Raw genomic sequence first — 72,089 nt, 5'->3', positions numbered from 1 at the left:
ACTGAGGACTACTAGAGAGGGCAAGGGTTGAAAAGCCACCTCTTGGGTACTATGTATACTCAGTACTTGGGTGATGGGATCATTTGTACCCCAAACTTCACCATCACACAGTATACCTGAATATCAAACCTGCACATATACCTCCAGAATCAAAAATAAAAGGTAAAAACAAAATAAAACAAAATTAACTATAGTTTATTTACATATTCATCATTGTTTTAAAAAATTTCCTATTTGATTGCCACAAAATAAAATCTTTCTTGTCCATGTACCTAGCATATCTATGAGCAAATAAAGGTGGACTTCTAGATGCACACACACACACACACACACACACACACACACACACACACTGATAGGGATGTCATAGCAGGATTGTCAGGCAGTTCTAAGGCTCTAGCTGAGGTTGGAGATGATAATTCATGGTAGGTCCAAGCTATATGGTCATGAATTGGGGTTGCAAGAGGAGAGCAGCAGGAAGAGAGGCAATTAATTGTGCAAAAGTTGTGAAGACAGCACAAAGTAGTTAAGTAATGAGAGTAAAAAAGGAAAAGTCCAGGAAAAAGGCAATGACAAAGAATTAAAAGAGATAAAAGATATACACTGGAATTGAATGGCCTGAAATATTCCAATTCTGAGGTCAATCACTTTGGTTTAGGGTACTCAGAGGTAATTGGCTTGGTTTCAGCAAGGAAGATGAGAAACATCACAAGGTGGTAAAGGACATGGCCTCAACTGGGAGTGGGTGGTGAAGATTTGACACTGTAGTCACTGTCGTCAGGGTAAGAAGGTGTTTTTCTTTGTAAATTATGTCACCTTCAAATCTGTTTCTTTTAATCTATTTAGAGACTGAAACTGGATTTAAAAATTTGCTAAAGTCAGAGGACTTCTTTTCAGTAAAATTCTTTTAAAAATAAGACTTCCAGGCCAGGTAAGGTGGCTCACGCCTGTAATTCCAGCACTTTGAGAGGCCAAGGCAAGTGGATTATGAGGTCAAGAGATCAAGACCATCCTGGCCAACATGGTGAAACCCCATCTCTACTAAAAATACAAAAAAAAATTAGCTGGGCGTGATGGCAGGCGCCTGTAATTCCAGCTACTCAGGAGGCTGAGGCAAGAGAATCACTTGAACCTGGGAGGCAGAGGTTGCAGTGAGCTGAGATCGTGCCACTGCACTCCAGCCTGGCGACAGAGCAAGACTCTGTCTCAAAAAAAGAAAAAAAAAGAAAAGTGCTTCTGTCTAGTGCTGGGTTTTGTTTTGTTTTGTTTTGTTTTTTGTTTTCCATGATTCAACAATATTGACTAGATGGGATGTTTTCACAAAAAGATTTTAAAAGGTAAAAATCTAGTTTCCTTTATATGTGCTGCATAATTTTCCCCTTCTGTATTTAGAATAAAGCTTTTTCTTTTATTAAATTGGTGGGTAAATCTGTTTAATTTTTTTAATGTTAAATGTTAATGATTGCCTGCTCATGGCGAAGTTCTAGTGTGTTAAAGTAAGAAGTCAAGAATTCATTAATTTTATAGCTAAAATCTAACTATCCATGTTTTATAAACAATCTAACCTTGAGTCTAAGATTTTGCTGCTTATCTGCTACTTTTCTAATCTTTTCATCTAGGAAACGTCAAGCCCAGGAATCACATATCTGTGACTCTGTTGTAACGTTCTAACTCAGAGACTCACAGCACATATTCCCCCCTTGATGTGTTTACATTCTTATAGTTTGGAAGAGGAGTCATTACCTCCAGGTCACACATTTCTAGCTCTTTGAGATTTGACGGTTTAAAACATTTGGTTTAGAGTTAAGGATCTTTCCACACTTGCTGAGAAATTCTCTTTCCCACAGATTGTTAAAAATATTTTTCTTCGACCTGAGCTAATTTCCCCAGATAATCTTATTACATTCTTAGCACCACAAATTCATAATTTCAATTGTGCTAAATGGAAAGCTGTGGCATATTAGCATTTTCCGTAGGTCGACTTACTTTTGTCTCCTGGGTTTCTAACATTGACTTTCTCACTTTAGATATGTTATGAATAAATACTAAATTCAATATTGAGATTTAAAAATACTTTTTAACCTGCCAAAATTTTTCAAGAAACAGTCTTGAAAACAAAGATCACATTTATTTTAGGAATTATAGAACTCTTATTTTATAGTAATTAAAGTGAACCTAAATAAGTCATTAAAACTTATCTTTTCTTTGATCTTATACATTTAAGAGATATAGAAGAAACTGTAACAACAGACCTTGAAATATCTTATAAAAATAATTCTCCATATATAACAAATTTTAAAATGAAAATTTTACATTGATGATTATTAAAGCTGGTAGTATAAAAAGCTTTTTAATTTGACTAAAAATTTGGAAATGAACTATAACTTTTTGATTTTTTAAATACTATATTAGTGAATTTAATTAAAATGCCACTTTTTCTAAGGCAGCAAATCATGACTGAGAAAATGGAACAGATTTCTTCTTATTTTTTATATTCCTTTCATATGTTTTTTCTATGTAAGCAGTATTATTAAGCGTAAGAAAGTTAAAGTTATTTGAGTCAAAAATTAGCTCTCTTCATTCCCTTTATCAATTCTATGAGATTAAAATGAAAATTATTCTTTATTCCACACAAAGTTTGATGATAAGCGGTTATTGGTCTTGGTCCCTCAGCCCTGGAAATAGTTCATCGCTCTCAAAACTTTAAATTAGAGAAAAAGCATACCGTGACTCCTAAGTAGACAAAAACCATGTCCCTTAGCTTATTCTCAGTTATTTTTAGAAAGGTATTGGAGATACATATGTATACCTTCCTTTTAATAAGTGATATTGTCAGCCTTAAGTGTAACTTTTATTATGGAAATGACTGCAATATGTTACAGCAGATATTACCTTTTACAATAAATGATTGCAGGACTTGCACATAACAGACTCTAAGATGGCTCACCAGAGTAAAAATTATGCAAAAAGATGAAAATCTTCCCAATGATACAGTGCATTTAAACAGCATTCCTAAGACCCTACAAACATTTAGGTACCTAGTAATTAGGGAGTTAACAAGAAAAAAGTAATACTTTGGATTTAATCCGGTTTAGGTCTCATTTAACTGAGTTCTTTAATAATGTTTTGTTTTAAATGGCTAGGAGGGAACATTTTCTCTGCAAATTCTAATTCTTTGGCTCTCCTTTCAGGTAGGCTTTGCTATTGAGCTGGCTTTACATTTCACTTCTAATTTCTGGGCAAAGATTGCAGCTCTTCAGCATGTAAAGAAAGGCGCAAGTTTGTTTTTCTGCTGTTGACATTTCATTTGGTTATTTCCTGTCTCTGGAAAAAAATGACCTCCTCACTTTGTTCTTTATCTCTTTTTCCTGTCAATTTCTGCTTCCCCCAATTTTTATTCCCTGGAACTGTTGATGTCTTTCATCAGCACATTCCTCCAAGCTTTCAAGTTAATTCTAACCTGAACAAGGAGCATATTAACAGCTTCTAAATCAAAGCCTGGAATTATTCTTGCTATTAAAATCTGAGTATCTGGTGCTGCAAGCTAAACTGCACAACGTTTGCCCCAAAGGAAGACATTATCTTTATTATCCTGGTCAGAAAACAGATCAGCCCCTGCCCAGGAATAAGACCCTAACTTGCTGAGTACTCAATAAATGGAATGGAGCTTGGCCTTACGGATTGTTTTAATTCATACAACTGGTTTTCTGCTTGGATTTTCCTGTCTAGGATGGATTTCTGCCCCAAACATACTCTATTTGACTGAAGCCCTTGTCTCTCACCAAGTTTTGCTTATGTCCTTCGTCAAGGTGCTAATCGCATCTCTATCTTGTGTCCCTTTGTGTATTGGCTAATTACATAGACCCCCAACCTCAGTGACCTGAATTTGAATGAGATTTAGATATCAATGTATGCAAACATGCACCAAGAACAACTCGATCACATCTGCTTGGGGCTTTGTCAGACAGTCTAGTAGATGTCACAGAGATCTGTTTTATTGAGATGTTTCCTTAGATAATGTTGTTGTGGGACAATTCTCCATGACATTTCTGTATGACTAAGAAAGGTTTGGTTCCAGACTAGCTTTTCAAGAACGTTTGGATATCAAACTGTCTTAACCTGCTTGAAAAAATAGAGATAAAGTATACCTGTGGTAGAGGCCAGATTTGTTTACTGACCAGGATAATAATTTAAAAAAGGCATTTCCCTTTGGGGCAAAGGAGAACCATGTTAGCTAGCATCACTCCTTATAAAATTGGGAGTTTCCTAAGCTGAGGGTTCATAAACTGTGACAAACCCACTATCTGCCCAGCAGTTGCCTGGGCCCCTCTACATTGCCTCATGGAACTTGGCAGGACAAGGGGGAACTGATTCAAACATGAAACTCTTGCTGCTTGCTGTGCTATGTGTTAAAAAACTCTTTGTTTCTGACCCAGGAGTCTTATGTCTTTTGCTAGTATGTATGAAACTGTGGTGGGCTACAATCCCATCCTCTTCAGAGTTCTTCAAACTATATCACCACATTTTTGTGAAGTGGAAAGAATGCAGACATTACAGTAACTTGAACCAGAATTCCAACTCAGTACTTTGTGATCTCAGAAATTAATAACCCCATCCCAGTTTTCTCATTGATAATACAGCTTAACATTGTTGTTGAGGATTAGAAAATCTGTGTATGTAAACTGGCTTTGCATATTTCCTGAATCTTAGTGATCAGGGCTGAAACCACAACATCTGGTCCTCAAAACCATGCTCCTTTTTGTTTGTACTATATATATCTGATAAGGAATATAAATCATTCTATTATAAAGATATATGCATGCGTATGTTTATTGCTACACTATTCACAATAGCAAAGACGTGGAATCAACCTAAATACTCATCAGTGATAGACTGGATTAAAAATGTTATATGTATATACCATGGAATACTATGCAGTCATAAAAAAAATGCGATCATATCATTTGCAGGGACATGGATGGAGCTGGAGGCCATTATCCTCAGCAAACTAACAAAGGAACAGAAAATCAAATACTGCATGTTTTCACTTATAAAGTGGGAGCTAAATGATGAGAACACATAGACACATGGAGTGTGTGGGGCATTTCACTGGGGCATTTCAGAGGGTGGAGGGTGGGAGGAGAGACAGGCTCAGGAAAAATAACTAATGGGTATTAAACTTAAGACCTGGGTGATGAAATAATCTGTACATCAAACCCCCATGACCCAAGTTTACCTATGTTACAAACCTATACTTGTACCCCTGAACTTAAAAGTTAAAAAAATGAAATATTCTTCAATATATACACTAACCTTCTTTTTTCTTATTACATTAATTTCAGATGCAGTAACTATTATAATGACACTTCAATGTTTCTAGTTAATTTTTCACTAGACGGCTTTGGAGTTTATATTAATTTATATTAATTTAAATTATATTTATATAATATTTATATTAATTTATATTAATATGGGAGTATAGTTGAACTGACAATCTTGCCTCCTGGACAAAATGGCATTTTACATAAATTATGCATTTCTCCTCAAAATTTAAGAAATTCTACTTCTTTAAAAACTACATCTCTGGCTGGGTGCGGTGGTTCACGCCTGTAATCCCAGCACTTTGGGAGGCCGAGGCAGGCGGATCACAAGGTCAGGAGATCAAGACCATTCTGGCTAACGCAGTGAAACGCCGTCTCTACTAAAATACAAAAAATTAGTCGGGCGTGGTGGCGGGGTCCTGTAGTCCCAGCTACTTGGGAGGCTGAGGCCAGAGAATGGCGAGAACCCAGGAGGCGGAGCTTGCAATGAGCCGAGATCGCCCTGCGGCATTCCAGCCTGGGCAACCAAGAATCCGTCTCAAAAAAATAAATAAAGTAATTAATTAATTAATTAAAATTTTTTAAAAACTTCATATCTTTTTTATTTTTGCATTATAATAGATATACAAATAGATTCTGCATTTAACTTTCACTGGCTAAAATTCTTGAAGTAGGTACAGTACCATTCCAGCCAAAACGTAACCACTGTGCAATCATTCAATTAGTCCTAAAATCTTCCTCAAATCTACAAAGAAAGGTAACTAGATACATCATGTAGCTAATTACCCCTCTTAAAACATGGGTAGTAATGTTTTCAGAGAAAAATACCTTGTACTTTCATTACACCATTTGACTTATACAGTTGCATATTGATAGTATGATGACATTTTTAAAGACATGAAAAAAGTTTATTGCGTTATTCATTCTACTTTAAGATGCACCATGTCTACTACGGAGATCAAATGGTAAAATACTTATATCATCTATTTTATTTACGTTGGATCCCCTTTAAATTCCTGTTCAGTTATTACCCTCCCTTCCTCTGAGTCTTCTTTCTTAATAAAAGTCATGTAGGCAACACTTGTCTTCTCTTAAATTATTAAACCTTTTTCTTTATTCAAGGAATTTTTGAAATCTCATTTCCTTGTATGATTATGATTTGGGAAATAAGTGTGTTTTCTTGGACTTGACCCTGAGTAGGTATGTAATTTAGATGACTTCTTTTATCACTCTACCATATGCATTTATATGTAAAAAAGGATATATTTATCTATCAACTCATTTAATGATTGTAGTTCAATAGTTTATATTATACTTAGTTCCATTATATTATCATTCTCTATTACTTAATTTTACCTAAGTGGCTAAAATAATGTTCATTTAATTTTATCTTTTCAGTTATTTATTTGTAAACCGCTTTCCTCCAAAAAGAATTAATGTTATTTGTAAAGATACACATGCGACAGTTAAATATGAAATAAATAATGAATGAAGAAATTAAGGCAAAGAGAAAAGAGCCACATATTTGCCCATAAGATTTCAAGAAAACAAAGCAAGAAGTCATATTCAATTTAATGATTCATACTGTCTATGAGATAATAAAAAATAATTTTCTCCCCATGTCAAAGATACTTTTTTTCTTACTAAACATGAACTATGCAATGTAGTTGATATTCTCAGCCAAATCCTTATATCAGCTCTAGCAATATTGCATGGAGTTGTTTCTTACAAAATTCTTCAGTGTAGGCCAACAGCACTATCGCAAGTATAGTTGAATGAATATAGTTCATTTACCTAATAGTTATAGTCAGATTTGGAAACAATGTAAATATCTACCAATAGAATATTTATTGAAGAAATTATGATATTTTATATGCTAACTTTTATATAAGTATTACAATTTATGATATTTTATATGCTAACTTTTATATAAGTATTAAAAGTTTATCTTTGAAGAATCTTTAACAAGATGGATAACTATCAGGAAATTAATGTTAAGTGAAAGAGAAATTCTGTCTCCCATATCTCAATTGCACTAATATGTCCATAGAAGAAATTCGAGAAGAAACAATTAACAGTGACTATCTCTAGAAAGAGGAATTTAGAATGATTTTATTTTCTTCTTATATTTAAGAAAATTTCTGACTCACATCTAACCATGAGAGAAATCCAGCTACTGGCACAACGTTTAAGGCTTCATGACCTATTTCTAATGCTCCTTTCTGGCTTTCCCTTCTCCTCATAAAGCCCATTTCCTGGCCACACTGAACTTCTTGTTGTTAGCTCAGGATTTATGCCTCTTTACCTTGGTGCTCATGCTGCTAGCTCTGCCTCTACCAGTAACTCTGCCCCTCCACCTAGAGTTGTTAAATTCTATCTGGTGATGTGTTCTTAACACTTTAACTTAGTGAAACTTTCTTTGCTTTCCTCGAACACCCTTCCTACAAATTCCTAAGTCACCTTAGCTTAGGAAATGTCTGCTTTTTATGGCAGTGATGACTGCTTAGGTGATGACTGCTGTTTACGGCAGTCAACACCTTACACAGAAATATTATTCATATAAATGAGCTTTTTTTTCTCTCTTTCAATGAATAGTTCCTTTAGATCCACTTTGTCGTACTCCCTTTGTGCCCCTCCTGGTATCTAGCAGGTGTCTCACTTATCTCTTCCTGTATAACCATCCAAAACATAATGACTTCACACAATAACCATTTTATTGTGAATTAGCCAGGCAGTTCTTCTGTTTCTATGTGATGCTGGCTGAGGTTATAATCATTTGAGAATTCAACTGAGTTAGCAATGAGTTGATTCACTCAAACCTGGCTACTGGCCCTGGATGTTGGGTGAAAGCTTAGCTAGGCTGGTCTACCAGAGAATCTTGGGCTTCTCACAGCATGGCAGCTGGATTGCAAGAGGGAGCATGTTAAAAACAAATGTTCTCTCAGTCAAAAAGTAAAAACTGTCAGTCTTCTTAAGAGCTAGGCCTGGAACTGTCACAGCGTCATTACTGCCACATTCTATTGGTCAAGGCAGTCAGAAATCCAGCCCGGATTCAAAGGAAAGATAAAAAGTTCCACTTCTCAATGAAGTGAGTGACAAAGAATGTGCAACCACATTGAATAAATGAACCACAGGAGGTTAATTTATTCACCCAATATTATGAAACACTTATTATGGGCATTATTTTAGACACTGGAGTTATAGCAATGAGAAAAATAAATAAAGGAGGGAGAACTCCCTGCTGATTGTGAAGCTTATATTTTACCAGTAAAAGAAAGAAAATGAAAAAAATATATATATAAGTGTATTAAAAGGTGATAGGTGCTATGAGTAAGGTTACCATGCCACAGTGTTTCCACTGCCTGTTGTTCCAGTGTAAATATTAATACTTTTGCTTTCACTCTTAGAAGTGGGTTAGACTGGATGAAAATGTATTTGGTCATCCTAACTATAAAGAGAGATGAAGCACAGAAGTAGCATAGGATGTGGGAAATGCATTTTTAAATAGGATGATCAGTAAAAGCATCACTAAGAAACAGAAACATAAGTAAAGAGCTAAAAGAGGCAGGGAAGCATGCTGCCTGCATATATTTATGTACTTCAGACCAATGAAAACGTGAAATTTACACATTAAAATGACAAAAATCATATTTTGTTGGTGTATGTTACTTTGTAGACCCAATTCACTGCTTCTTCTAAACTAGTACGTTCTGCAACTAATTTGAGCAATCCAGGATACCAAGCCCTGTATTTCATACTTGTTTCCAGAAGTAGAATTTGCATGTTACAAAAAATTCACTTTTGTAATGAAGTAGCTTTTGATATAAAGGAAATTTAATCTGAGCATATGCTTACTTAAAAAAAAAACAATTAATTAGAAGAGCTACTTTTAAAAGCCACATGTAGATTTTGGAGCACACCACTTGTTATTTCAGAGAACATTATGAAATATACATGTTATTCACCAGAGGGTGCTATGGTCATCTGAAATGGAGTGTACAGCATCACAGTCCAATTTTCACGTACTCTTGAAAGCTTCAACGTTTGCTTTGGGAAACATAATTTTAAAAACGTACTCTCTTCCTTTGTTTTTCTCTTGTCTTTTCCCTTCTCATAATCCTCCAGTAACTCTACTCAATGTATCACTTTAATGATGCTTTATGTCAACTAATATTAAAATCAGTTGAGAACACCTAACCCATAGCTACTGATAATGACCAGGGATCATGAATACGTTAATAATTCACAAAATGGTCCAGGCATACGTAAGCAAGTTTGACATGCTGAAATATGTTTCCTGCCTTAAAGTTGCTTCATGTTTTTTTTTTTTTTTTTTTTGGTCATGGAAAGCACTAACATCTGGTCATCACACAACATCCTCTGAATGAATAAATAGATGAATAATAAAGAGAGGATATTTTCTGCCTGTGGTTCAAAGTTTATAATCAGGGCAAATAAAAAGATCTTGGCACCATCCATTATGATAAAGTTTGAACTAATAAGTTACTTTTCCCCACAAGCCAGGATGATCTGGTTTTACTACCTGTAAACATAAACAATAATAGCACCGATCTCATGGAATTGTTGTGTGCATTATATGAATAACCCACGTGAAACTTTTAGCATGGCACATAATTAGGCACATAACAGTAATTAATAAGCTATTTTGTGAATTTCAGGTTGAGCTATTTAGATTCAAATTATGTTTATCCTACTTCCTACCTGATGAACATTGGCTAAGTAATTTAATCATTCTGTGCCTGTTTTCTCATATTTAAAATGGTGATAATCAAAGCATCTTCCTCCTGGGTTATTCAGTGATTTAAATGGAATAATACACTTAGAGTGTTTATCACAGGATCTTTCTTAGTAAGCACTCCACGATTCTTAGTTACCAAATAGTTGTGACATTTGATCAACAATAGCATCTTCCATCCTCTAAGATTCTCCAATTTTCTTTAAAAAACACCCAGCCATGTTCTATTAGATTTTCCTGATGCTGACTATTCTGTCCCGGGGTCTACTTTGCCCTTTCTTTGCATGTTCACTATTAGGCTCCCTTTCCAGCCAAATGATACAATATCTGCCACTTGATCTATAGACACGGATGTCACCTAAGTGTCCTTCAACATCTTATGAATGGTCTTTTCATGTAGGTACCGAAATGTCTTTATTTTAATGCTTTCTTTTCCTGTCAAAGTTATCATTTCTATTAGAGAACGATTTGAAAAGCTCACAGATGGGTAACTGAATAGGAAAAAACATGACCATTTATTAAGAGCGTGGACTTTACTCTGCCACTCGCCTACTAAAGGGGCTTGAGTCACACAGTTTTGAAGCCTGGGGCACCTCTCTAAGCCTCATTGTTACTTTCAGTTCTAACTTACTGCCTAGCACATTTTTATTTGAAGTTCTTCTTTACATCTTTCCAAGCATTGACATACAAGTGAAATCAGTAGAGTTTCCCCAAAATAATCTTTTCTTACAAAAACCTCTGCACGTAACAACTTCCGAGTGAAGGTCTTAGAGGGCTAAACGGGGTTTACTTTGGCAAATGCAATCTAAAATTCAATTTTAGGAATTATTATTCTTTAAAGTTCCTGCGTGATTTCCTCATGTTATTTGGCTATTTTTTCTGCCTACTCTCCTCCCCTCTCTTCCTGACCCCGTTTCTTCCAGAAAAGAAAGAAAACAAACCTCTTCACTTTTCTGACAGAATAACTCAGTTTTCTTCAAACATTGATTTCTCTATTTCACATTACTTTTGTTATTTAACTTTTTATGGATATTTTTCCATGTAAATAAAAATGTGAACTATGATGGCTGCATATTATTTAATTTCATTAAAGTAAATAATTTTCTTAATCAAAAACTGGATTCATAAAAAGAGTTTCTAGTTTTTGACTATTATAAATTTGATCTGAAATCCACATTTCTTCGTGAATATATTTTTGCTCACATATCAGATTATTTTGAGAGTGTTTATTCTAGTCTGGTACTCGCTCAATAGCTTGATCAAAACAATCACATTTTATAGAAGAAACTGTGTTATTTATTCATATAGGATACAGTCATTATAAATTTGGAGAAATTTTAGAGCATTTAATTCAGTTTTTTCCTGTCCTTTCATTTCAAAATCAGTTCTCACCTGTGTTGGTATTTCCTGAGAAATGGGCTTAAGTTATGTGTCATCTATAGAAGTTTGCACTACCTGAGGTGGTAATAAACCAGAAGGTACTGTTAGCATATATGAAACACTGTATTTGCATTAGTTTTCTTCCCTCCTTGAATATATTATCCTTCCTTCTTTGGGGTAAAACATGTTTCAACTCACAACCAGTTTAGTCCTCTCTCAAATATTTCTTGTCCTCCAACCTTGTCTCCAGGCAGAAGAAAGCCTTCTGCAGTATTGCCAAGAGCAGCAGTCGCAGTGAACTTACTGGATGAGACACTTCTCTTCCTTTTCCATGGAGAGCACTAAGAAAGGGCATCTAGACTCAGTAGGTGTAATGGTTCATCACTGAGTGGCTAGAGCAGGCTGTGAATGGAGGATAATTTGATGGATCTATTAAATACCTGCTAACACTGTATTTTTGTTAATATTCAAGGGGACTGAAGATTGTGGCAGACTTCTACTTGAAGTGACTGAGAAGTTACTTATGCTAGTGTGCAAGAGGAGAACTAAACAATTTTGCACTTTCTTTGAGGAATGTGTTTCCCTGGTTAGCAACAGACTGTGGCTTAGAAAAATAATTTTTTCCAGTTGTCACAGTTTAGATTGAAAATGGCACTGAAATGGCAAAAGGTAAATCATACCAACTATAGGTGTAATGCAAGTGAAGGTATTTCTATTTGTTGGAAAATCACTCAGAACACTTCTATTACCCTTTCTTTCTGCTCTGTACAGTATATTAAAATAAATAAATGAGAAGGCAGTGGAAAATAATTATAATTTCTAATTTAAATGTAGTGCCATGAGAGGGCTGATCTGAATAAATGCTTTTGCATCTTTATTTAGAAATACAGAAAGGAAGAGCCACCTACCTTGTACTCCATTTTATCCAGAAGGTGCATAGTATGTTGAAAAGAACTAGGGATCCAGATTCCCAAAGACCTCAACCATTAAATTAAACATGTAATCTAAAATGGGTGTCTGAGAAGAACAACAGATAATTTTTCAGATCTCTCACAATATGTATGAGTTGGATGGTGTTCGATTTAATAGACAGTAATGCTGACTTCTCAACAACTTCCCTAAGGGTCTCTTCTGTGTTGATCCTTTGCCACCTAGCAGATTCAGTGCTGTTGCTAGACAAAGAATTGTCATTCATTCAGTGTATACTGATCACTCCTCATTATATGGGCAATGGAGACCCTGGGAAGAAAATTTATTACACTTAGATATTGATAATTGTTGAGAGCTGGAGCCTGAATTTTATGAATACTTTGTAGACCTTAGCTTTAATGACTAACATGAGAAAGTACTCCTTAGGACCCTGCTGCTAGATGGCACAGGCATCAAAAAGAGATTCCCAAATAAAATGAACCAAAACCACTTTCCACTGTGTTCTGGGATTCGTTCAAACAGTTTGGAAATGAGCAGACTTTTCTCTTGAATCAAACCCAATATTCTTTTTTAGATTTGGAAAAAGTCTCCAAATTTCTCTTCCAGTACCTATGGGGCATGTTAGAAACATTAGTAGAATTTATTAGGGGGAACCTTTCCCATTAGCTAAAGCGAGGGCTAGTGTTGACAGCCAATATTCAGTGAACCACAGGGGCTTGCTGGTGAAGGTCAGAGGCTGTCTGCCCACCTGGCAGTGGCTGGCATTGTTATATGCTAAATCAGGATTATATTTCTGACACTTGGCTAAAGGATCCTGTAAGAGCTGCTCTGTTTAGAATAATAATAAAAGCAATGAAGATTCTCGAACAATGAGTACCTTCTCTGTGCCAGGTAATGTGGTAAGTTCTTTATGTATATAATCTGAATCTACAAGACATCCCATAAGATAACTAATAATATTATTCCTGTTATTTTATAAATCAAGAAAGAGAGTTTTAGAGAGTTTTAAAAATGTGTATCAAGTTACTTATTAAGAAGCAGAGTGAGGATCCCATGTTAAGGCTCTGATTTCAAAGCATACGCTTTTAGCATCTGGTTATATTACTTTTTAAACCTGCAGTGGTTATAAGGTGAACTATTGTATCTGAAAGGTTGAAATTTCAAAAACTTCATGTTAGCTGTAGATTTCAATGTTTGTTTGCCTCCCGGTGAATTTTCAAAACTTCTCAAATACTTGCCTGAGTGTCAGTCTCTCTTGGTTTCAAATGTTTCAATGTCCCCAGTCTGAGCAGTGGGAGGCAGCAGAAGGCCAGTGTTATCTTCAAATTGGATAATCGAATCCTGTTTCGTGGATCTCTGACTGTTGTAGATTTGAAATATTAACAACATTTATAAATTTTGTTTTATAATGGAGTGCAATCATATTTTAAATAAATTATAACTGACTAGGACATCTTTCCTAGGGTTCATATCATTATGCAAGAATAGCTGTTTTTTAAATTATAAAATAATATCTGTTACTTGGACATAGGAGTTTTTTTCCCTATTGTAATTAGTGCTTTTGTGGTCACAGAAAGAACATTGACATAGTGTCTGTTGAGGACAGAGAGGCAAGAAGAATTTTGTTTTTGGCACTGATTCCAATGTAGCTAAGAAGTCATTCTAAATATCCAGCCTACAAATGTGTAAATATAAGCTGAAAACTCTATAATATAGTGTGAAAGTACATCTAACTTTTTTTGCACTTGTCTTTGATGTAGCTAATTGACAAAGTACAATGCATGAGAGAGCCTTAATCCCAAGAGACTCCAAAGGATGTTCTTGAATTTCGCTTTTAGACAGTTAGCAAAAATTTAGGAAAGGATTATAAAAAAGAAAGGATGGACTCTTGTTGTACAGCATTATTTCTTGTTATTAGTGCCATCTTAAACTTTAACGACTCCCCTCCTCACCTCTTTGAGACCAGACATTGTATTATTGAGGCTAGCTAGCAAGTTTTTGGAAATGTAAACTTAGGAGAAAGTTCCTAAAATGTATGCAAGAAAAACTCTTTATTATTCTTTTTAAAAAACCTATATTTCTGTTTTCACTATTCAGGGGTTGCCATGTATACTCTTAAGATACCACGCCAAATATTGTCCTTTGTATATCAATTAAAATTCACAAGTAAATATTGGAGCATTGACTTTGTACCAGACATTTAGTTAGGTGCAATGTCTTCGTTGGCTCCTGTCTCCAAACGCTCTGTCGCTGCAATTAATAACCCTTCTCTATAGTTTTGGCCTCACCTCAGATTTACCTCTTGAAATAGGGAGAAATCAAGAGTTTGGTTTTCTTTGTTTTCTCCTAACTCAGTACTTCAGTTCTTGGTGTGTGTTTACCCGTCCTGTTATTAATTTCCAAGTGTTGACCTTCCTTCCCAGGAGTCCTCCGTTTTCTATGTGAGTTGCCCAGTGGTGATTCCTCTTGCTACTAGCATCCTCACACCTTGTATAGATTTATGTGGGTCCTGGTGAAAGGATCTCATGTTCCTCCTGTTCTTCCTTCCCTGAGATTTCCTCCTGGATATTGGAAGTACTTTCTGGGCTTTCACTGCATAAAAACTTCCATATTTTGTATCAGGTCTTTAGCCGGCAGCACAGAATGCCTGAACTCTCTAGTTCAGTCGTCCAAAGTCTATACTTTAAGTCTCTAAGCTCTTGGTATTTTACTATATATTTATAAAGCCTTCTACTTTTTTTAAAAACAATCTAGACTAAACAGTATAATTTGTCCTTCAGTTAGATTGTAAATATTTCTTGGTAGGCTTCATTTCTTTAGTTAATGCTTGCCACTTTTTGATGTCAAATGGAACACTGTCTTTAAGCTATATATTTATGTGTAATTATGATAAAATCCCTTGATTTGGGTTATAATTATTTTATGGCATTTTTCCTTAACATGAAGTAAAATAACAACTGTGTGTTCCTAATTAGGACTTTAGGAAAATTCTGTGAAGAACCTAAGAATTATTTTGAATCTGTCTCATACGTTTTCTAACAATCCTTTTTCTTAATCACACTGCTGCTTCTGAGTTATTTTCCTATTGCTCTGAATTTTCTGGAAAAACAAAATCACTTATGTGAAAGAGTACCTGTTTGATGAAAAGTTTATTCAAAGGATCCGATGATCAATTGTGGGTGGCACTGATTACTTGTATCTAAGTGATAAAGAGAAAATGACCTCTGCTTTTACTGGGGATGCTGGTGGCAATGCAACTCCTTGAGAATAACAGACTATTTTATAGCTATGGAGATCTAAAAATCAATTTAAAAATTTTTAAATCACAGATTAAGTATATTCTGTACTTTGAAAAACAAACAAACAAACAAAAACCAAACAAAAACACACACATAAATGGAATCATACAATATGTAGTTATGTTGCATTTGTTTTTTTTCACAAGGTAATATATTCAAGATTCAATTTTGCTGTAGCATGTTTTATAGCTGAATAGCATTTTATTGTCTGAGTATACCACATTTAGTTTATCAATCTTCCATTTGGTGAACATTGGGATTATTAATAGTCATTATTATGAATAATGTTGCTATGGATATTTGCATATTTGAGGTTTTGTGGATATAATTGTTCACTTCTTTTGAGCATATTCCTAGAAGAGGAATTGCTGTGTTGTGTAAGTTTATGTCTAATATTTTAAGAAACTGCCAAACCATTTTCCAAAATGGTTGTACCATTTTACATTCATAAGCAATGTAAGAGGGTTCCAGTTTCTTCACATCCTTGTCAAAACTTTGTATTGGCTCTCTTTTTTACTATAGACATTCTCTTGGGTGGAATAGTGATACTTCACAGTAGATTTGCGTTTTTATGATGACATTGAACATCCTTCTTCATTTATTAGCATATACCACCTGTATATTTTATTTGGTGATCTGTTTAAGTTTTTTGCCTATATTTATATTGGATTACATGTCCTCTTTGAGTTGAAAGAGTTCTTTATATGTTTTAGATATAAGCCTTCTATCACATATGTATGGTTTACACATATCTTCTTCTGGTCTGTGGCTTGTCTTTTCATTTTCATAATGACGTCCTTTGAGACAAAGGTTTTTCATTTTAATGAAGTCCAATTTATTAATTGCTTGTTATATGTTTGTTATATGTTTTGTTTGTTATATGTTTTGCTTTTGGCATTGAATGTAAAAACTGAAAGTTTAAAAAGATCACAAAGATTTTCTCTTACGTTTTCTTCTAGAAATTTTAGAATGTTAACTCTTACATTTATATCTATAACTGATTTTGTGTTAATTTTCATATAGTGTGAGAAGCTGTCCTCTTTTTCTTTTTGCATGTGGATATCCAATTATCCCAGCACTACTTATTGAAAAAAGATCTTCTCGTTATTGCATTGTCTTTTTCATGTTGGTCAAACACTAGTTGACTGCTCTCACCATTTCTATTTACTATGGTATGAGAGGTTCTATTAAGCAAGAAAAATAAAATAAAAGGCATCTATATTTGAAAAGGAAAAGTTAAACTATCTGTTTGGGATGACATAATCTTATATAGAGAAAATTCTTAAAAATTCCCACAAATCACTGGAGCTAATGAATGAATTCAGCACTGTTACACATTACCATGTGAAATTCATTTGTATTTCTGTGTACTAGTAATGGACAATCCAAAAAATGAAACTAGGAAAATAATATCATTACAATAGTATAAAAAATTCCAAGTACTTAGACAAAATTTCACAAAAGTTTAAGATTTGTACACTGAAAACTGCAGAACATTGTGATCTATAAAATAGAAAGACATTTAATATTTATGGATTGTAAGCAAGTATAATTAAGATGGCAATACTCAATAAATTGATCTACAGATTTAACACCATCTCTATTAAGATCTCAGCCAACTTTTTCTATAAATTAACAAGCTGACCCTAAAATTCATATGAAAATGTAAGGGATCCAGAATAACCAAAACAATTATGAAAAAGAAGAACATAGTTGGATAACCCATAATTTTTAATTTCAAAACTTATTACCAAAAATCCTACAGTAATCAAGGTTGTGTGGTGTTGAAATAAAGATAAATATTTTGATCAATAGAATAGAATTGGAATCATAAATAGTTATAGTCAATACATTTTTGGCAAAGGTGCTGAGACTGGGGGAAGAATAGTTTTCAACAAATGATGCTGAGACAACTGGAAATCCACATACAAAAGAATGAGGTTGGACCTTTAACTATATACAATTATGAACTAAAACAGATTATAGATCTATGTTAGAGTTAGAACTGTGAAACTCTTAAGAGCAAACATAAGAGTAAATGATCACGACTTTATGTTAGGCAATAATTTCTTAGGAGACTAAAGCATAAATTAGGCAAAATAAATAATAGACAAATTGGGCTTCATTGAAATTTTGAACATTTGAATTTCAAAGAATACTATTAAGAAATCAAAAGAAAAACACACAGAATATGATAACATATTTGCAAGTCATGTATGTTATGAGAAACATGTTCAGAATATACGAGGAACTCTTAAAACTCAACAATAAAAAGATAAATAACCCAACTACAAAGTGGGTAAAGTATTTGAATAGATAATCTACAAGGAGATCTACAAATGGCCCAAAGGCACATAAAAAGATGTTTAATATCATTAACTATTAGGAAATGCAAGTCAAAACCACAAGATACTTCTTCAAACCTACAAGGATAGTTAAGACAGACATATTATAACAAGTATTGGTGAGGATTTAGAAAAATTAGAACCTTCATCCATTGCTCGGGGGGGGGGGTTGAAATGGTTCACCCATTTTGGAAAACAGTTTAGCAATTCCTCAAAAAGTTAAACACATAGTTAACTTAATACTTAGCAATTTCAATCCTAAATATATACATGAGAGAAATGAAAAGTTATATCCACACAAAAACTTGTATGTGAATACTGATACCAGAATTATTCATAGTAACTCAAAGCGGAAACTACCCAAATGTCTACCAATAGAATGGATAATATATGGCATATTCATTCAATGGAATATTTTTTGACAATAAAAACAAATGAAGTGCTGATACATGCTACAACATGGATGAACTTTGAAAATATTATATGAAGTGAAAGATGCCAGTCACAAAAAACCACATGCTGTGTGATATTGGGTATATGAAATTTATAGAAAAGGCAAATACAGAGAGACAAAAAGTGTATTATTGGTTGTCTAGGGCTGTAGAGAATTGTGGGAATATATAATAACAGTAATAGTAATAATAATATTAATGACTTTTAGAGAGTGTAGAGTTTCTTTGGGACTGATAAAAATGTTCTAAAATTAGATAATACTAATGGTTGCACAACTCTGAATGTATTAATAATCAGTGAATTGTACACTAAATTTAATGGTATGTGAATTATGCATCAATAAGACTTATAAAAATTGACTATAAATAAATATAAGCATTGGTTTCTGTACTATCAATTCTAATCCACTGAGCAACATGCCTATTTTTGTGCCAATACTGCATTTATACAACTACTGTGGCTTTATTAGTAGGTTTTTTAAGTTTTGAAATCAAATAGTCTTCCAATTTTGTCCTTTTTAAGAATTGTTTTGGATATTCTACTTTATTTGCATTTTCAAATGAGTTGTAGAATCAGATTGTCAATTTCTACCAAAAAAAAAAAAAAAGCTGGATATACTTTTGGTTAGGAGTTGCCTTGAATTTATAGATCAATTTGCAGATAATTATCATGTTGACAACATTGAGTTATCAAATTCAGGAACACGGAATGTCCATCTACTTATTTAGATCTTTAATTTATCTCAGCAATGTTATATCATTTTCAGAGCACAAATTTTATACCTCTTTTGTCAAATTTATTCTTATGTATTTTATTACTTTTGATGGTATTGTGGATGGTAATACATCCTTATTTTCATTTTTTGATTGTATGTTGCTAGTGTAAAGAAATACAATTTACTTTTATTTATTGACTATGATCAACATGGTGAAACCTCGTCACTATTAAAAATACAAAAATTAGCTGGGTGTGATGGTGGGCGCCTGTAATCGCAGCTACTTGGGAGGCTGAGGCAAGAGAATCACTTGAACCTGGGAGGCGGAGGTTGCAATGAGCCGAGATCGCTCACTGCTACCCTCCTCAACTTTTTTTGTTTAATTAGTTCTAATAGATTTTGTGTGTGTGTGTGTGCACGCGTGCAGTTTTTTGGGATTTTTCATAAAAAAGATTTTATCATTTATAAGAGTTTTATACTTTTTCTTTTCCAATTTGGTTGCCTTTAATTGATTAATATTATTGTTATTATTATTATTATCATCTAGGTTTAGAACCTCAAGTGCAATGTTGAATAGAAGCATCAAGATCAGGCATTCTTGCTTGTCCCTAACCTTAAGAGGAAAGCATTCAGTCTTTTATCATTAATGATGATACCAGCTGTGAGATTTTTTATGTGCCCTCTATCATGTGAGACGTTTCACTTCTATGCCAAATCTGATGGGAGTTTTTTTTATTATAAATGGGTGTCTTATTTTTCAAATACTTCTCCTGCATGTATTGTGATCATACGGGTTGCTTCTTTCATTCTATTGATAGAATGTATTACATTAAGGCATTCTCGTATTACATTAAGGCATTCTTGCATTTCTAGGATGAATCCTTGGTCGTAGTGCGCCTTTTTAAGTGTGCATTTACTAAGGAGTTTTGCACATTTGTTTATCAGTGACATTTTTCTATAATTGTTTTTTTCTTCTTCTTTAGTATTTCTTTGGCTATGGTTTGAAGGTAATTGGTATCAGGGTAACAATTATGATCAGCAGGTCTTTCCTCTGCCTGTGTTTTCTGGGGGAAGGGTTGGCATTATTTATTCAAATATTTGTAAAATTCACCAATGAAGCAGCCAAGCATCAGTGCAGTGGCTAATAAGACTACTGCTGCTGTTAGGTTAACTTTTCACACATACTTCCATAGATCAGTTGTATAAGACAATGAGCTCAAAAGAAAACAGATCGTTAATTATTTACACAGACAACAGAAGCAAGATTAGCATGATGTCAACTCCACACACTCCTAATCCCACAGATGACACCAAACCAAAGTCCAGATTATAGACAACACAAGAGTGGGTCACTCTGTCATGGAGAAGTATCCTCTAAACTGTAGCCAAGCAGTCTTATATGTTTCCACATGAGTCTCCAGCCATATCCAAGAAGGGAGAAAGTTGGAAAGTGCTGCACTCACTGAAAGTAGGAAGATAGATGAAAAAATTTCTTGTGGCAGTCTCCTACAAGACAGGACTGAGAAATTGCCTTGCAGTAAGCCTTAGGAAGTTTCTTTCTCCTTGATCTAGGAAAAATGCCGGGTTATTCACCAAAACTTGGTTTAGACTAATGTCAACCTCCTATGAGGCCTGCCAACATGGCCTGTGTGGAGATGTACAAAGACACCAGGGTTCCCTGAGAAAGCTTTTCTCTTACAAAATTCATCTGAATCTGGGCTTTTCTTTGTGGGAAGACTTTAAATCGCAAATTTAATTTCTTTTCTTACTATAGATCTATTCAGATTTGTTATTTCTTCTTCTGTTAGGAGAAAAAAATTCTTTAATCAGTTTTGGTCATTTATTTCTTCCTAGGAATTTCTTTATTTCATTAGCTTATAATGTTTTTTATTCAAGTAAGTTTGGTAGTAATAACCCTCTTCCATTCCTGATAGTGGTAATTTTTGTCTTATTTTCTCATTCAGTCTAGTAACAAATTTGTCAATTTTATTGATCTTTTCAATGAACCAACTTTTTATTTCATTGAATTTGAAAAATATCCTAGTTTTCTGTTTGAGATTTTTTTTTCTCTAATCCTTATTGTTTTCTTTATATTGATTCTTTTAAGTCTATTGCTGCTGCTTTTATTTGATGTCTTTAGGTAGAACCTTACATGATTGATTTGAAAACTCTTTTTCTTTGTCAATAAAAGCATTTCAATCTTTAAGCATTACTTGAGCTGTATTCCATAAATTTTGATGTTATATTTTAATTTTTATTGAATCTTGATGACTTTATCTAATAAATGGGGTCTGATATTGATATTTATTTCCAAGACCAGACTAAAGGCATCTGAAGATACATTTTGTAGGTTTGGATTAGTCAAGTCAAATGTCTGTGAGTGGCAAGGATTTTGTTAGCTCCCGCTTGATTTTTACTCTTTATCTTGTTTTGCAGCCAGCGCTCACAGAGTGGAATGTTTCTAAGTGCCAAGGACAGAGGAGTACAAGGTTTCTGTAAGACTTTGCAAAGGATGATTAACTACTTGGTGGGAAATTTCCCTCACTCCAAACAACTGGATTGTATTAACTGGCACTTTGGTGAAGCTGTCCTGAAAAGTCACTTTTCTTTTCCATTTGCTCTGATTGCCCCCATGCCTAACGAGCACAAAGTGTTCCTAAGACTACAAATAGTCATGTGACATGGAATTATAATTAATGCTAAGTTTTGAAAATCCTGGTTTTGTTAGTAAAATGATATAAGATAATGATTCACACTCATTAAAAAAAGTGTGGTTGGTCACGCACAGTGGCTCATATCTGTAATCCCAGCACTTAGGGAAGCCAAGGTAGGTGGATTACCTGAGGTCAGGAGTTCAAGTCCAGCCTGGCCAACATGGTGAAACCTCGTCACTACTAAAAATACAAAAATTAGCTGGATGTGATGATGGGCGCCTGTAATCCCAGCTACTTGGGAGGCTGAGGCAAGAGAATCACTTGAAAACCCGGGAGGCATAGGTTACAGTGAGCTGAGATCGCGCCATTACACTCCAGCCTGGACGACAGAGCAAGACTCCTTCTCAAAATAAAAATTTAAAAAAAATTTAAAAAAAGGAGGGGGATTGCGTTTAATTCTCAACTTTCTTCACTTTTGAATAAGCAAACTTATAAATAGTGCTATAATATTCTTTTATGACAAATGTAGGCCTGTGAATGTCTTGGATCTGGCATGATACACCTTTGGGGGTGTCAAAAATAATTCTTATGTCTCAACACAGAAAAGCTTAGACCATAATCCTGGCTTCAACCAGTGGTGTCACTTTGCTGGAACTAATCAAGAAAAGAGAGAAATGAGCACAGAAAGTAGATTTTGAATATGTAAAATTTTGTAATGTATTATGAGAATAATACATTCTCATTTTATTGTAGATGCAATTTACTGTAGGTTGATTTTCTCTTGATAATGGAAGAGACTCATGGCAGATAACAATATGTTTTTATACTGTTGATGTTCTCTGGGGAGTGAGTTGATGAGCTGGAGCAGGATGTGGTCCTACAGTAAGACTAAAAACAAACCACTACCATCTATTGAGCTCTCAGGGCATGTCAGGACTATCACAAGTGGTTCTTTCACCTCTTATTTCTACAGACCTCCCCCAGTGCCTGTTGTTTATACTTTAGTATCAGCACTTTTTATGTTGGAACTCATATGTTAGTTATTTCTATATATAGTGTTTCCCCCATAATTTTAAATCTTTAAGGATAAGGGCTGTGTTGTAATCATATTTGATCTCTCTCAGTGTTTCGAGAAATGCTTTCTATATAACAAGTACTTAGTTCATACCTGTTAAACTGCATTTAAGTGAACAAAAAGTTATAAGCTCGAGTGACACATTTCAAAGAGATATAAACAGCAAAGCATAATAAAATGACATAACAGAATTGTCAGCCAAAAATATGGTGTATCAAAACAAGTGAACAAATAAGTAAACAATGCCTTAAAATGTGTTCAGGAAATGATAGCTTTAAAAGAATGAAGCTCTTCTAGGTATAAATATTGTGTCAGTTAAAGCTATGCAGACAATCACCACAGTGTCTGATGTACATTGAACTTGTGAATAAAATTCCTTAATTTCCAAAAATAATTCATGTTTTTAAAATTGGAGCTTCCTAGAAGATTGGTTGAACTACTATATATTTGATAAGCAATTTCCACCTCCTAATCAAGGGAACATATAGTAACTTTACCATATTGGTTGCCTACAGTTAATCATAGTAGAATCAAATATTTTGAGTTTTTTTGTGTGTAATAATTCAGATTTTATATATTATGTTATTTACACAGAAACTGAATTTATAAGAATTTAAGGAGAAAATTTTGCTCAACTCTTTCTTTAGGTGATATAAAGATAACCTGGTTTGACATTTTGACATCTTTCTTTTTTTAAGAAAACAGGATTCAAGAGAATTATTGTTGTGTGGCATAGAAAGAGCAAAAGCCTGAGAGAGGCTGGGAGTTTGAACTCAAGTTCTGCCAAAAGTTCAATGTATTTTGGCAAATGATATATCCCTTCATCTACAGGATTTCAGGTATCTCATCTGTAAAATGAAAGGGATTGTGTTAGAGATCTTTCTAGTTTAATTTTTTTTTATTTCTAAGTAGATATTTGTACTCATAATGTATTTCTACAAAAGATGATAATAAACCCTATGTAGATGGCATACATTTAGATTAAAGTATAAATGTATTGGTCTAACAGCATTAATGTAAAAATGGAATGTTTTTTAGGTTTAAAATTGTAAGCTTGTAATTAAATTGTTAAATAATTTGTATCTTCCACATTGAAAGATATACTTGACAGTAGAAAACAATTAACATTAGAAACCCATAAACTTAGAAGGAAGCAGACATGATTTTTTTAACTGTTCCTTTTTTTTCTGTAATAAAAACCATGATTTTTCCTAGTACCCTCAGGGTATTCTATGAGGAATAATTAAATATTCTGCAGAGAGAACTTTAAAGATAAAAAGCATTAGAAAATGCTACATTTTACCATCATTCTTTGACTGTCAATAAGGCATTTCCCAAGTGCTTTTTTGGACTCAAAACATATTTATTGTTCTTCGGCTGTCCAGTTATTTTTTTGAAAACTCATTATTTTTAGCTGGCTAACAGCTTTTTATTCTTTAGAATAAAATTTAGGTCAACAAAGGCTCAGCCAAGGAAACTGTGAAACAACCAAATGTTTCCAAGTATGTGACCGGTCACCATCTTGACCATTAATTCTTCCACATTTTTTAGAAAAATTATTTCACAGTTGATGTAATAATGGATCATGAAAATTGCAAGCTAAATAGAAAACAACAAAGAAGGAAGCAAAATATCACCCCTAATTTTATAATCTGACAATAACCATCACTAGCTTTAACTAAATATTATTCTAGATATTTCTATATACTTCTAGGCCAATAGAGAAATGTACACTCACCAACACACATATGCACATGTAGTAATAATTTTATAAAATGTGATCATATAGTAGTTGCTAGTTTAACACTATTCAATTAAATAAGCAAGAGGCCTTAAGCCTGAGGCTGTCTCTGTAGTTTGAGCTCCTACATAACAAATTACAACCTAACTTAGTCTGGAAACAAACTAAAACCTAATTTACAAGTTTAACAAACAGCTGAGTTTCAGCCCATCACAAGCAGCCACGTAATCACAGGCATGCCCGAGTAAGACAGATGCCTAGCTATAGCCAATCAGGTGATTCCTCTACTTTCCTTCGGTGTCTGGCCTATTACAGTTGTCTGCTCAGACTGTTGCGGGGAGCTGTCTGAGGCTTCACTATTTCAGGGCGTTGCCTAATTCATGAATTATTCTCTGTTCAAATCAATTTTGCTAACTTTAACTTGACTGAATGTTTTTTTTTAAACAGCAGTATTAAAATTAACTGATGTTTTAACACACGTACACACAAAATGGATTGTTGTACCTGGGATAAATAATCTTTTACCACAAGAGTTCATAAAGATACCTCTAAAGTAAAAAAATTATACAAAAGCATCAAGATGATGCCAAAAAGTCTAAATTTATTTTTTGTATAGTATTATGTGATCTCCTGCTTATGTGAAAATGAGAAAGTGAGTGCTCCGTTTGCCTCTAACCCCCTTACTTGAACTTCAGTTTTTAAAGTTTATATTATTTGCTTTTCTTTGTCAAAAATTCTAAAACATTCTTTTTCTGTAATATAAATGTCACTGATGTTTCCTTTTATTTTTTCATTATTTAATGGATTCAGGACTCATCGAACACCACAGTCCTTTTTTAATTGCCATCTTTCTTTTGATTTATCTGTTGGTTGGTTGGACTTTATACTTTTCTGGAAAGACTCATAGGCACTATATTCCAAAACTTCTTAAATGTTTCAGTCTACAATTTTACTTATTTTGTTGCTTTAGGAAATTTTTATATTCTGTCTTTGAATATATCGCCCGTGCCATATGTTGAGTGCACCACACCACTTCTGATTTCCTTGGCCCAGACAATCTTTTCCTTCCATTACTTCATTAAAATTTTAGACCACTTGCTTTACATGCAAATGGTAATCTCTTGTCTTTTTGTATGTCTGTCATTTCATGTTCACAAGTTCTTTATTAGTTTGCAAATAGCCTTTGGATTTTTTTATTTTCCTGGTTCTGGAGCTTCTCTTTCAATTTTATTTGGTTGTTTATCTTAGTGTCAAACTCTTACATTATTGAATATATGTTTTTATTAAATTTATTTATAACATATTTGTGGGAAATGATCTTTTTACTGAATTTGTTAGATTATTTTTCCCATAAGAAATTCTTCATCTGGCTTTTGCATGCTATGATCTCTTGTGATATTTTTTGTTTATTTATTCCATCTTTCTTTCTTTTTTTCTTTTCTTTTTTTTTTTTTTTTTTTTTTGGTGTAATATGGCTGTGTAGTTGCTTCATTTAGCTTATGCTAAATAGGAGCAGCTCTAAACAGACCTTTCACTGGGACCTTATTTAGAGAGTGAGTGGTTACAATTTGCCTTTAACTGCCATATCTGAGAACCATACCTCCTTGGGAGCTGAATTTTAGAGCTGTAGCTCTAAATTTTAGAGTTCTAGCTACCTTTTCAGTGCTTTCTGGTGGGAAGGGCCAGGAAAGAGGTAATTTTGCAAATACCTGAATGCAGCCTACGTTAGATGACCTGGCCTCTATTTTCTGATCTGAGATTTTTGTCCTACATCTAATTGGAGTTATCCCCTTAGTCCTGTGGCAGTATATTCTGGGGTTTCAGGTCATTTTTTTTAATTCAGGTTGAAGCCATGTAAAATGGTGAGCCCCAAAGATTCTGTTGCATTTTCTGAGAGCCCAAGTCCTAGTATCTAATAATTTGGGCATCTACTGTTTCAGAATTCATCACGACTTTTTCCTAGTTGCTTATGTCTCTACACATTATGTGCTATTGATAAGATTTGTCAGAATTAGATTTTCTTCCTCCCTCTAATACAGCTTCTAAGGCCTGACTCTGCCAACCAGAATCCTGTACCTTTCCTTGGCAAATATATTCCAAAATGTAAGAAATAAAGTTGGATTTCTTGTTTTGTATGGTTGCTACTGGTAAATTTAAAAAATTTTTTTCTGTTGTTGTGCATGTCATCAATTTTTTGCAGATGGCCAGTCTGTAATCTGATGTCCATCTCTCATCTATACCTCAGTGTCTCCATTTTGAAAACATTTTAATTATCATTTAGGTTTCTAAATTTAACCATACAAGCAAATTACATTTTTGCCTATTTCTAGACACAAAAGCTAGCTGCAGACCTTTATACAAACCCCCAATGAATCAACCGTTTCTCCCCGACCCCTTACCTTCTCTGATAGAGCTTTTGTTTTCTGGGGTCTGCTGCTTCTTTATTTTTGGATTATAAAGTATAGTCTTCTTGTTTGGAAATAATGATATTAAATAACAGATTACTATGTGTGATGGTTAAGTGTCAACTTGATTGGATTGAAGAATGCAGAGTATTGTTACTGGGTGTGTCTGTGAGGGTGTTGCTAAAGGAAATTAATATTTGAGTGAGTGGACTGTGAGAAGCAGACCCACTCAGTCTGGGTGGGCACCATCCAATTGGCTGCCAGAGTGGCTAGTAAAAGCAGGTGGAAGGTGGAATGAGCTGAATTGCTGAGTCTTTAGACTTTCATCTTTCTCCCGTGCTCGGTGCTTCCTGCCCTTGAACATCAGACTCCAAGTCCTTTCAGTTTGAGACTCTTGGACTTACACCAATGGCTCTCGGGCCTTCGGCTATAGACTGAATGAAGGCTGCAGTATTGGCTTCCCTACTTTTGAGGTTTTGGAACTCAGGCTAAGTTACTACTGGCTTCCTTGCTCCTCAACTTGCAGACTGTCTACCATGAGAATTCACCTTGTGATCATGTGAGTCAATTCTCCTTATTAAATTCCCTTTCATGTATACATGTATCCTATTAGTTCTGTCCTTCTAGAGAACCCTAATACACTATATACACTAATTGTTCATAAACACTTGCTTAATTAATTGGTTAACATTTTAAGGAATTTTAATGATCTAGAACTTTATTGGGCCATGCCCCTAGATATCTATATACTAGTCACACAAAAAAGTTAATTCAATGCCTAGTATGAGTGTCACATGATTTAAAATTGAGTGACATTCATACTAAGCATTGAATTAACTTTTAAATTTCAGATTTAAAATTAGATTTTATTTGCTTCTTTATTATCTTCGTTTATATATTATTAAGTTTTAATATTTCAGAATGATGATATTGTATACACTTTTAACTTTTTAAGTACTTATTTGAACAATGACAATTTTTTTTCTTAGATAATATTTGTTTTCTATGGTCTAGCGAATTTGAAAGAGAAGAATTTTTAGATAATAACAATTTCTATTCTATTTAGGAGTAGAAGGAGTGGTCCACAGTTATTGTTTAACTGGTGAGTCTGGTTTGGGCTGAATCCACACTTTCACTTTTGAGATTCTATTACACTAAGATTACAAAAGAAAATAGACTTATAACTCAAGCATGTTTTGTGTTTTTGTTTGTTCATCCATAGTACTGAGAATATCTAGGGCTCAGAGATAGAGATACCCACACATTGATATACATCCAAATAAACAAATTCCAAAGCCAGATACAGGTTTGGATTCAGTTGGTTTTATGTTAGAAAAACTGAGATTTAAGACATGATATAATAAAATACTTTTCTAACTTTGGAGAGGAGCAAATGAGCATGTAATTTCTTCTCTCTTATATGTCTACCTACGGAAAATGTTATGGATTATGAGGGAAAAAATAATATGCATGATGTCTTTACATTTTAATGAATTACATTCTTCATTAAAGTGGGTACACAGCCCTTCTCTTTACTTCTGCTATTGTAGTTTCTATGTGGATGGAACATGACAAGACTGACAACCATATTCCTGCCCAATTCTATCTGCCTTATAATGTTCACTCTTTAGCCATCAATATCTCTCCCCCTGCTATAATTGCCTCACTTGTTTGTTGCAGGTGCTTCTTTCAACTTTCTTTTTATAACGAGCAATCACTCACACTCTGCTTCCACATTTTAAAATCATCCCATTTCTGCACTTCCTCACCCTGTGTTTAAAAAACTCATGTTCTCTTTCTGCTAATGTACATACCATTTTTTTCCATCATCAGCATTTTTTTCACATAGCTGCATTCTTTCAAGTTCAAATTTTAAAATGTTGAAGGTCACTACTTGCCCAGTTATGATATCCTATGTGGTTATTCCATAGTTAGTATATGATTATTGACATTTTATTTTTTTACATGATATCTTTGAAAGCTCAAGCTTTCAAAATGTTGAAGGTCACTACTTGCCCAGTTATGATATCCTATGTGGTTATTCCATAGTTAGTATATGATTATTGACATTTTATTTTTTTACATGATATCTTTGAAAGCTCCAGCAAATGAAAATGTTCCTCCTTTCAGCTCCGTTAGATCAGGATTAGATGTGCTTAAATATTGATGGTTAAAAACTTTGCAGTGAAACCACAGTTTTCTTTTTCTTATTTTTTTCAGTACCTAATAATGATATTTCAACAGTGAAGTCACTGAATACTCTCTTTAACCTTCATGTTTCTTGGCACTTATATAAGAAGACAGGAAAGAAAATTGCAGTAGTTATGTTGTGAAAACAAAGAAGAATCCTTCTGTATGAAAAAATTTAAGCTGTATATTAACTTTCATTCAGATTATACTGCCCAAAGCAATTTACAGATTCAATGCTATCCTTATGAAAATACCAATGTCATTTTTCACAGGATTAGAAAAATATATTTTGAAGTTTATATAGAACCAAAAAAAAAAAAAAAAAGCACAAATAGGCAAAGTTATAGTAAGTAAACAGAACAAAGCTGGAGGCATCACATTACCCAACTTCAAACTATACTGTAAAACTACAGTAACCAAAAGAGCATGGTACTCATACATAGACAGACACATAGACCAATTGAACAAAATAGACAACCCGGAAATAAATCCACACTCCTGCAACCATCTGATCTTTAACAAAATTGATCCCCCCCAAAAAAATGAGGAAAGGACTTTTTATTCAATAAATGAATAACTGGTTAGTCATACTCAGAAGAATGAAATCAGACCCCCTATCTCTCAGTATATACAAAAATTAACTCAAGATGGATTACAGATTTAAGTGTAAGGCCTCAAACGATAAAAATTGTAACAGAAAATCTAGGAAATACCATTCTCAATACTGGCTTTGGCAAAGAATTTTTGGCTAAGTCCCCAAAGTAACTGCAACAAAAACAAAAATTGACAAGCAGGATCCAATTAAACTAAAGACCTCTGCACAGCAAAAGAAACGACCAACAGAGTAAACAGACAGCCTATAGAATGGGAGAAGATGTTCATAAATGATACATCTGAAAAGGTCTAATATCCAGATCTACAAGAAACTTAAGTCCAAAGGAAAGAAACAAATAACCCAATTAAGAAATGGGCAAAGAACATGAACAGACATTTCTCAAAAGAAGATATACACATGGCCAACAAACATCAAAAAGTGCTGAACATCACTAATCATCAGAAAAAAATGCAAATCCAAATCACAATAAGTTACCATCACACACTAGTCAAAATGGCAATTATTAAACAGTCAAAAAATAACATGCTGGTGAAACTGTGAAGAAAAAAGAATGCTTATATGCTGTTGGTAGGAATGCAAATGAGTTCGGCCACCATGGAAAGCAATTTGGAGATTTCTCAAAGAACTTAAAACAGAACTACCATTCAACACAGAAACTTCACTACTGGGTATATGCCTTAAGGAAAATAATTAATTCTTCCAAAAAGACGGCCGGGCGCGGTGGCTCACGCCTGTAATCCCAGCACTTTGGGAGGCCGAGGCGGGCGGATCACAAGGTCAGGAGATCGAGACCACGGTGAAACCCCGTCTCTACTAAAAATACAAAAAATTAGCCGGGCACGGTTGTGGGCGCCTGTAGTCCCAGCTACTCGGGAGGCTGAGGCAGGAGAATGGCGTGAACCCGGGAGGCGGAGCTTGCAGTGAGCCAAGATCGCGCCACTGCACTCCAGCCTGGGCGACAGAGCGAGACTCCGTCTCAAAAAAAAAAAAATTCTTCCAAAAAGACAAATGTACTTGTATGTTCATTGCACTGCCAGTCACAATAGCAAAGACATGGAATCAAGCTAGGTGCCCATCGACAGTGAATTGGATAAAGAAAATGTGGTACATATATACCATGGAATACCATGCAGCCATTAAAAAGAATGAAATCATGTCCCTTGCAGCAACATGGATGTAACTGGAGGCCACAGTACTAAGTAAATTAATATAAGAACAGAAAACTTAATACTACATTTTCTCACTTGTAAGTGGAAGCTAACATTTAATACACATAGACTTAAAGATGAGAAAAGTAGGCACTGGTGAGTACTAGATGCGGGAGGCAGGCAGGAAGACAAACTACCTATTGGGTACCATGCTCACTACCTGAGTGTTGGGAGTGATACCTCAGCATCACTCAATATACTCATGTAACAAATCTGAAAATGTACCCCTTAATCTATAATAAAAGTTAAAATTGTGACAAAGTAAACAAAAATCAATACAAGTTCAAATATCCAATGTAAGTAATGTTAGTTATTATCTTTCTACGTTTAAAGGAAGCGCTTTTTAATGCAGGGTGGCTCTAGGGATGATCTTATAGATTGGTTATACTTGCAACTGAGTATTCATTTTACCCTTTGGCATTTCATAGATATTAACCTGTTGCTAATATGAGTAATAAAATTGTTGCAGAGTTCTGAGGTACTTTATATTCCAGTCAAGAAATCTGGTCCCTCTTGGGAAAAGATACAGTGGGATGGAAATAGTTAACCTAATAGTGAAATTCTAAGTGACACCAGTGTTCATTACAAATAAAATTGAATAGATGAATCCAGGATGTTTATTCTAGCATCCTTCCTTCGTGTTCTATTTTCCCACCTTTCTGGGAGAAAAAATGTATGTTATTAGCTGGAAGGATACCATCACTGTTGGTAGATGGAAAGCAGAGAGACCTTGGTGCAATGTGTACTGATGAAAGAAAATTAATCCGCTAATACATTCTATTAAGCATTTAGCAATATAGTAGAATTAGTAACTGTAATGACAAACTTGATTGATCTCCAGACAAAAATAAAATGGAGTGGAGAGCAATTACTTAACGATTAAAAGCCAATAAGAAAGCCTGACAAGCACCTTGGAAGTTTATAAGGAGACAATCATCATGTGCAATGAGAGGGACAAGTAAGCTTAGGACTAGGACCAGGGTTTAATTGTCAGAGTAATTGAGTGCCAATGAGTTTGAACTTCTAAATAAAGCTATGCCAAGGTTTAAGCACTGCTTGGGACATAATGGGATCCTTACAAAGGTGATGAGAGACTGGGTTGATACTCTCAAAAATTATGAAAGGCATGATCCCCCAAATCCTCTGAATTTGCACAAGTGGCCTCTCTGCTAGAAGCTAGCACTCCCTCTTTGCTTGAAAATGAAGCAGAGGCTTCTCCTTTGCAAGGCAACATATACCTGTCTTAGAATGCCCCTTCCTCTCCTTCTAACTGTTAGACCCATAACTAGAGTTGAGTTACAACATGACAGTCAGGGACAGGCAGAGACTGATAATGGAGAAAGGGACTGCGCTCCCAAAGAGTTAGAGAACGTAGCCAGTATATACTGCAAGAACTGGGAGACTACCCACGAGACTGGTTTCTGAGGGTTCTTGATCAGAATGGCTGGAAAATAAAGTTGGATAAGGGAGAACTTATCAATTTGGGACTCTCAGAACACAGAATTTCACACTCTGGAAACACTACTCTACTAGGATGGTTTCTAGAAGCATGGACAAGCAATGGGCTACTTGAGCAGTAAGGGAACTTTTGCTGCCAGGGACAAATAGTAAATATTTTAGGATTTACAGGCCATGTGGTTTCAATTGCAACTCATCAACTCTGCCGTTGTAGTGTGGAAAAGCTGTCATAAATAATACATATATAAATGAGAGTGGCTGTGTGTGTTTCAATAAAACTTGATTTACAAACAGGTAACAGGCTGGATTCAAGATATGAGGCATTATCTGCTGCCCATGCTGAGATTGAAATGCCGGAATATCCATGGCACTCTGAAAGAGTCAGAGAAGGGCTCATGATACAGCGAATAAACAACACAAGCTCAGAAGACCCAGTAAAGGACTATGTTCCATGGGAAGGCCCATAGAACACACTATTCACCAAACTATCAGAAATATGCTTGTGAGAGGGTCACCTGCATAACTTAGTAATTTAGTGGTGGCCTGCCTCTGCTGGCCAAGGCTGATGGTAGGAAATACCATTCCAGAACTAATAGCACTGTGGATGAGGAACATACTGAAAATGAATACCAGGTGGTAGCATTTATGAATTAGGAGCCAAGTATATGTAATTATCACAATGAGTGTCAAGCTTAGAGAGGCAACCTGGTAGCTTGACCAGCACAGAGCTATGGAGACCATCAAACATGTATCTCTAGCAGCAAAATACATGGATATCTTAAGATTTACTACTCAACCTATACAAATAATTTATGAGTAATGATCAGGAGGCTGAGGTAAGTTGCCCCAATTAAAAGTTATGATTTTAAACCTTCATTTCTGGCCCTCAACCAGTTTCACCTGTGGATTCCACTGACTAAAATAGAAACATAATCCTTAAGAGGAAACACCTTGCAATGGCATGACAGTGTAGACAGTAATGCATTCCCAATGCTTTCCAAAAAGGGTTCTGTAGACATTTATTCAGGTGACTATAAAATATGTAAAGGGGGAATGCCCAGACATTTTCAGAATGCTTGATCCAGGGTCTAGGTTGCCATCATGATGCTCTGTTAGAGTGGGGATGTAGAGGAGCCAGGTAATAAAATGCAGTGGGCTCCGGCCTGGATCAAAGACTTACTCAGTGGTTATCACCCCAGTCTTTGTACAAGTGAGTCAACATGTTTAATATCTAGCACCTTCCCCACATTGATTCATTGGCCTTTGGAATAAAAGTTATTGTAGTAGGAAATATTAAATGAAAACATCTAATCCTGTGCAATTCCCTCATTCCTCTCTTCCCACCCATTCTTTGAGAAAATAGTAAATCAATCACTGTATTTAATCTGAAGAGGAATGGCAGCAATTAGCATCACTCTTAAAGACATACAAAATGCAGGATGGTAATTTCCATTATATTTCTATTTGCTTTACCAGTCTGGCCCTTGCAATAAGCTGATGGATCCTTGAGGAAGTTAATAGACTACGACGAACTCAACCAAGTAAGAGACCCGATTTTAGTTGTTGTGCCAGATATGACGTTGTTGCTAAAGGAGATTAAGACAAATTTGGGTACATTATCTATGGTTATTGATCTGGGAAATCGAATTTTATCAGAAAAGAGGATCAGTAATAGTTTGCATTTATGTGGAACAGATTACAGAATACTTTTACACTCTTTTTCAAGAATATGTAAACTTCCCCAATTTCTGCTAACTATACAGCCTACTCAGCACTTCTCTGTGCTCATTATTAGCCCTTTCAGTCTATTCTCAACCTTTTGTCACCTTAACCTCTATTACTTATTAGCACTGTGACCTTCTGTATGATAGATACCTAATTTTTCAAGGCCTCATTTCTTTATGTATAAATGGGAATAATAATTATGCTTCAGCATTAGTAAGATAATTAAATAAGTTTTGTGTTACATGTTATTGTGTGACTGTGGATAATATCAAGTACCTTAAACCTTGTTAAATGTAATCAGGGCCAACCAGGAAAATAGAATATCTAAGTAGCGACAACAGAGGAAATTTAATGCAGGGAACTGGTTACATATGTAAGGGTAGAGATGAGAGCCAAACAAGAAACAGAGGACCCAGAAACTAACAGGACAGAACTGTTCATTAACTAGGCTTGACAGCCAAAGGAACAAAATAAGCTGGTGTTACGGGAGTCTAGGAGCTGGTTTGACTCAATGGAAACTGGAACTGTGGTAGGCTTGTCTGTTGCTCCCTGAAGCCAAAGAGGAAATACAGCCTTTTTCAAAAAAGCTGACCAAAGCAAAGGATGGAGAGAGAAATATGAGGGTTACTCCCTTCCCCTGCTCTCCAGTACCTTGCCTCTCATTGGCCAGAAGTCAATTGACATGGAGCCAAGGAAGCACCACCTGCAGAGGTCAGCCCAGAGCACAGGAAGGAACTGAAGCCAACCATGTTTCCATCTCTAAGAGTTCATGACATCAGGCTACATCCTTGTGGGTAGGGGTGGGTTTTCACAATGGGAAAATATATTTTCACTATCAGCTCTTCTGGAATTAAATTAAATCTGACTTAGGAAGTGAAGAACTGGGAAAGCAAACTAATGGAATATGAATCAGCAAAAAAAGGAACAAAGTACAGATAATTTCAACAACATGGATCAATTTCAAATGCACTATGTTAAGTGAAAGATAATAGAAACAAAAGAATACATACTTTATTATTTCATTTATATGAAAATATAGAAAATCCAAAATAATGGTGATAGAAAGCAAATCAGTGGTTTCTGGGAGCCAGGGTTGGAGGGAAGAAGATAACTGCAAAGGGGCACAGGGAAACTTTTTAGGATGATAGAAGTTTTCTATATTGTAATTGTAGTGGGTGTTATGAACTGCATCTAGTTCTCAAAACTGATCTAGTAGCACATTTAAAATGGGTAAACTATATTTTATATAAATTATAGCTCAATAAAGCTGATCAAGATAAATCAAATTGTTATATACATATATTGTTTACTTTTTTAAAAATGAAGTTTAATTAATTACTGAAAAATGGAAATTCTCCTGTTCTCCAAATTTACTCCTTTTTCTGTTCTTGGAAACTCAAAGTAGCTTATTATCGTGTGGAAGACTGATTTCCTAACACATCATCTGGTTATGTTAGCTAAATTGAAGCCCAGTTTTTCTAAAAATCACATTTAAATCACATTTGGTTCTAACAATAGACACACATCTGAGTTCTTCAGTATATTTTCCACTTTTCATTCAGCTTTTCTTCAGGCAAGCACAGATAGAGTACATGATTCACAGGAGGGACACTTTTAGCATTGGTTTCAGGTGCATTAATAATTATTTTTCTGTAACAACATCTAAACAACAGCCCAAGTTAGAAGGAAAATGACACTGTCAAGAACTCTGGATTCCACATGAGGGTTTTGTTTTGGGAAATTATTTCCAGAAAAGAAACTGTATAACTCCACTACTTCACTGGAAGGAAAATTTTAAGCATTCTTGCCTAAAATAGCAAAGTTGGACGTTTAAGTTATGGGAAATGATAAACACATTGAAAATCTGGAAGAAACCTCCAGAGATTAAAATAAACATCACAAAGTACAGTGTGTAGAAGAGCGCTGATTAAACTCAATATCATTATGAAAAAGAGGGGTGGCACAATTAGAAAACTTAATGTCACGGACTGACTAGGATTCCTGAAAACACGGCTTCATGGAATTTTGGCGGGACTGATGGAGGAGTTGATTACAATTGAATGTCTATAGAACTTACATTCAAATGCTAGTACTATAGATAAGACTCATAATGCAGGATTAAAGATACGTTGCCACTAGAAAAAAATCATTGTAGGGAGAGGTTTGAACTGAGATCCCTGATGTTGGATACGCTCTCTTGTGAAAAGGAAAATCTTTGTCTCCTCGGAGCTAAGCCTGGAAATGCAGACTAGGAAGGGAAGCTGCTTGAAATACCAAAGAGGGCATAGTTATTGTTTCCTGTCTAATTGTCAGTAACACAACAAGATCAATTTATCTCCTTTGACATATTGAAGTTACACAAAGACTGCTGGGGAGGAGGCTTGCTGACATCATGCAGAGTCTATTTTTGTCTCTGAAGTAAATTCAAAGGAAGTTTTCTGCCTCCTAGAATGGGGAAATTGGTATAAAGGTGTGGGATAATCTTACTCTACCTGTTTGGAAATGTTGTATCTTTTGGGAATCTTCATGCTCCTCATAAATTATCTCAGTCACAATGGGCAGAATTAGCCATTTGTGTAGATTTTTGCCATTTAAAATATATTGTTAAGTGATATAATAAATGTGAAGACTGAGCAGTGTGCATTGCTAATGCAAAATTTGTACCTCTGAACTTAAAAGTTAAAAAAATTTAATTGTACCTGAGTTTCCAATATTATGCAAAGATTTTCCAATGTCATTTTGAGGTCTTAAAGCTATACTTCATTAAGAGAGTTGGAACTTTGACAATGAAATTTATAGAACTTTGTTATAACATCAGGGTGGTAATACAGTGAAGAGCCAAAATGTCATTTCCCAAGCTACAACACAGAAACTTGATAGACATGAAATTTTATCATCCTAAAATATGTGTCTTTAGTAAATCATACTGTAACTTTAATCTAAGTGCCACAATAATGGAAATTTAAATGAATAAGTTGTTCATCACTTACAAAAGGTTTTATCCCTTTGGAAAAGCACAGGAAATTTTATTCATTGGATTCTTATTTCAAAACTTTTCTGTCATTGGATTATGATTTTAAGTGCATTTTGTTTTAGGGCATCGTATTCCATATAGTTCTATTTTCTTTGAATACATAGAGACTGTAGATGAGGCAGTCAGACTAAAAGATGATGCAAATCTTTGGGGAAAACCTGCCCTGGGAAGCTAAATGAATGTATGGAACACGTTTTAATTCCTTAAGGCTTTTCAGATGTCAATTGGTTTATGTTTCTGGACACTATCTGTCAGATCACATTGAGCTATCTCATTTTTATATTCCTGGGGATTGATTTCATTAATGAAGAACACACCAGATCTCAGGGTTATCTGCAGTGAAAGGTAACTTCTTCAGGCCTCAGCAGCTGAAAGACAACTGGATGGCCATTTCTTCTTAAATGGAGGAAATTAAAGTTTGGGGCTGTGGTGTGAAGACTCTTAACAACAAGCTGAAAAAACATTTCAAAAATTGCTGGCAAGCATTTACAATCAACTGGAACTATTTCAGGGCACACTGAGGAGGAGAAGGAAGCCTGGATTGCTGCTGTGAGATCTTGGTGCCGAGAATTCTCATCTTGCAGCAAGTCAATACCAAACATTTTCCCATCTATAGGGAAGATGATGTTGGGTTGGAATGAATACTTAGAATACAAAATATGTGTTACAGAAATGGCAAATAAAAGACAAGACTAGAAAGTAATGACACATACTCTTAACTGGCTTGGACATTTTGTGTTCATGTGTCTTACTGCTTCGTGTGCTAAATAAAGGCAGTCAGACTGTAAATCCTTGTATTATATTAAAATTTAATTTCCAAGGATGTCACTTAAATACAAGTCATCATGTAGATTCACAATATGAATCATCACTTACTCACATAAAAACCTGAGTATTTAATTCATTTGCTGATGTCTAACTTTATCTGAAGCACAGCAGTTTAACTATATAAAACTACCTCTAAGGTTTTGTTTTTTTTTTATAACTACTTCTAAGGTTTTCTTTTTTTTTTTTTTTATGCTTTAGTGTGATGGTGGGCTGCTTGTTGGAACAAACAACTTCAGTTAAGTGATTTTCTGTGGCTATGCATGCTGTGAGAGAACCCTTACAGACACTCTAGGAATACTGACATTAAGAAGAATGCAGTTTTGAAATTCTTTTCCATAAATTATAAATATTAGCCTGATAAGAGCCAGTATTTTGTTAATCTCATTTAGGAAGCATGAGTATTTCACTGAATCTAGAATAAGCTGCTGCTTGGCATTCCCATGTAGGAAGAAAATTTATTGTAGTATAAGCTTCTACCTTTCTTTTTTTATTTTCTCATAATATGTCTGTTTACTGTAGACTCATAAGCTCCATTAAAGCTACTTTACTACTTTTTCTAAAACTAACATTTTTATCTAAATTGAGCTATGGACAGCTTTTTTTTTTTTTTTTTTTTTCCTCAAAGCGTTTTAGAACAAAATGTTCCCTCTCACCCCCAAAAAGTACCTAAGTTCAAATTATATTGTATAGTTTGGAGTTTACTGGCATTCTTATTTATAGAATGAATTCTGTTCATTCTGGAGATAGCTATTCTCATTTTACAAGTTGTGTTTACTTGAATTTTTTTCCAAAAAAGCCTCCAATATATTTTCTATTTATAAATACAAAATCAGAACAGCTTTTTTGAGTATCAGATATTTTACAAAATATTCCACATACTTAAGCCATTGTGAATTTGGTTGATTGAAGTCTGAACTGTGGTAAACCACCATGAAGCTTCCATTGATTTCCCAATCACTGCCTTCAACAATGTTTCTATTGACTCATTCAAACTTTTTTAAGAGTATCTTGTTCAGATTCTGTATCTTTATGGTGAAAAAGCTGTCTTTTTAAAAAAGCTTCCATTTGGTTTTCTTAATGTTCATGTCTTATTATGTTTTTTTTTCGTTTCTCTAGAAGCTTTGTCAGAGGGAATTAAATTGAAAAAATGTTGTTGTCTGTTATTTTATACTTTCTTCTCTGCCTTTTTGTTTTTTTCATTAAAAAAAAAAAAAAAAAAAAAAGAAGAGGTGGCCTGGCGGAGGTTGCAGTGAGCTGAGATCACAACATTGTAGTCCAGCCTGGGTAACAGATGAAGACGCAAAAAAAAAAAAAAAAAAAAGTAAAATAAAAAATAAAAAGTAATCTATGGACAAAAATGTAGCATACTAACATTAATAAAAAACAAGGCAGGGCTGTGTGCAGTGGCTCACACATGTGTAATCCCCAGCACCTTGGGAAGCTGAAGTGGGAGGATCACTTGAGCCCAGTTTGAGACCAGCCTGGGCAACATAGTGAGACCTGATTTCTACAGAATATTTAAAAATTACCTGGGCATGGTGGCACATGACTGCAGTCCCAGCTACTTGGGAGGTTGAGATGGGAGGGTCACTTGAGCCTGGGAGGTTGAGGCTGCAGTGAACTGTAATCACACCACTGCACTCCAGCCTACGTAACAGAGTGAGACACTATCAAAAAAAAAAAAAAAAGAAGAAGAGAGGAGCAGTTATACTAATTTCAGACAGAGCAGACTTCAAAGCAAGGAGGGTTATCAGGATAAAAGAAGGCATTACAAAGTGATACGAGGTCAACTATCCAAGAAGACATGACAATTCCTTATATGTATGCATTTAACAACAGAATGTCAAACTATGTGAGGCAAAAACTGACAGAACTACCAGGAAAAATAGATAAATTCCCTATCACATTTGGAAACTTCAACACTCCTCTATCAGTAATGGACAGATTCAGCAGACAGAAGATCAGAAGAGACAGAGTTGGACTCCACAACACCATCAGTCAACTGGATATAGTTGACATACCCTACTCCATCCAGTAATAGCAAAATATACATTCTTCTCAGGCTCACATGGCACATTCATCAAGATAAACCACATTCTAGACCACAAAACACACTTTAACAAATTTAAAATAATAATAATCATGAAATGTCTGCTGTTAGACAAAAATGGAATTAAACTAGAAGTCAAAAAAACAGAAAAACGAATGAAAAAAAAAATCCCCAAATACGTGAAGTTTAAAAAACACACTTTTAAATAAGACATGGGTCAAAGAAAAACATTTTCAGAGAAATTACAAATACTTTGAAATAAATGAAAATGAAAATACATCTTATCAAAATTTGTGGGGTGCTGCAAAAATGATGCTTAGAGGGAAATAAATGCTCAGAACACATATATTAGAAAAAGAAGAAAGACCTGAAGGAAATGACCTAAGAGTCCACCTTAAGAAACTAGAGAAAAAGGGCAAATAAAAATCAAATTAAGTAGAAGACAAGAATTAAGAATTAGGGTAGAAAAAATGAAATTGAAACAGAAAATCAATAGGAAAAAAATTGATGAATCCCAAGATTGTTCTTTGAAGAATAAATAAAATCAATAATCATTTAGTCAGGCTATCAAAGAAAAACAAGAGAGAACACAAATTATTAACATCAGAACTGAAAGATGAGACATCAACACAGATAATAAAGGAATATTATGAACAACGGTATGTCCATAGATTTGATAACTAGGATGAAATAGACCAATTCCTTGAAAGACAATCTATATATCAAAACTCACACAAGAAAACAGGCAATCTGAAGAGGCCTAGGTCTATTAAAGAAACTTAATCACTAGTTAATAATAGCTTTTCAAAACAGAAAGCAACAGGTCCAGATGGATTCATTGGTGAATTCTACCAAAATTTAAGAATAAAGTTATACCAATTTTCTACAATTTCTCTCAGAAGATATTGACAGAAGGAATACTTCCTAACTCATTCTATTAGGCCACTATTACCCTAATACCAAAACCAGCCAAAGACATTACAGAAAATAAAAACTATAAACCAATATCTCTCATGAGCATAGGTGCAAAAATCCTCAACAAAATATTAGCAATCAAATTCAGCAATGTGTAAAAAGAATGATATGCCATGACTAAGTGAGATTTATTCTAAATATGCAAACTAGTTCAACATTTGAAAATCAATTAATGCAACGCATCATATTAACATGCCAAAAATATCCCATGATCATATCAACAGACACAGAAAAAGCATTTGACAAAATGCAACACCCATTCAAAACAGAAGCTCTCAGCAAACTAGGAATAGAGTTTACTCTATTCTTCAGCTTGATTAAGAATATATATGAAAAACATACAGCTAGCATTATACTTAATGGTAAGAAACTCAAAGCTTTCCCATTAAAATCAGGAGCAAAACAAGGATGCTTCTTCCCTCTCACCACTACTTTGCAACATCATGCTGGAAGTTCTAGCTAATTCAATAAGATAAGATAATGACATAAAAAGTGTACAGACTGGAAAGAAAGAAATGAAACTGTTTGCTGACAGCATGATCATCACTGAATCAATAAGCGATTATAGCAGTATTTCAGGATACAGAAATAACTGCCTTAAGAGATTGAAGGATTACTTGAGGCCAACAGTTCAAGACCAGCCTAGGCAATGTAGTGAGACCCCATTGCTACAAAATAAAAAAATAAAAAATTAGCCAGTCGTGGTGGTGCACATTTGCAGTCCTAGCTACTCCAACAGTGAAAGTGGGAGAATTGCTTGAGCCTAGGACTTTGAGGCTGCAGTGAGCCTCAAATGAGGCTTTGTCTCTTTAAAAAAAAAAAAAAAGAAAGTGGGACACAACAATGTCTTACAGTAGGTAAATGGGTAAATAAAATGCTCTACATTCAGACAATGCACAATTACTACGGGAAAGAACAGATTAAGTTATCCCTTGGATAGGGGTTCCAATTCTTGCAGTTTTCTGTAGTTTTAGTCCTGGGTATTTCTTTATACTCAGACTTGGGTCTTAGTCATCAATTCAAGAGCAACAAAAAACATCCCACTCATCGTGTCACCACACTTGTAATATGGACTAAACTGCTTTATGCTATAGTTCTATACACTTAAGGTATCTGTGCTTATGTTTGCTTTTGATCCCATATTGTTAATGAGAAAATGATTGCGAACTTTTAAAGAATATCCAGAGATGTAGTTTGATTTCATTTAGCACTTAGACTTTTTTTTTCTATCAGTCCATAATTCTTTCACATCTGACGCGACTAGCTGTTAACTACAATGACATTTTTCACGAAACTACTTCTGCTTTCATTCTTCTGGTTACCTAGATGCAATGCCTTCTATACTCTCTTTAATCTTGTTTACTGTTTATTAACAGTAGACAGTAAGCTTTAAATTGTTCTTGTTTACTGTCTATTAACAGTATCTGCTCATTTAAAAAAATGGGTAACCCTTCTTCCTCATTGTCGTGGCTTACCATTCTAGGATGATCCTTGTAAACGTAAGATGCTACAACATCCTGACTACAGTTTGACTCGAATACACATCCACATCCACATAAAATTAGCCAGACTAATTTTATTTAAACAGAACTTTTGCAAGAGCTTTCATTTACTTTAGAGCACCGTCATCTTATAATATTTACCTCAAAGACAAACTCTGTGACACTTTCAAGGCCTCAGTGGTGCTGTCCTACCCTATTTAACCAAATTTGTTTTTCTTTTTCAGCACTAGAGAATGCTGTGCTTTGCTTCAGGCACACCCGTGCCTTCCTATCTTTAACGTACCGGGAACACACATCTATTTCTGTCTGTGTGTTTTAGCAAATACTTCCCCTCTCCAAACCAGAAAGCCTCCCAACTTCATTCACTTGCCCAAATATTGAGTTTTAAGTGGTACCATCTGCCATGAAATATTTCTGTAATGCTTCCGCTCATATAGATCATTTCACAATTTGTACGTAGAGTAAATAGAGTTCGTTTTTGCGGCTTTTCATTCAGTACGTATCCTGCTATGTTGTTGTTCTTTGGATTCGGGATACAATCACATTAGTATTTATGTGATGGTCATACCTTAAATGTGTCTGTATGCCCTAAAAAACCACTATAGTGTTTGACAAGTAGACAATAATTTTCAAAACTATTTTTTCTGGGTAAATACATAATAGATTGCAGCAGAATGAGCACTAGGCCAGGCATCAGAAATGTAATGTGGTCTTAGGAAATCTTGCTTAACTTCCTGATCCTCAGTTATCTGGTCTCTGAAACAGAAAAGTGATGTCTTTTCTGTCTATTTTGAACGATTGTTAGGAGTTACAAATAGGATGGGAAGAGCTTCTTAATGTCAAAAAAAAATACTTCAGCTATTATTTCAGATGAATTTATAAGGTCAATTTATTCTTTTTTTTTTTTTTAAGTTCAATATAAAGAAAACTACCAAAGCTGGATAGAAAGGGATTTGGGGTTGCCCACTCTCAGACAGGAAGTTGCTTACAACTTTAAGGGGAAAAATTCCTAATTTGTTTGGGGAAATGCGTTTATTCCATCTCACGAGAGGGCTGAAGCACATAGAAAAGCTGTCTGTCTGAAACCAATGGCAGAACTAGAAATACAATACAAATCTTCTAATTTTTGGGGATCTGGATATCTGTGAAGTATTTTATACCCTTGTAAAATGAAGACAGCAACTAAAATTTTGGAATAAAACCTTAGTTTTTCAATGTGGGTTTTTGTACTTTATTAAATCCAAAAAGCATATGTTTTCTGAATTTGAAAATACATAATGTCCTTTATGGTTTTACTTACCATGATTTAAACACGAAAAGGGAATTGGTGAATAGTAAGAGAGGAATGTAGGCTATTCTGTCATGATCTTTTCTTATTGATTCTCCTTTGTCTGATATTGTTCAAAGATGTTCCAAAGTTTACATTTCAGGAGATCAACTCCCAATGTAACTGACTTTATGAATATTGACTGAAACATTTGAGGGGAATTAGATATACTTTCTTCTTATATGACTAATACTTCAACTTAAAATATGGAGAGTAATGCACACCCAGAATTTCAACTACATAACTTAAATCGAGTAGAATGTTTATTTTCTCAAAGTTTTTCCCTGTTCTGTTGAGGTTTGTGATGCAATTCTCTACAGAGAAATAAACAAATGCCAGCAAATCTGTATGACATCAAATCAAACTGGAAAAGAATTTGTCTTGTTTTATAACCTCTCTGTGATGGCAAAGGAACACTGTGATCAGGGTGAAGAAATGCTGACTCAGTGTTTTTCCATCTGGAATTTTAACAGCCATGCCATTGACCTTCCTAACAGGGAAAATTGCATTGATTTGACATAAATAATGTAAATGCACCCTTTTGCTAAATTCGTATTTACTTCTAGATTTTTGAGCATGTTTACCACAAGCACTTTGGTTTCTCCAGCTTAAATAATGTATTACTTTAGGGACTAATTCTGTCGTGTTCACTTCGAAAATACAGTATGCAGCCAACAAACATAAAAAAAAAAAAAAAAAAAAAAAAACTCATCATCACTGGTCATTAGAGAAATGCAAATTGAAAGCGCAATGAAATACCATCTCATGCCAGTTAGAATGGCGATCATTAAAAAGTCAGGAAACAACATATTCTGGAGAGGATGTGGAGAAATAGGAATGCTTTTATACTGTTGGTGGGAGTGTAAATTAGTTCAACCATTGTGGAAGACAGTGTGGTGATTCCTCAAGGATCTAGAACTAGAAATACCATTTGACTCAGCCATCCCTTACTGGGTATATACCCAAAGGATTATAAATCATTCTACTATAAAGACACATGCACACATGTGTTTATTGCAGCACTATACACAATAGCAAAGACTTGGAACCAACCCAAATGTCCATCAATGATAGACTGGATTAAGTAAATGTGGCACATATACACCATGGAATACTATGCAGCCATAAAAAAGGATGAGTTCATGTCCTTTGCAGGGACATGGATAAAGCTGGAAATCATCATTCTCAGCAAATTAACACAAGAACAGAAAACCAAACACCACATGTTTTCACTCATAAGTGGGAGTTGAACAGTGAGAACACATGGACACAACAAGGGGAACATCACACACTGGGACCTGCCAGGGTAGGGGGCTAGGGGAGGGATAGCATTAGGAGAAATACCTAATGTAGATGATGGGTTGATGGGTGCAGCAAACCACTATGGCACATGTATACCTATGTAACAAACCTGCACGTTCTGCATATGTACCCCAGAACTTAAAGTATAATAATAATAATAAAGAAAGAAAGAAAATACAGTCCTAGAAGTCAATTCTAGGCTATAAATTTACTCAAATTCCATCATTTTTTCCAAATTCAAATGCTGTTCTGAGACCATGATAATAACGAGGATTTGTTGGAAGGGTAATGGAGGTGATTATTGTTTTTATTTCTGAAATAAAATTTGTAATTTAGTTCCTTAACATAATTTCTGGATTAATTTCCTAAATATTCTCAATGCCTTTTTAAACAGAAAAGAAATACTGACAAGAGCTGACTTATGTCATATATATATATATTTAAATATATATATTAAAGGTTATATATATACTAAGGGAAAATTGGTAGATGACTTTCTGAATAAATAAATATTTTATTATTCTGCTCTTAAACTGAGTACTTTTAAAAAAAACCAGCTAAACGTATTATAAAGTTAAATACTTTCTGCTTTGAAAAACATCGAAGTTTTATCAATAATATAGTTGAATAGATGTTCTTTGTGTTTTGGGGTTTTTTCTCCATTTGTTTCCAAGAAATGTCCATATCCTGTATCTTTTTGCCTTCTCTTGTGTTCCCATCATTCTTTCTTTCTCTTTGGTCATGGCCCTGATTAAAATCCTTATTGTCTTTTTCATGCTGAATTTCATTAGTTGCTGGACTAATATTCTTATCTATAGTCTCATTTCCTTTTAAGGCATTAGTGATAGATATCTGTGCTTCTCATCGATATTTCCTATTCTCCTCCTTCCAACACAGGGTAAAGCTGCACTGTTCTCTTCCTGTGTGGAATCTGAGCTGTGATGTGGTGCTTCCTGGTGGAAGCTTATCTGGGCAGTGTTTAAGGCACCATGGCCCTACATCTGCTGCTGTTGTTGATGGTGGTCACTTGTGAAGTTTCTGACAGCGGGGGCCCTGAATGAATATGAAATGGAAGAGCACCCTCTTCTCCACCCTAAATCCAAGACAGATCAGGAAATAGGTTATAAGCCACTGAGAATTTTAGAGTTGTTTTTGACTACAACATAACACAGTTTTTCATAACTAATAACATGATTCTATTCCCAAAGTAGATCTTTTGAAGAGTAGTCTTTTTAATATGTAAGTCTTGTACTGTTACTACTGTGCTCTAAATTCTTTTGTGGCATCTCAAGGCAGATAAATAAAAATAAAATGTCTAAGTCTACTACCTAAGGTCCTTTATGAGCTGGCCCTCTGTTAGAACTAATATAAGAGTTTAAAAATGTGGTGAATTTTTTAAAATATGAAAATGTAGGAATTTCTATATATAAAATACAATAACAAAGGTGTTTAGTTATAATACCAACCACTTTTTCTCTCCCCACTATATCTTATAAATGTGTCTTATGCTATTTATAAGACACATTTAAGTCATGCCAGTTTCTAGGTCTTTGGTAAATTTAACTCAATATAGATTTTCCCTTAAAACCTGACTGCAGTCTGCTTTCACTCAGTCACCTAACTTTCACTGAGATGTAATAATAAACACTTAAGCCTTTAGTGTTCACAGCTATGTGAGGTTAGTAGCACTTACTATGACAAATGAAGAGAACATGTATTGTTGCATAGTCATAGAGTCCTGTCTCAGGTACTTAATAGTTACATCAAATGAGATAAAAGTTCTAATCACTATGACACATAAACTCCTTATTTATAGAGTAAGGATTACAATCTCTATCATAGAGAGTTGTGAGGTTTAAATTAAATCATGTACTTAAAGTACTTGGCATAGAGATGGAGTTCGACTACTATTGGGTTCCCTCAGTTTTTTGCAGATGGGAAAACAGAGGCTCATGGTTGAATAATAAATGGGTTTGTACATCTTTCTAGACTTCGGTCTTCTAGGCTTAGTGCATTCCTGTGTGATTTAAATTTCCTTTTCTCCTCCAGATTATCATTCCCTTCCTTTCCTTTGCTTTATTCTTCCACATCTACGAATGAGAGTAATCTGCTGTGGCTGCGAGGAGACAGAGAGTGAGATAATGAGAGTCTCAAAGCCTTCTCTGGGTCATAAGGATTCATAAAGTGATTTGAAAAATACTGTTAGAAACACTCTCCCCACTTCCAAAAGAAGTCTGTCCTTCTATCTGTCACTGAAAAAGCGCTGCAAATTATGGCTTGTGACTACAGGTAAAAAGCCCTGCAAATTATGACTTAACAAACATGTGGAGGATTATTTATTGCAATAGCAATGTCTCAAAGAAATACATCAAGACAGTTTGGAATGTAGTGGTAGTTCAGAAAAATAAAGAATCCAGATATCCTCAATGTTCCTGTCATTATGTTGTCAATTATCTTTTCTTAACACTGGAAATGTTAGAAAGTAGTGTCTTTTAACGTCCTGTAACTTTTAGAATGTAGTATGTATCATTGCTGCTTGAGAAATTATTATTTCCTCTTGAACAAAGAAATGTTGGCATTTTTAGTAGTAGAGACTCAAAATATCTTCCAAGTCTTTACCACTTATGAACTACTATGTGATCATAAAAATTGTGTATTTTTTAACCAATGTAAAACATTTAAAAACGCTAATTTCATCGGTAGGTAGGGAAAGAATGTTTTAAAATGTATACATAATCTAAGCATGAGTTGTAAGAAAACAGATGTAGACACACAGAAAAAGACGTCAAGGAAACACAGCGAAGTGTTAATAGTAGATTCCTCTGAAGAGTGCTACGAGGTGATCTTTATTTTTTATTTATTAATTTATTGTATTTTAAAGTTTCTAAAATTAGCCACTTATTTTTATTACTATTATACATGTAATTCTAATGTATTTCTTTATTTATATGCATGTGTATATACATGATATTTATCTATTTTGCATATTTCTGGAATTGTTAACATTATTGAACTCTTATTAGTACAATTTTGCTTTTGACTTATTGACAACCGAGAAGCATATAAAATGATAGTCAATAACCTTGTGTTCTTGTTTTAAAAGAAATTGTCTAACATTTAGAGAATTATGATGTTAGCTCTCATTTTTACATAAGCATTACTTATTAAGTTATGGAAACCATTTTTAGATTTGTATATCAAATGTCTATTTGATGTGTCACTTGAATGTCTTGCCAGGGAATATTCATTACTGTGGCAGAGACAGTTTTAGTTTTTCCCTGTTGTGATTTTTCCCTTCATTTTAAGAAACATTATTTGTTCCTTGAAAATCTGAAAAAAGCACTCATGACATTTCTGAACCCAGGAAAGTTCTTTGAATAATTATGTAATAACTCTTAAAATCTTTTCATGATTAATACTGTAGCCAGGCATTTTATTTCTTCTTTTTCAAAAAAACAATTCATTTATTTCTATAAAAGTATCCAATTTGTAGGAAGTTTTGTTTAACAGCAATTACATTTTATACCACTTTATGATAATTTTATTTTTTTTTACTTCTTTAATTATATTTATTTATTTATTTTTATTTTTTATTATACTTTAAGTTCTAGGGTACATGTGCACAATGTGCAGGCTTGTTAGATATGTATACATGTGCCATGTTGGTGTGCTGCACCCATTAACTCGTCATTTACATTAGGTATATCTCCTAATGCTATTCCTGCCCCCAAGATAATTTTAATACTTATTTTCTGTACTCTTATTCCCTTTTCATTTCTAGTTTATGACTCTCTGTGCGTGTGTGTGTGTGTGTGTGTATGTGTGCATGTATGTATATTTGATAGGTTAAGTTAGCCAAAAGTTTTTTGCATATTTGCAAAATATGCAAATTTTTGTATGTATGCATATTTGATAGGTTAGATTAGCCAAAAGTTACTTCTTCCTAGAAAACCACAGTTTTTCTCAAACTACCTCTCCTTTTCTCCTCCTCAACTAGATACCTCCTATTCATTCATCATGTCCCAGTTTAAATGAAGCTTCCATAGGGAAGACACTTGATTGCCTAAGTTCAGTGAGGTTTCAATCCACCACACCTCACTGTATCATTAACTCTGGTTAACTATAATCAATTACTGAGAAAAAGAAGCAAAGAAGATATATAACATATATCTGTGTATGTGGTTTGGAAGGGACTTGGGTGGGTTTTCTGTGGAGCTGGCAATATTTTATTCCTAATATGATGACATTAAACGGGTTTTTAATTAGTGATACTTCATTGAATTGTACAATTACATTTGTACAGACAGAAGCATTTTGATGCTATATTTTACTTAAATAAAATGATTTTATAAATTCAAGGTACTGTTATTTTTTTCACGTTTTGCAGATGAGAACTTTACCACAGACCTGACTATGTTCTAAAAACAGACTTTTGGGCACTATTTCTGTGGAAATCTGGAATTACAGAAAATTTTAAGCAATAAAATAGCATAAACATAAGAAGAAGGAAGCTGGAATCAGAGAAACAGGCTATGAAGCTATTTCGATAGTTTCCCTAAGACTTAGCTTTTAGCCAAGATAGAATTACAAAGAGTAGATTTACCATCATGCCTGATTCAGTCACATAAGGAACAAAATAAATGAGACAATAGTTTTTAAGACACTGCACATTAGTCAATGCAGGGCAGTGATTCCTGAGAAACTGAAAACAAATGAAGTGAGGCCTATGTTTTTCTAATTGATTTCTTTAATAGTGGGTCTACACTCTTGGGTAGGAAAGAAAAATCCAGGTAGAGCCCGGTAGAGCCCTGAAGTTGAGGACAAGGAACTAACCATTTGGGGAGATCAAGGCAGTTAGAGTTCATAGGGCAGAGTACGGGAGAGAAGAAAGAAGCACAGAGAGAACTTCTGACGTACGCAGAGCATCACCCTTTAGTATTCAACTGAGTAGTGGTCAGCCCATGCATGTGAAGAAACTATCTGATCAACCTAAAAGGATTAGAAAGTGTAATGTCTGAGATCCATACAGGACCTAGCAGAGTGCCTCTTCTCACTAGGTAGGCTGGAAAACCTCATGATACATGGGGCTTTAGAAAGAGTACCTAGAAGATTCTTGGTTCATTAGTGAGTAATAATTAACCCTAGACTAAAAGCTACTCTGGTCCTGCGGAAGCATTTCCAAAATACTGCATCTAAGAAAAAAGTTGAAGAATATTTATACAAATACAAAAATATCTAGCACTGATAAAATTCATTATGTCTGGAAACCAATTAAAAAGTCTTGAGAAATACAGAGAAGATGAAAACTGTTGCAGGATGTCAGGGACACCGAACAGAGGGACTGGCTGTAGCCATGGCAGAAGAACATAAATTGTGAAGATTTCATGCACATTTATTAGTTCCCTGAATTAATACTTTTATAATCTTACACTTGAATTTACTGCAATCTCTGAACATAAATTATGAAGATTTCATGGACATTTATCACTTCCCCAATTAATACTCTTATAAATTCCTATGCCTGTCTTTACTTTAATCTCTTAATCCTGTCATCTTTGTAAGTTGAGGATGTGTCGCCTCAGGATGCTGTGATGATTGTGTTATATGTACAAATTGTTTGTAAAACGTGTGTTTGAACAATATGAAATCTGGGCATCCTAACAAAAGAAGAAGATAATAGCGATTTTCAGGGAACAAGGGAGATAACCATAAGGTCTGACTGGCTGTGGGGCCAGGCAGAACAGAGTCATATTTCTCTTCTTGCAGAAAGCGAATAGGAGAAATATCACTGAATTCTTTTCCCAACAAGGAATAACCCTGGGAAAGGAATGTATTCCCAGTGGGGAGGTCTCTAAAATGGCCACTCTGGGAGTGTGTGTTTTATGCAGTTGAAGATAAGGGATGAAATATGTCCTGGTCTCCTGCAGTGCCCTCCGGCTTGCTAGGATTAGGAAATTCCAGCCTGATGAATTCTAATCAGACTGGTTGTCTGCCCTTGAACCCTGTTTCCTGTTAAGATGTTTATCAATAACAATGTGTGCCCAGTGGGACATGGAAACTCATCAGTAATTCTAATTTTACCCTGGCCTTGTGATCTTGCTCTGCCATTTGCCTTGTGATATGTTATTGCCTTTTGAAGCATGTGATCTCAGTGACCCACTCCCTATTCATACACTCCCTCCCCTTTTGAAATCCCTAATAAAAACTTGCTGGTTTTGTGGCTCAAGGGGCATCATGGAACCTGCCAATATGTGATGTCACCCCCAGTGGCCCAGCTGTAAAATTTCTCTTTGTACTCATTCTCTTTATTTCTCAGATTGGCCAACACTTAGGGAAAATAGAAAAGAACCTGCATTGAAATATTGGGGGCTGGTTCCCCTGATACATGACCCATAAGAAGTAGAAAAATAATAAAAATGTACCCAGAAATTATACAGATTTTAGAATTAGCAGACAAAGGTCAGGTGTTGTGGTTCACACCTGTAATCCCAGCACTTTGGGAGGCCAAGGCGGTGGATCACCTGAGGTCAGGAGTTCAAGACCAGTCTGGCCAATATGGTGAAATGCCATCTTTTTACTAAAAATACAAAAAATTAGCCAGGTGTTGTGGTGGGTGCCTGTAATCCCAGCCACTCAGGAAGCTGAGGCAGGAGAATCCTGGGAGGTGGAGGTTGCAATGACCTGAGATCGCACCATTGCACACCAACCTGGGCAACAAGAGCGAAACTGCATCTAAAAAAAAAAAAAAGAAAAAAGAAAAAATAATTATCAGACAAAAGCATTAAAAGTTATAATTGTATTCCATGTAAAAAATGTCATGTAAAGACATAAAACCTTTTAAAAGATCTAAATCAAACTCCTAGTAATGAAAACTACAATGTCTGAGATGAAAAATATACTCGATGGAATTAATAACCAACTAGATATTGTAGTAGGGAAGATTTAGAAGAGATTGAATGTGAAAAGATAGCATTATAAACTATCTGGAGAGAAAGAAAGGAAAAAAGACAATTGAAAGAACAACAGTGATTTATGGGACAACTTCAAGAGATCCACAATACATGTAATTGAGGCCCCTAAAGGAGAAGAGAGCAGGAAACAGAAAAAAAAATATTTGAGACAATAAAGGCTGAAGAATTTCTAAATTTTAAGAAAAACTATAAATCCACAGACCCAAGAAGCCCAACAAATCCCAAGCATAAAAACCATGAAGCAAAGTATAGTGACACATATCATATTTAAATTATAGCCAGGCCTCTATATCTGCAGGTTCTGCATCCATGAATTCAATCAACCACAAATTAAAAACAATTGAAAAGAAAATAGATAACTGCATCTATACTGAACATGTACAGACTTTTTTCCTTGTCAATTATTCCCTAAACAATGCAGTGTAACATAAAATGCTATGAAAATACATAGCATTTTCATAGTGTTAGGTATTACAAGTAATCTAGAGATAAGTTAAAGTATATGAGAAAATGTGCATAGGTTATAGGCAAATACTACACCATTTTACGTAAAAGAGGCTTGAACATCTATGGATTGTGGTATTTGTAGGGGGTCCTGGAAACAATCCCTCATGGATGCCAAGGGACAACTGTATTAAAAAATCAGTGATAAAGAGAAAAATCTTAAAAGAATCCAATGAAAAATGACACTTTATGTAGAGAGGAATAAATTTAGGAATGATAAATCCTTCTTCTAAAAGAATTTGAGAAGACAGTACATCTTTAAAGTACTAAAAACAAAATAAAATTTGTCAAACCAGAATTCTATACCAAGAGAAACTATCTTTCAATAAAGAAGGTAAAATGCTTTTTTATACATACAACAGCAGGGAAAATTCAACCAACAGACTCACATTAAAATGAATATTTTAAAAATTATTTAGGCAGGGTCAGGCATGGTGGCTCACTCCTGTAATTCCAGCACTTTGGGAGGCTGAGGCAGGTGGATTTCTTGAGGTCAGGAGTTCCAGACCAGGCTGGCCAATATGGTGAAACCTTGGTTTCTACTAACAATATAAAAATTAGCTAGGTGTGGTGGTGGGCACCTGTAGTCCCATCTACTCGGGAGGCTGAAGCAGGAGAATCGCTTGAACCCCCAAGGCAGAGATTGCAATGGGCGAGATCGTGCCACTGCACTCCAGAGTGGTGACAGAGGCAGACTCTGTCTCCAAAAAAAAAAAAAAAAAAAAGAATTTCTTTAGGCAGAAGGAAAATTATCTCTCTCCATTTATTTAAGTATTCTTTGATTTATTTAATCAGTGTTCTGCAGTTTCAGCCTATACATATTTTATGTCTTGCTATATTTATAAATGATTATTCATAATTTGCTGCTATTATGAATGACACCTTTTTAAAACTTTAATGTTTAATTTTTACTGCAAGTATATAGAAATAAAATTGATTTTTGTGTATTGATGTATTCTCCAATCTCACAGTAGTCTGTGGATATAGTCAGCTACATTAACTGATTTTCAAATAGAACTAGAGTTTTTATTTTTATTTATTATTATTTTTTTTTTTGAGACGGAGTCTCACGCTGTTGCCCAGGCTGGAGTGCAGTGGCGCGATCTCGGCTCACTGCAAGCTCCGCCTCCTGGGTTCACGCCATTCTCCTGCCTCAGCCTCCTGAATAGCTGGGACTACAGGCGCCCGCCACCGCGCCCGGCTAATTTTTTTTTGTATTTTTAGTAGAGACGGGGTTTCACTGTGGTCTCGATCTCCTGACCTTGTGATCCGCCCACCTCGGCCTCCCAAAGTGCTGGGATTACAGGCTTGAGCCACCGCGCTCGGCCAAACTAGAGTTTTTAAAGCACTTTTGGTTTATATGTTTTGAAGTTATTGCCCTCAAATAGTAATAGGGCAAAGAGCTATGTCATGCCCCTAAGTCTGATGAAGCAGTCCCAGCAGAGATTGCTTATATATTTTAGATAGAATTAAGAAATAAACTATGTGAAAGATAGACTAGATATAAGGGACAATGATAGAATGAGGGAATATACAGTACTGCCTCACAAAATTAATTGCGCGAAAGGAAGCATGCCCTTAGTTCAGTGGTCCTAGCAACCAGTGCAGATTGAGGATCTGTAACCATAAGTGATTCCTGCATTTGTTTCTTTTTATCTTAGGAGCTGTCTGAGAGCATACTGTTTCAGTCCACTGCATGTCATCTGGTCCTAATATCTACATCTGAGTTATGTTTCTTGCTGCAAAACAGTTTCATAACCATATTTATTCTGTTTTACCTTCTTGCTGCACCACTGAGATTTCAATATAGGCTAAATCATGGCTTATCATAATAAGTTGAATGCCTATTACGTGCAAAAAAACTCTGCTAATCACACAAAGAGGAGCTAAACAGCATTTCAGAAACACGAAGGCATGAAAGAAGGGCATAAATAATCACAAATTTTTTAAATGTTATATGCAAAGAAAGTGATATAAGCAAAAGGAGAAGTTAATAAAAACTAGAGAAGAAAATTACAATGATGGTCTTTAAATATTGAGAGGATTGTTGCATAGGAGAGAGAATAAACTAATATTGTTATTTGAAGTGGCAGAACTAATACCCGTGGGCAGAAATATAACGAAATGCAGATTTAAAATATCAGTGTAAGCAAAAGCTTCAGAGCAATTAAAGCTGTTCAAAAATCAAATGACATCATCTTCTAGGTAATAAATTCCCTCTCACTGTTTATATCAGACAGAAGTAGAAGGGACAGATGTCAGGGATGCTTTCAGTGAAATTTCTGAACTGGTAGAGGTTTGTGAAACAGAGATTGCTAAGTTTTTTTTTGTTTTTGTTTTTGTTTTTTCCCAAACAGTCCAGTTGAAGTAGGTCACCAAAAATATTTTCAGAAGGGGGAAAACACTACCTTGGAAACAGAAATCTTTAAATCTCTCTCAGACTAAAAAGGCATGAGGACTTTATATCCAAGTAAGCATTATGAAAAATAGCCCTGCCCATGAAGTAAAATTTCCATAGAACCCCATTTAATTAGAATATTGGGATAAAATAATTTTGTTTCTTTGAGAATACTCCCCTTTCTTGTCCCTTCATAGTATCCCAGAATATTTGTTCAAAGAATAGCTGTTTACTAAAATTAGCATATTGCTTTTCTGTCCCTTGCAAATTAGCATCCCTAAGTGGCTAAAAGATTTTCTAGGCTTCCAAGGGCCTCTATAGTATTCATCAGAGTAACTCAAGTTGAATACATTTTTTGCTTACACAAATTTGTTGCTAAGCAGAAAATTTGGTACATCTAATTATGTAATGCTACTTATCCTTCTCCCTAGGAAACGCCCCAATTTTCACAATGTTTGAGAGCCCCAAACTCAGCCAGAGCATGCTTTGTGTTTCTTTCTTGATACTGGGCAACAGGGTAGTCTGTGAAATGAAAAAAAGATTCATTACCCCTGTCATTAGAACACTGAACCTAAATAAAAGTCCTCTAAAAAGAACAAAAGGCTATCATGAAAGTTTAATGGTGCCAGCTTAAATAAGTCTTTATTTTAAAGGACATGAATTGTATTCTCCACCAATTTAGAATGCTGATAAAACTCACATTCAACAATTCAGAGTACTTAGAAGTGGTATCTCAGATAAGATTCTTTTTCTTTTTTTTCTTTCTTTTCTTTTTTTTTCTTTTTTTTGCTTTTTTTTTTTTTGTTTTTTTGTTTTTTTGTTTTTTTTGAGATGAAGTCTTGCTCTGTCGCCCAGGCTGGAGTGCAGTGGCGCCATCTCAGCTCACTGCAAGCTCCGTCTTCCGGGTTCACGCCATTCTCCTGCCTTAGCCTCCCGAGTAACTGGGACTACAGGCGCCCGCCACCACTTCCAGCTATTTCTTTTGTATTTTTAGTAGAGACGGGGTTTCACCATGTTAGCCAAGATGGTCTCCACCCCCTGACGTTGTGATCCGCCCGTCTCGGCCTCCCAAAGTGCTGGGATTACAGGTGTGAGCCACCAGGCCCAGCCATTTCTCAGCTTCTTGAACCATGTGTTAAACATCTTCCTTTGTCATAGGTTATTCTAATATTGTCATTTTTGCCTATAATTTTCTCATTGGCATACATTTTAAGAATACTATTAGCATTAGGGTCAAAACTAATTTCGTATGTCTGCAAGCTCAAGTTCGCCCAATAAGTTTTTATCCATGGGTATTGCCTTTATATATTCACAAACTTAAAGATGTCAGGATGGTTAAATAAGTAATATATATTTGTATGTTTAGGTGAATGGGAGGATATTGAGGTTGTTTGCACAATCAAAGCAGCAATTACATTACCATCAGCTCCATCATCAGAGGACATTAGGTAAATGTGACATCCAAGAGCAGTAAATCCTGGATATTTTCAGATGTATAGTTATACAAGCCAGACAGAAACTTCTGTATCATAAGAAACAACCTGAGAAGGAATTATGCTATAGTGTGACTCCTTGCCATTAATAAAAAAGGCCGTAGGAGTTTCTGAGTTTGAAGTCTAAAGTTAGTATCACCAATAGATAAACATCAGGCCTATGTATTCTCTCACTTGGCACCTTCAAAGACCTTCTTAATAGTGGCTAGAATGGATGGATATATGCATGTCAATGCCTTCATCTTCCAGGACTTTTTCCATTGGTGCTAGGATGAATGTATACATATAAACCAATCCCTCATGATAGAGGTCAGTCTATACTGGATTGACTGTTGGGAAAAAAAGACTAATTTGCAGGCAAGATGTACAACCTGTGTGAAGGTAAATGCTAGGCAAAAGCCTTTTTTTCCTTTTTGAAGTTCTTCTGGTGCCTGAGCTTGAACTTGGCCAACAAACGATTGATCTTTGATTTGCCAAATTATTCTCCACCAAAGTGGGCCTTTGACTTGATCTCTAGGATTCTATTTTGAATGGAAAGTTGGTGACATTTAAAAAATCTCTTCCAGGCCGGGCACGGTGGCTCAAGCCTGTAATCCCAGCACATTGGGAGGCCGAGATGGGCGGATCACGAGGTCAGGAGATCGAGACCATCCTGGCTAACACAGTGAAACCCCGTCTCTACTAAAAAAATACCAAAAACTAGCCGGATGTGGTGGCGGGTGCCTGTAGTCCCAGCTACTCGGGAGGCTGAGGCAGGAGAATGGAGTAAACCCGGGAGGCAGAGCTTGCAGTGAGCTGAGATCCAGCCACTGAACTCCAGCCTGGGTGACAGAGTGAGACTCCGTCTCAAAAAAAAAAAAAAAAAATCTCTTCCAAAGATCAAACCAATATCTTACCAATATTCTTTATACCAATAGTTTCAGTCATAAGAAATAGCAGGAAGAATAAGTAGGCTGTTCCCCAATTCAAGGTCTTATTAAATAGAGGATCATTTTCTTTTCTTTGTATATAAAAAAAAAATTTAGCATAAATCATAAATAACAAGGAGGCATTATTCGATATTTAAAATAGAATAAATGATATAAAATTCAAAAATGCAAGAAATTAGGATTATTTTTCATTGTCCATTTTTGACTCCCCCAGTGTTTAATAGTCATGTAACTAAAGTTCTTTAGGCTTTCCCTTCTTTATCCACATTTGGATAAATGATACTGATCCAGTTTCTAATTTTCTATTTCTGAATTTTCCTATACACAGATCCAATGTCTCAGTAATAAGAAATTAAATGTTAAGTGGAAACTCAATTGAAGACCGTCTTGTCTTGTTCCATTATAGCAAAACCACAAAATACCACACTTAGTGAGATTTGACTTTACATATAATTTTCTAACCAATGATATATTTTCTTTCTTCTCTGAGCCAGTTTCTTTATTAGCAAAATGTCTATTTGACAATAATATGTTTGTTCCTTTAAAAATGTGGATAAAAAGCACCTGCATGTCAATTATCAGTGGATTTAGTACACAATATATGGCAAATGACTGATGAATCTGAAGTTTTCGTCTTTGTTTGACTCACCTACTATTTGTCCAACGAAAAGACTTTAGCAGATGTGGGGAAGTGTGGTAGGTGTTGAAGGACACACAGATAGAAAAAGGAAAAAATATCAAAATCCAGGACAATAGGTGACAATCACTTAAATTCCTCCTGATGGTGATTTACTACACCCGGAAACACAGGCTCTTCAATTTTTCCTTTCTTTGTGAAAATCATGAAGAGGGAACGGGATATAATAGGCCAGAAGTACGTGGGAAAAAAATGAAATGAAACCAGAAAATAATGAGACAAACTCATCTCATTTTCTGTATGAAACAGCAAAAAGAACATGTCTTCTCATCTTGTCCAAATGCCATCTCCCATTATTTCCTTTCGGAAGTTTTTTAAGGAAATCTGGACTTCTTTGTCCTAAACTTCTTTGTATATATGAGGACTACAGTTAGAATTTTCAATAATTATTGAGAATTATCAATGTCAACAAGATTTGAGGACTGGAAATTATAGGCAGCAAATCATGACCTGATATGAAAAAAGATTTGAAAAGTATAATGTTTGTACAAATGTAAATTATTGTATCTTAAGTCTATTACTGATAATAATAACTACCTCTTATAAATTAGCTGAATGGTATCATTTATTTTTATTATCTTCATGACTTTTTTGCTTGTTTGTTTTTTGAGACAAAGTCTCACTGTCACCCAGGTGGGAGTGCAGTGGCACAATCTCGGCTCAGTGCAACCTCCACCACCCGGGTTCAAGAGATTCTTCTGCCTCAGCCTCCTGAGTAGCTGGGACTATAGGCGTGAGCCACCACACCTGGCTAATTTTTGTATTTTTAGTAGAGACGGGGTTTCGCCATGTTGGGTAGCCTGGTCTTGAACTCCTGACCTCAAGCGATCCCCCTGCCTCAGCCTCCCAAAGTGCTGGGATTATAGGTGTGAGCCACTGTGTTTGGCCTCTATCTTCCTGTTTTTAAGGCTTTACATTTAAAGAAATTTCTACAGTGTTCGATCTTTCTTAAATCCCACTAAATGTTAAAATCACGTTATTTTGAATGTAACTGTATTCCTCTAATTGGTTTTATACTGTCTTGAAACACGCATAATATTTTTTCTGACATTTAATAAACATTTTTAACAGATACTTGGCTTACCTATTCTCAAAAAAAATTATGGTTTTGAAATATTACAAATATTTGAATACTTGAGATCAGATTACATGTGAATAAAATTAATAATAGTAAAAAGTACAGGAGAGCAATAAGACAGGCAACAGAGACATAATTTGTATTTTGGCTTTGGATTTTTTTTGTGTGCTTAGAGTTGAACAACGTTGTAATTGATATTCTAAGAACTAAAGTACTTCTAACAAAATGAGTGAGTGAGACAAGATCTGTCTCAAAAGCTATAAGAAAGCAGCATAATTTCTGATATAATGTTATTTACCATTTTATGATGAATGCTGAAATCTATTGCATTTGTCACTTAATCTTTTTTTGATACTCAAATAGAATATAAAACAATTTATTCCAAAGCCATACCAAAAACATACAATGAAATATATCCCTTTTAAAGACTTAATAAAGAGTAATCTTTACATTTTACAATTTGAAGACCTTTTGTTCCAACAAAAAAGTCTCATAAAAGTTAATTCCATAATTAAAGTGTTAAATGTACTTTCCTGTGTATGTAAACTGTATTCTTTCTTTAAATGCAAAATATTCAAATACAGCAGTTTTATTATGAAATTGTTCTCAATTTCTGAAATTCTCACTAGTCTATAGTATCCCATTTCCACACGCTTCTTAAAATGAAGAAGACAAATGGCGAAACCTTTTCTTTCAGATCATTTTTTTCAGATGTCAATGCCTTGCTGACGCAAAGTGCAACATGCCTTTGTCATTCCTTTCATCTGAAATATTTTCCCAGTAGTTACTCAGTATTTTGCACAAAGAACAGTTGCAATACCTGTCATTTAAAAATTCCTAGGCCAGGCGCGGTGGCTTAAGCCTATAATCCCAGCACTTTGGGAGGTCGAGACGGGCGGATCACGAGGTCAGGAGATCGAGACCATCCTGGCTAACACGGTGAAACCCCTTCTCTACTAAAAAATACAAAAAACTAGCTGGGCGAGGTGGCGGGCGCCTATAGTCCCAGCCACTCAGGAGGCTGAGGCAGGAGAATGGCGTAAACCCGGGAGGCGGAGCTTGCAGTGATCTGAGATCCGGCCACTGCACTCCAGCCTGGGAGACAGAGCGAGACTCTGTCTCAAAAAAAAAAAAAAAAAAAAAAAATCATAACATGTTGCAATTCTTTCTATATGATTTTAAGATCTTAAAGTTATTGCTACAGTGATTCACTATTTTATTTACAGATATTTTAATAAATATTCCTCAATTCTAGAAGACTGTTCAAATCCTTTAAAGTGAGGGTCAACAAACATCTTCTGTAAAGATCCAGATATTTTGTGTGTCATTTTTCTGATGCATTTTTTTATAACTCTAAAATGTTTAAAAAAATTATTTAGCTATGCGCTAATTTGCCATCCCCTACTTTAAAAAATACAATAACTGACCGGGCACAGTGGCTCACGCCTGTAATCCCAGCACTTTGGGAGGCCAAGACAGATGGATCATGAGGTCAAGAGATCGAGACCATCCTGGCTAACATGGTGAAACCCCGTCTCTACTAAAAATACAAAAAATTAGCCAGGCGTGGTGGTGGGCGCCTGTAGTCCCAGCTACTCGGGAGTCTGAGGCAGGAGAATGGCGTGAACCCGGGAGGCAGAGCTTGCAGTGAGCTGAGATGGCGCCACTGCACTCCAGCCTGGGCGACAGAGCGAGACTCCATCTCAAAAAGAAAAAAAAAAAAATAGAAGTAACTGGTCTCTAAATTAGAATACTCAAGTGTTATTAAAATGTAAACTTCACATTGTACAGTAAAATAAACCCATGGTTTCTGACTACTAAATTGAAAGTTCATAAGCAGTAAGAAATGAATCCCATTCAAAGAGTGGGGCTACATTCCAGATATTCTTTTTAATCAGTAACACTTTCTTTTGGTTTCTTTTTCATTTTGATTGAATAAGTCACATATCTTTATTTTGTTTTTTCTTGGTCTGACTTTTGATAGGGAAAAACGCTTCATGAGGCTAATTTGAAGTTTTTGAAGTCGCCTTAATCTAAAGCATTGGGTATTTGCTGTATCTGATCTTAATATTATATGTGTCAGGGACTGTGAATTAAATAAGTTAGATATTTATAATTTTTAAAATTTGTAGTTTAGTAACTTAATTGCTGGCTAAATTAGAACAAGTAAACAGAGATGAAGATAATGTCAATAAGTGCCATTACAAAGAAAACAGATGATCTAGCAGGAAAAACTTTGATTATGTAGTTTAGGGACTTGGACATTATCTATTTCTTCTTTTTATAATTACCCTTTCTGAGTCTCAGTTTTGCATCTACGAAATGTGGTTGAGACTTCTACAACTTCAAATGTTTGTAAAAGCAGATGGGACATAAACTAAAATACAACAGCCATAATAGCAAAATAATCTTTTCCATAGGTAGTTTACTGGTTTGTTGTATGAATCAAATTCAATAATATAGACCACTGTAAACTACAAAGCATGAAACAAATACTATTTTAAACAAAAAGATAATGGGAAATTCTGCAAATGTTCTTCCCAGATTTGGAGGTGAAAAGAAAATGTCAGACTTTGAGGTTTGGAGTGTGAGCTCCAGTGACGAGAACTGTGACGACTGAAAAGCTTTTTAAGGTGCTATGAAGAGGGTATGGCGAGAGGATGGGGGACCTGTTTGCACTATACGGGGTTGTATATGACTGAATATCACTTTTCAGAGTTAGCCTTCAATTTATAATGTGACAGGCTTCATTATGTCTGCCTGAAGCCTCGCACTCTGTGTGTGTCTGGACATATAGTTCCCACTGAAGACCCACTTACTTAAATGCCTTAAGCAGGAAGCGGGAAGGAACGACTCCAGCAGAGAATAAGACTCCCCCACAAAGTTCATAAGGATGAGAGGCATGGGTAGTGCTGATACAGTGGTGAAGGCACTGGTTCTGACAGATTTGATCCTCAAACACTGATGGTATGCAGCCTCCATCTGGAATACTGTTTGGTAGAGTTCAAATGTTGATGTGTTTGAGGAACCTTTAGGTGTGTCCTATTCTCATGTAGGAGCTGATTGCAGCAACCACACAAACTCACCAGTCTGATAAGTTGACCTAGAAGACATCCAGTCTCTGCCCATTACCTGCCTATTGCTGACTTCTGGAAAGGGCATGTTAAAAAGAAAAAATATATATAACCTCAAAACTGAGGTGTTTAGGGTGTAGTATAGCCAGGAGGATATTTATTTTTCTTGAATCACCATATCCTGAGCCACTTATTTGATTTACTAATCAATGAACATTCTCAGGATCAGTGTAGTTTCATGAACTAGAGAATTTTATGTTCTTCCTGCTAGGAAGGAACCAGAAGGCATTTATTTCAACTCCATTAGCAAACGGTCTAAGGACAAATGGGTTCTGAATTCAACTGGGATTGGAAACTCAGGGATAACTTTTGATATTTATTCTTAGTTTCCCAAACTCAAATCATACCAAGATAATCATATACCTTAAAAACTGCAAACTCCTTGCATAAACATGACTTAATCTTATTTGTCTTATCTTTGCAAGGTGGATATGTTATAATCCAAATGATGAGAAAGGAACTGAGTTACCCAGTGGTTAAATGCCTTAGCCAAGGCCACAAAGCTAACATAAGGATCAGTACCAGAACCTTGGATTCCTAACTTCTAAGGTACTGTTGTTTCCACCACAGTGTCAGTGACGGTTTGGATATGAGACGATAAAGTAATGAATATGGATAAAATTTTAAAACCTCAGAGCCAAATTTTTCTTTTTTGTATTCATTTTCTGCCAGGAGAGCACTGAAGCCAGGAAACTGCTCTCTCACTGGGAATTAAAGGAAGAAACCACTTGAATCAAATCTCAAACATTCAGCCCAATCAAAGCAACCTTCAAGAGCTGACATGTAACCACAGCTTTGAAAGTCAAAGCAAGTAAGCCAATAAATCATATTTATTAAATGTCATGTTAAAATGACATTAAGATCTAGTCTTTCGCTATATGACTCCTAAGTTGCTAAATTTTATGATTGTAAAGATGGGAACAAATAGCAAAATATCCAGTATTTATAGGAAAGACAGGAAAAGGGAACAGATTATTCTTTTCCTTAAAAAAAAAAATGTGCTCTATATAGTTAAATTCTATTAGAAAGATATTATGAAGAAAATTATTGAATAATCACTGAGATTTTTCAGGTTAAGATGATACTTAATACTATTTTAAGAAATATTTAATGCCACAAAATCATGGCTTAACAGAAAAATAGACATCTTTATAGAGTGTTATAGTAAGATTTGACTTGCATATTTTAAAATGTGTATTTCAAAGGGTTAGGTTTATTTTTACTTTTTCCTTTCTTATGTTATCCATATGTAGATATTCTTTATTGATCATGGTTCAGTAACTCTGTATACATCAACTTATCACATTGAAAGTTTATATTTGATAATCATTTATATAAAATAATAAATCACTTAGTCTAGAAAATAATTGTACTTCAATGAATTTTTGACATAAATGATCTCATCTAGAAGATGGTCCAAATCTAATGCAGACTGTGCTTCTGATGTTAGTGTCTTGTAAATAGTAAAATCTCAATAAAAATTACTTGAATGATTGAATAAATGGATGGAGATTCAATCAGGACCTTAGTTTCCTCATATAGAAAAGGAATATAAAAATACCTATGGGAGTGTCGTTTTTAATGAGAACGTTTAGACATAGTTCTTATTGTAGTGGCTGGAACGGAGTAGCTGCTTAAAAACGGCAGGTTTTAAGTAAACATAAACTTCCTCTCTCATGTCTGTTTTTTCTTTTTGATTCATTTTTAGATGAAAATCTTTCAAAATGTTGTCTATACTTTTCTATTTTCTTTAAAGTGTCTAAAGTGATTTTGGTATAGAAGACTAAGCACATGTAGTAATAACTAACATTTATTGAGTCTAATATGTTTGAAGAGTGGTAGGCATTATGGTATTATTATCTTTTTAAATATGTGGAAGCCAAAACCAGACAGAAAAAAGAAAGCAACATCCACAAAGTTGTGTAGTCATTAGGTAGAGAAGCCAGGGTTCGAATCTAGGCGTTTGGACCCCAGAATTTCTGTGCTTGGCCCCAACACCATACTTCTATGCTTATGAATATTAAGCCTCATGTTGGGACTGATTACAGAAATGCTTAGAAATTACTAAAACTTGTTGGCCCTACACTAAATATTTTGAATAGGCTAATACTATTGTCTTTTTAAAGGTTCAGGATGTGTTACTTGATTTTTTTGGTCTTACGCCAATTGACTGGTTCCTTAAGTCATCTTTTCCTTCATAGTACAAGGGGAAATATTTTATTTCATTGAACTTTTGTAGGCTGATAAATCATATATCATGTATTTTTAAGAATTCTGTGTGAAAGAAAAGTAAATATGCCTGAGCTGTTAAAAGATTTTTTTTTTTTTAAGTTAGGACCTGGGATTCTGAAGCACATTTATTACTAATCCAACAAACCTTTATTAAGCCTTGGGCATTAGGTGGCACATGAGAATGGGGAAGGCTTATTCCTTACTCTATAGACCTTACAATCATGTCACACAAATCACAATGGTATAAACAGATAAAAAGAGACAAGATAAGTTATATATTTAGATTAGAGAATACTCATTTTGAGTGGGAAGGAGACAATATAAAAAATATTGTGGTGAAATACCTTTTCAAAAAATAGAAGTGCAAGCTCAACAGCAAGCTCAACAGCTCAACATACCTGGCTACCTTGAATAACCAACCTATGTATTAATTATTAAACTTAAGAGACATGTAGAGATCATTCTGGAAAAAAAAAATTACAGCTGTCATGTAGGCACAAGTGTAACACTTCAGCTTGGCCAAGCTCAGGTCTATGAGGAAGTGGCTGGATTATGGCACAGCATTGAACAAGCTAGTTTATAAAATTAATAGGGAGGGATGGTATGGACTTACAGTAGAATTATAGCCAGGCACATTTTAATGAATATGAACGTGAACACAATGCTACCCTGACAGTGCATTTCTCTTTTTATTATACCCCAAAATTGCTGTGAAAAGCAGTTGTAAAGAGGATAAAGGCAATGATCTCATAACGTATGATGCCAAAATGCATTATAAATAGATAATAAAAACTGTCATTGAGTGTGTATGAGAAGCCAAGCATTATGCTGAATGCTCACATACATTATTTCACTTAATTCTCCCAAATAACCATTTGATATCATCCTTATTCCACAGATGATACCTGCTTTCAGGGACGCCAAATAATTTAACCAAAGTCATCAATTTAGTAGGTAACACTGACAAGACTTCTAATTCAGAGTAAGATGTTCCAAAGGTCAAAATCACAAGGCAATTTAAGCGAGTGAGAAGACAATCTTTCCTAAAATATTTGTTACATATAATCAAAATAATCTGTGTTCAGTTACAAACACAGTGTCTGCCATGATTCCAAGAATTAAGTAGCAAATTGTATGCTAAAGGCATAAAAAACAAAGATGGAAATCAATAGATTTGATAGCAAATTTTATAAGAAAGTTCAAGTGTCTGAATCCATTCCTCTAAAAGCGCAAAGATCCACCCCCCCCCCCACCCCGACGAAGTCTCCCTCTGTCGCCCAGGCTGGGGTGCAGTGGTGCGACCTCGGCTCACTGCAAGCTCCGCCTCCCGGGTTCATGCCATTCTCCTGCCTCAGCCTCCGCAGCAGCTGGGACTACTGGCGCCCGCCGCCACGCCCAGCTAATTTCCTTTTTTTTTTTTTTTTTTTTTTTTTTTTTTGTATTTTTAGTAGAGACGGGGTTTCACCGTGTTAGCCAGGATGGTCTCGATTTCCTGACCTTGTGATCCACCCGCCTCGGCCTCCCAAAGTGCTGGGATTACAGGCGTGAGCCACCACGCCCGGCCGGCGCAAAGATTTTTTTATCAGACAAGTAAAGAATGCCTTTACTGAGTAAGATTATTGTTATAAGAGTAATATTTAATGCCATTACTGAATTCTTTTTATACATTTTGTGCTATCTTGTATTTAAATTATTGACCATCCTCCTTAAATTAATGACCTTTCTGTTCAGAATAGGATTTCCTCGAGAGACCCTATGAAGAAGTAACACTTGTATATGACAGCCTAAAATTCAAAGACTAACTAAAGCAACTACATTTCTAATAGTCACAGACAGTACTATTTTTAATGATTACCTTATAGGAAAAGTGAAAGAATGTTCTATTTTTTTATAGTTATTTTTACAATTTAATATAATTTGAACCATTCTGCTAAAAGTTAAGTCAGCTTCCCAAGACTGAGGTTGTTTCTGGCTATTGGTTATATAGGTGGAAATAACACTGAATATTTAGGTACCCTTTACCATGTTCCCCAATGATGCTTCCAGATACCTAACATGACTATTTAATGTGCCCAATCTCATAACAACTAGCTTGTTGGCTTTTTCAATATACTGTGAGTCATTTATTGTTATAACATCTAGTTTGATGATACGCTACCCATGCCTATAATTGAAGGGGCATATAAATGTATTATCATCAAACATTCCTTATGAAACATATACTTGCACATACATACCCTTCTTAACAATCAATCACACAACTTGAAAGTCAGAAATTAGAAATTTACTTCCTTGGGTAACGAAGTGCTGAGGAATTAGAGGCTGGATGAGATTCCACATAAAGATGTTTGCAGTAAGTCTTGAGAACAAAAACTTCTATAATGTGTGGGAGGAGCATGAACTATGGCTGGAAATAATAATAATGTCAGCCACGCCTGCATCGGGGTTTTACTAAAATCACAAAAGACATATTTCTTTTAAAATATTTGAGTGGCAAATATAAGAAGTTATTGCTATTTACATTTCTGCTATGAAATTAATTTAGCAAATAACTTTTCTGTATGACTGCTAAGACCTCAGTATTGATGGATTCAACCTTTCCTGTCTAGTATTTATAGTTATTGGTTACACTTTAAGAGGAAAACTGGATGAATTTGGAAGAATTGGGGATAATTAGTATGTTGAAGCAAAGACTAAGAGAAGAAATAACAGTAAATTCCAAATAATATGAATATCATGAAGGAGGAGCTTGTTGTACGCTACTGGATAATATAAAATTAGCATCATGAGGTTAACATTAAAGGGAAAAGAAGGTTTTGGTTCAATATAAGGAGTCATTTCCTATTAATCAGAGTTGACCAAAAGTGGGATATAATGCTTTGTTAAAGAATAAGTTTTATCATAACAAGTGTTCAAGAAGAGACTGACTAATAATTTCTCAAAGATGCTCTAGAAGGAATTTTTTACCTACAGAAATCTGGTTGTATTACGTGACTGTTAACCCTACTGTTGTCCTAGAAGGGACAGTATAAAAGGGCATGGTGCAAGGAAGATTTAAAAGGGTGGATAAACTCTTGTCTCCCAGCCACAGGGAGAGAACACACCCATTTTCCAGGCAAATTATTTCTGATAGGGAGGTACTTGATAATCAAATTTATATAAATAACAGGAAAAGTTAAAGCCTGACTTTTAATTCATTCTATTGATTTATTTGCTAATTCACCAATTTATCAATATAATTGTATTTTTTGAGTGCCCCTTATAAGGAAATTCTGTGATGAGGACAAGCTTGGAAGGATTCCAAATGTAGTTTGAATTCTCATGGTATCTGGACAATAGAAAGAAGAACAATATTGTATTGGCTGGGAGATGGATGAGAGGAATTGATTTAAGAATGAGTTGATAACAGAGAAATGTCACCAAAAACATTAGCAAATGTATTTCCCTTCCCTTCCCTTCCCTTCCCTTCCCTTCCCTTCCCTTCCCTTCCCTTCTCTTCCCTTCCATTCTCTTCCCTTCTCTTCCCTTCCCTTCCCACTTCCATCTTTCATTCTTTCATTCCTTCCTTTTAGTCTAGGATAAGTCTATTTGGGATGATAATAGGTTTTTATCAGTTTCTTCTTCTGTACCAGCTGGCATGGACTCTGCATTTTCCATGAGACTCATCTGAGCATTTGCCAACCACTCTAAGAGTAGCCTGGCAGTTCAACTGTAATAGTACCTATTTTTCCCAACTTATCAAAGACATTTATACTAATATATTCTCAGAATAGGAATTGTTAAAATTCAGTGTTCTCTTACTCAAAAAAATCACCTCAGTAGTAGGTTTACACAGAGTAGATACTAAATATTTTTGGATATATTAATAAATCAATAAAATATATCAAAGATTTATCATGTATTTTATGTAATATTTTGTACTAGCATCTTATCTAAAGTCATAACCAATCCTGTGAATTATTTTTACATTATTTTTACACTTAATATTTGTATAATTCAATTTTGCTATTTGAAATATAATTTTGAACAAAAATAATATTTTTGCTCAGTATGCTTACATAGGTATGATTTAAATGTGCACACAGTTGTGAGTTGGGAATAATTCAGCTCAAGGCTTAAATATGGAGTTGACTAACTTTGTGTCAAACCAGGAAGTATTGAGTATCTTTTACAATAGAGCAAAGTGGGGCTTAGAAAGAATTTTACCCTATGTATAACAGCTTGTAACTTTGGGGAATCCAACTCTTCTAATCTCAGGATCACTTATTTTTTTCTCTAACAAACTGTCAAAATACCTATCTTTTTGTTGACATCTTTCTTAATTGAGATATCTGAAGAAGGTGGGACATAAACAGTAGATGTACGTCTTTCATTTGCCAGGAAAGTACTTCGCTGGTTTTCATATAGTAAATAGAGCTGGAAGTCTTCAATTTTCAGTCAATATTTGGTAGCTCAGACATTCTGTAATCTTGACAGAAGCAAACAATAAAGTTTTAAAGAAACTTAAAAGTTTTATTGAATGCTAACAAAATACTCTTTTGAAATATATGTTGCTTAGATCTTCCTGGTTCATTTTTCTTATTTGGCAAAAGAAGACAATTGGATTATATGATCTTCAAGGTCTTGCCAAGAGCAATATTATTTTCAGTGTTATGAAAAACCACTTGCAACTTTTCCGGCTTTTAGTAGCTTCTTTCCTTTTTTGTTTTTGTCACTCTAGCTCCAGACAATTTTCACAGCATAAAATATTATATACAGCATAAAATATAACCATAGCTGATGGCTTCTAATATGCTTATAAGTTTATACATCTTCCTGTTTAATGGCATCGGTTTCATTCAATACTGTTGGAAATTTGGGAGAAGAAGGTTATAAAACCAAGTCTCATTAGCTATTCTAGAGTCTGCTTCATATTAGTCTTGTGATTTTTTAGGTGTTCATGCTTATCTCTTTCTGGAGTGGATGGAAATTATATTCTCTTACTTGTATCTACAAAACATATCACCTTACAGCAAAAGACATGTTATTGATATCTTGCTGACAGGAAGAATGGTCTGTGTTGGTGATAACCACTTCCTGTGCCCTGATCTGACCATTTATCCTTTGGGTGCCACCTCTCATGACTTCTATAGGCTTGCTGGGCACATTTTAAAATGGCCATTCTGTCAACCTTTTTATGTGGTGAGGACATCCAGACTGCTACACTTGCGAAATACAGAAAATGGCACTAGCAATAGCACAAAAGTCACCTCTGTTCTGACTCAACTGTGGCCAATGACACAAGCTAAAACACGTGAGAAAACTGCTGCTTGTCTTGGGAAGATACACACATTCTAAAGAAAGAAAACTATTTTGGAAATTCTGGATGTGACAACCTTTCTTGTTCACACTCACTAAACACATTAGTTGAATTCTTTTGATTGTCAATTAGCAATGGTTTTGCCAAGAATACTGGTATTGATGCTGTTTTTAGCATTGAAAAATCCTGTAGGAGAAATGAGGAATTTAACACATTGTAAGTGTTAAGATTCCTGGGTGTCTGACACTATCCCTGGAACCATTATCATTAATTAACTTTTCAATCAGAAAGGCAAACAACTTTGCTGTTAGGCTTCCAGAGGAGGTTTTTTGAAAAAACAGTAAGATAATAAAGACTTGGATTGCTCCTACTTCCTGAGGCAAGTCACATCTCACATTATTGAGAACTTGGACTGAAAAGCTCATAAGGCAAGTGAGGCCAAGGTCAGGAGTCTTCAGACATCTTGGGCCAAGTGCCATTCTAGAAGAAATGGTTCTGTTCCTCAGTCACCATCTATCTATGCCCCTAGCTTTGACTCGCTCTTTTCCCAAGGAGTCATGTCCATTCCTGACACAAGGGAGACCAGAAAAGAGATCGTGAATGACAATGAAAACCTTCATGATACTGACATAAAGCAGAAAGTTGGACTGAATATGAGTTAGTAGCTTTTCCTTTGTATTTGTGTAAGTTGAGTCATACAAAATTGTCATTTTGCAATTCAAAAAGTAAAACAAAAGCAAATTCGTATGATTCAAGCTTACATTTTTTTTCTCACTGTAAGAAAGAGGATTTAAAGAATTGTATTAGGTTAGCTAATCTGATTTCTTTTCATGCAAAACAGCTTTCTCAAGGTAAGTGATCAGAGATATAATATTTTAAATATAGAACAATCTAAAATAAAATTTTAAAGAAACAAGATGATAATATTTGATAAATAAACCTTATTTAAGCCTACTAAATTATAGGAATGATGTGTGGTTATTATCAGCTCCTGGAGCCAGAGTGCAAGGGTTCATGTCATAGCTCTGATATTTTTTCTTCACCTTAAATAGGTTACTTACGCAGTGACTCAATTTTCTCACTATTAAATTGGAAAGAAAAATTGTGCCCATTACCTAAGGTTGTTGTGAGGATTAAATGAGTTAACCACATCAAATGTTTAGGGTGGTGCTGAATAAATATTAGCCACTATAAATATTGTTACTTATAATTACCAATCATTGAATGATCCAATGGAAGAAAACTAATTAGATGTGCAGACAACTGTCTTTTGAAATAGATTTTCAATTCAGAGCAACTGATCTTAGAGCCTAGTACTATATTTTTAGGTGTCTGTGTTAGGCAAAGCTCATGTGAATGTTAGGTGATAACATTGTCAATGATGACTGAAGCATTTCACATGATGAACTTTAGGAGAAGAGCCAAGAACTCCAGTGAGCTCTAAAGATAGATCAGCCTGCACAGAATTCACCTTGTGCTAGTTTATGGGTCAGAAATGTAATAACACCACAGTAAGCCTCTTAAAGGATAAGTAGATTGGATGAGGACAACATTATTTACCTTCTTGGTCACGATGTTCTAGCTCCTATCAAATCTCTTGTGTCTGAAATTTTGTCACAGTGATTCCTGTCACCAGGAGTTGATCAGGGTCAACTCTCTCTTATACTCTGCAGTGAGGGACAGGAATTCTGTAAGGCTCAAGAAGTGTATATCAATGAAATTTTCACTTAGGCAGGGTGAGAGAAAAGTTCTCAATATCCCACTAAGGGATGAAATACATGTGATAGTGTTCATGGTCAAATGGCTACCAAAAATAAAAGAAGGCAGAATCCCAAACCAAGGAGAATTTTCAGGGCACTGGGCCACTACCATTCCCTTGAATGATGGATTCCCTGAAAACTGTGGAGGTCATGGACAAATGGCCACAAGTTCTAGAAAAATGGACTCCTTTCATACAACGTTTAGCAGTGGACCTGAAGAAAAGGTCTCTAGTAATCGCTCTACACTGATGATATGAGGAAAAATAGGTCATTGTGCAAAAATTCTTAACCTCCCTGATTCTCTC

The 72,089-nt window shown here is 35.0% G+C and overlaps 1 long non-coding RNA gene across 1 annotated transcript; it reads left to right on the top strand.

Moving 5' to 3' along the window:
• The first annotated feature begins 12,908 nt into the window (after nucleotides 1-12,908).
• On the top strand, nucleotides 12,909-48,232 carry LOC139363290 (uncharacterized). The gene is made up of 4 exons (XR_011623324.1): nucleotides 12,909-13,286; nucleotides 21,636-27,633; nucleotides 28,141-28,176; nucleotides 47,339-48,232. It is a non-coding gene; the product is annotated as an uncharacterized lncRNA (long non-coding RNA).
• The last annotated feature ends 23,857 nt before the right edge of the window (nucleotides 48,233-72,089 follow it).

The sequence above is a fragment of the Macaca nemestrina genome, chromosome 5 (genome assembly GCF_043159975.1).
Source record: "Macaca nemestrina isolate mMacNem1 chromosome 5, mMacNem.hap1, whole genome shotgun sequence".
Taxonomy (NCBI): Eukaryota; Metazoa; Chordata; class Mammalia; order Primates; family Cercopithecidae; genus Macaca; species Macaca nemestrina.
The sequence above is the reverse complement of the archived record's forward strand: the minus strand, read 5'-3'. Positions and strand labels throughout refer to the sequence as shown.